We start from the raw sequence: 72,089 nt of genomic DNA, 5'->3' as shown, positions 1-72,089 counted from the left end.
ATCCACCTGTCTGTATACCTGTCTGTAATGTAAGTTTGATTTGATATGAGTGTCAAGGTTTAATTACGGACAGTAATGAGCGCGCAGCAGTGCGTAAAAGTCGTGCGTAATGACAGCTCCTCGTTGGTGAAACACAATAAACTGCACTTCTTCTTCCACGTGTGTCTTATTGACAAGTGGAGCCTATATGAATAATTATATAAATGCATAGTGAACGGTAAGAATGGAGAGTTTGACTAATAACTAGTCCAGTTCGATCTAATGAGGACCTCCCATTAGTTTGAACTCTCATTACTCCGATTGTCGGACCAATGGGAGGTTGGACTAATGGGAGGTCGAACCAGTGGGAGGTCGGACTAATGGGAGGTCGGACCAGTGCCATGGACCCAAGAAAACTTTGACATTTCAGACCTGTACAAAAGATGTTTCACACTAACATGACTGTGTTGTCTCTTGCATCTACAGTGACAGCTGACGGATCAGATCTGATCAGAGGAGGTGTGTACTGCTCCTGCTCCTCCCTGTGTAAACATGCTCATTGGTTCAAGGAACTTCAGAGAACATCAGAGGCCCTTTGTGCATGACGACCCTCTGCCTGTTCCCGAGAGAGCTGCTGCAGCTTACAGGTGAGTGTTTGTTCATGACTCTGATTTGGGAGACTCAACACTTTGTAGCTTTTTGATTCACTTTATACTCATCTCATTTCCCTCTCTTTGTTTGCAGGATGGAGAGCAGGAAGGAAAGAAAGAAAGCCGCTGATGAAAGGAGATGAGAAGAAGGTGGAAGGGAAGAAGAAGACGACGCCTGGTAGAAAGAAAACTTTTACATTAACACAGAAAATGTGAAAACATTTCACACAGTGACTCTTCTTGCTTCGCCACTGACACGACTGTTATTTCTGTCGTTTGCAGTAGAGTCAGACCTCCACTACCTGCTCCTCCTCCCCCCAGCGTCCGGCTCGGCCCCTCACCCCCCCAGAGACAGCCGTCCTGTTGCACGGTGCACCAGAGGGCAGGACGCCAGGGCCCAGTACTTCAAAAGGTAAATATATATGTTTGTATCATATTTGTCACCCACAAGCCACACATAATCTACAATTTAAAGCATCATAGGGCAGGATTAATGAGAACTGCCAGTGACGCGAAGGCCGCTGCGCGTAACTACAGCAACCAGGGAAGCCACCGGCACGGGAGCGCGCACAGACTTTTCACTGTTTACTTTACTCTTTACAGTCTTTCCTATCTGGGGAGGGAGGGGGGGTATTTTACTGTAGGTTCTCGCTCTCACAGACAGACAGACAGACAGACAGACAGACACACACACACACACACACACACACACACACACACACACACACACACCTTCACTGTGCTGCAGCAGGAGGCTGCTTGTCTGTTCCTCTGAGCTCCTCTGCATGGATCTGTATGGGCTCCTACTCCTACAGGCCGGTACCAAGAATTAACGCGCCGGGTCCGGGTGTCGGGCCGCATCTGTCAGGGTCCGCGGTCCCATGAAAACCAATAAACACCGGACATATTCATGATTTCATAAAAAAAAAAACGGACGCGTCGCGGACACGCCGGCCAGGACGGCGGCTTTTAACCACTAGCTGCGGCTAACGGCTAATAATAAGACAGTAGTGAAGAGGGAGAGGGTGTGTAAGTTAGTGACCTGCTGCTGCTGTGTGCGTGTGTGAAGGGAGGGGGAGAGAGAGTGGCGGTGGCGGCGGCGGCGGCGGCGGCGGCGGGGGGCGGGGGAGTTAACAGGGCTTTCAGTTGTGCTGGGTCGTTTGCTGGCAGTAACAGTAGGCCTAATTTGGATCCACCGTGGTTCAGAGCGATAACAGGGAGTGTCGCCACTCTGTTACTGTATCAGTCGCTCTGCCGCGGTTGCCCGGTTGCCCTCTTCATGTCTCCGTTCCATTGATCCATTCGAAGGCAGTCGTGGACGCGCTGACGTCAGGTCCGCCGGCCAGCGCGCGAAATTCACCCCCTGAATTGCACCGCATTTTGCAGCACAGACCCCGTTCAGGGCAATGGAGAGAGAGATACGCGGGTGGGCTCGTTCTTTTTGGTTTTGAACGCTTCCTCACCCATTATTATTTAAAAAACGTAAAACGCATGGGTATTTTCCGGTATTCTCTCACAAATCCTGCCCTATGATCCTTTAAAGAATAAATAAATAAATAAATAAAAGATGATAATGCATTTGTCTTTGTTTTTTGCAGCACAAATCATTATGTCATCTTTTTGGGGGATTGTCCCTTCAGTCAAACCTTCTGGGGTGACCTCAACCTTTTTTTTTTTAAAACGGAAAATTAGATACCCGTTTTAAAGGGACAACGAGGAGTTTCTATTCGGTTATTAAAAAGTCTCACGTTAATGTGGATGAATCTCCGCTACCCACACTTGTTAATGGGCCCATTTTCGATAAATATATCGTTCTGTCTCTATCGTTATTTTGTTATTATTAGTGGTGGCGGAAATGCTGGTCGAGCCGACCAGCGTTTCCTTCGTGGCGAGTTATGAGAATAACGTAGCCGAATCACAGTTTATGGTCGGAACTACGGTGGTATGTGAACCTCTTTGAACCTCTGACTTTAATTATTGATGAATGAAAACATGAGTCCGTCTTGCGCCCGGTCAAAGAAATGTACGGTGCGCGCGGAGGCTCATAAATGTAGTGTGAAAACGCTTCGCTTTTCCAAAACTCCTCGTTGTCCCTTTAAAATCAAAATTGAATGTATTTTATTTGGTCTTTTTTGTAAGAAAATGCCTTCAAAGAAATTGTTTATTATTAACCTTTTTACTCTATTAGCAAAATTCCATATGTAAACACCAGCAAATTTACTAAACAGTAACCCAACTCTTTCGTCTTCATCTAAGGCTATTGTAAATCATATCTGGACACACTTAAAAATTACAAAGCTTTAAAAGCGTTAGTTTTATATTATATATCGTATTATATTTGATTCATGCATTACTATCATTATGTTGTTTTTTTTGTTATTTTCCCAAACTGCATAACCTCCAGCATTCAAGGCAAACATATTGACAATTGCCTTGTACACTACAGCTTTGTGTAGATAAAGTTGAGGGGATGGGGACGTTGCGGTGACGGAGGGGGTACATACACCGTGCAGTGACATGTTGTTGCTTGCGTGTTATTGTGGAACAGCACATTTACTGAAATTGGAACGATACAGAGAAGATTGCGGCGGTTCCAATGTGTTTTCCAAAATAACATCTTGTGAAAATGTTTCACACAATGACCCTTTATGCTCCACCACTGACATGACTGTTATTTCTGTCTTTTGCAGTAGAGTCAGACCTCCACCTCCTCCACAGCGTCCGCCTCAGGCCCCTCATCCGGATATCAGGATATTTTCCCATGTGTTTCAAATTCGAAATTCAAAATACAAATTTCAATTTTCATTAATCCAGTAGTTAGGGAAAGTCCCCCCCCCCAAAAAAAAAAAAAATCAAAAGTTAACTTTACACTAAAATTTAAAAATCGGTTGTGAAATATCAGTGTACTATATTACATTATAAATGTATGTTTTGTTCCTGAAATCCCCCCTGAATCCACCAACTGCTGGGATCAGAGTAATCCTGATGCCAGCTCCGTCCCCAGGACCACGGCCTGGAGGACAAAAGTGTTTTGAGGCACAGGAGGAGGAGGAGGAGGAACAAGGAGAAAAGGAAAAAGAGAAAAACTCACAAAACGTTAATCCGTCAATGTTGTGGACAGCCTACCACTAAAGACTATGGCCATAGCCAATACAACATGTTACAAAAACAACAACAATTTCACTGTACTCTCCATGAGGGCATCCTCTGGCCCAGAGGAGGAAGGAGGACGGCCAACATCACTGACTCTGTATATGGCTATACATTTTGTGTTTTAGGGTTTTGTTGTTTTCCTAATAAACAATAGTGAAAATGACTGCAGCCTTTTTTTTCTATGATACTGTATCATCAATCTATCACAAACCATATTTCTAGAGTGCTTTTCATGCATGAGAAAAAGTACACAGTTCAACGTGCCATGTAACACAGCAGAGTTGCTGTTTGTTCAGACAGATGAGAGATAAATAGTGTTTTTTTTTTTTTTCAATGATAAGGTCTCAAACACTTGCATACGACTTCATTCTTGCATGAGTTAGGTTATTCTCTATTCATCACAAGCCAGTAAGATCAAACCTGGCCCAGGGCAAAGAACTGTACATGATAATGCGTAACTGAGTCCACACTATGAACTGTTTTCATTTTCTGTAATATATAATGTATGTCTACACCCCCATGAGGTCTTTTAATCATTTAATCGAGTGTTCATCTCAAGGGGGCAGTTGTCGGTCTGAGAAGTGAAGCTCACTTCCGCGTTCAAAAAACTGCAATCCCCTCGGCTTCCTCTGGGGGCTGGTGTCAGAAGGGAGCATTCTCCATAGACCCCCATGTTAAAATCGCCGACTTTACATCCTCAGTAAACATGTTAAAAGCCTGGTGTCAGAACGTTTTTTCGTCTCAATCGATAGTTTCTACCCCCGCACACACTCTGAGGGGGGTGAATTTTTTTTTTAACTCTACAGTTTTACTGTTATAAGGTTAAAACTCTGACCAATTAGGGCGCGGAAACGTTGAGTGACAGGTCCGAGCAGCTCCGGAGACAGGCTGCTTCGAGGCCAGTGGGCGGGTTCATCTCTGTGTCGTTCCAATTCCAGTCAATTAGACTCATTCTGATTGGTCGATTCGACCTCGGAGGCCACGCCCCCTTCTCTTTCCCAAGTCAAAGGACCAGACTCCCCTCCCCCATGTTTCCCTACACACAGCTGAGCGACAGAAGAGAGGAGCAACTAACTAACTAACTAACTACGTGAGTAACTTGGTTCTTTATGAATATTTTGACCCAAGTTACTACTGTATGTCCGGGCTGTAGCTACAGTCCTCTGTCCCTGTCGGTAGTGGAAACATATTTCAGCTGAATTTCTGGGCAACAAATTGAATCGAAGGCAACTGGACTTGTATTTGTCTACGTTTCGCCTCTTGTCCAAGCGGCTTCACCAGGTCGTAACGCATCGGTCTGACTAGTCCTCACTAGTCTGACAAACAGTAGTGGAGTAAGACCCAGGTATTTAACCTCTGTGAGGGTGTTTAGCTAACACAAGTACTTGGTAGAGTTTCACTTGACCATTGTTGGAGTCTCTGGTGAACCTCAGTCGTTAGAGTCAAGTGAGGTTGAGTTGTTCACTCTCCTGGGTGGAGATGAAAGAGCAGCGTTTTAAATGGGAGATACTGTAGGTGGTGGATGAATGAGAATATCCACAGACATTAACGTGAATGATAGTGAGCATGTGCTGCTGTAACTACTAAAGCACACTGAACATGTTGGATTTGATCTTGTTTTTTTAATGTTGCTTCTGATTTTATGTATTTATTTAGTTATTAAGTTGGTTAGGCGTGTAAATGATGGAGAAAGAGTCACTCGGGTATCTTCAGCAAGCTTGTAATGGTCTCTACTCGAAGCGTAACAACAACACGTTTTTCCTCACTTCCTGCTTCCCGTAAGTATTGACCTAAACGCGCAGGCGCATCTGGCTGCTACCGTATATGACAAGTTATAGGCGCGTTTCCACTGCAGCAGCCAGGACCATCTCCAGGAGCTTTTACTGCCTTGGTGTGTAGGTCATGGATCTATTATAACACATCCATGGTGTAGGTCGGTCCTGAAAAGCTCCCGGTGGGGCTCGAGATTTACTCTGTGCTGACTGGGCATGTGGTCAAAAAGCAGGATGTGACGCAGAGGGAAAGCCGTGAAATAAGCAGCATTTTAAAAACCTCTTTATATAAACTTTATTAATGGGTTTTAGTTGATGTTATTTAGTACCTAACATTATGTTTTAGTGTAAATGCGTCTTGTCGTGCAAGCTAACGACACATTTCTGTCTGAACAAAACTAAAGAGGGATTGTTTGTTGATGCGTGCGCAACCTGACTGCAGAAAGAACCGGTTGTCATGGTTATTATCTCCATGGATCTAGTGTAGTCAAAGCGGTGTTAGCTAGCGATGTTGTCAGCGTACTACAACAGTTTATCACCTACTGATGTAGTGTGTGTTTTATACATAAACTGTAGGTTTTATAACGGCAGGGAAAAAAACAAACAAAAACGTCAGGATGGAGGATCGAGTTTGTAAGTTACCGCGGCAACGGCAACTCAGCCACGGACTCTTGACACAGCTTGGCGTCGGTCATCGGTAAAAACAACACTGTGCATCCCTAACGTCGTTACCTACAGCTATTTCACAGACAATCATGTTCAGGAAAACACTCGCGATTACAAAACTCAGTGGCTGTGAGGACTGATGCTGCCTGGTCAGAGACGAGGGAAGAGGACGGACATGTCTAAAGTCTGGAACAACTGCATCCTGACCCGAACTGTAACGCTACCTGCATGACTGAGTACCGGTATTTTAAAACAATATAGTTTAACGTTAAAGCAGAAGTAAGCGGAATATTTGTGTTAATATAAGTCTTAAATAGTTATATCTTCCGACAGCAATCACTTATATAGAGTGTTTGGTCTGAAACACGGGTCTGTCAGTCACTCTGCTCTGCTGTAAGCCGAGGAGAAAACTTTCCTTGTATCCTACAACCTTTATCCAATGAGGAGAGAGAACGGCATGAAGGGGCGGTCCTCTCTGTGTGTGCAGCCAAGGGATGCGCGTGAATGTGGTGACGTAGGGACGAGGGCGGAGACTGCTAACTCCATCGGTTGACAAGAAGTTAGCCAAAACGACTGGATCGCTTACTTTTGCTTTAATTAATCTCAGCTTGCTTTCCATTAGTATGTGACCTCGTCTTCAGTCACTGTCGTTATTGTAGTAAACATTTCACAACTCATTCGCTGCAGTTATACAGCTGTGCCTGCGGGCATATTTGCTTTATCAACATTCAAAACAACGTGTCTAGCAAGTTATATTGCTCGAAATTAATCTCCAATGTACTATTTTCTCTCTCGTTTGCCTTGAAAGGGGTGCGAGTTGGCGGTATTGTGTTAAATTTGCGCGTATTGTTATTTTTATCAAAACGATTAGTGCAACTAACAGCACAAAAAGACATGATCACGGCTCTTGCTGCTGTCTTTCTGCAGGCGACATGCGCAGTAGGACGTCAGTGACGTAGGCGTATAATCCCTCTAAAGGTAGATGATAAAGTATGTTTCTATTCTATTCTAGTTGATCGGGTGCATTTCTTATATGAATAAATTAGACTAGACATAGATGTCACATGTACATGACAGGGTATCACAAAGGAGAAAACTATTAAAGCCCCACTATGTAACTTAAATAAAGGTTAAATAAAAATAGCCGTAAGTCACCTGTACAAATGACAGACAGACATTCATCTTAATTTTTTACACACAGATGTCGGAACCGTGGACCCAGAGCTGACGGACTCCGAACTCGCCGCCGCTGCCATGGAGGTCGACTCTCAGCGTGAGTGAGCACACACACATTTGAATGTACACGTCACATCTCTGCTTTAACAGAGAGACAACTGACTGTGAGTCTGTGTTTACCAGTGAGCAGCGGCAGCAGCGACAGTGGCAGCGGCAGCGGCAGCAGCAGCGACAGCAGCAGCGACGACAGCAGCGACAGCAGCGACAGCGACGCCCCTCCAAGCCCCTCCTCCTCCACAGACACAGCCTCCTCTGCCCCCACCACCGCCTGGCAGAGGAAGAAGAGGGTAGAGCAGCGGTCCACATCGGCCTGTATTCCCACACGCTGCACCATCAATCGACGGAAGCGGCGGGCGGAGAAGGACAGGGAGGTACTGGCCCAGGGCAGTGGCCAGCAGTCACAACCTGGGGCTCCCTGCGATGTCTGTGGGAAGCCCAGACACAGATACTCTGGCCACGCGTTTTACAAGGGCCAGTACTTCTGCAGCGTGGAAGACGGGCCGGACATGAGGTCGCCCCAGGAGTGGCTGATGGAGCAGCAGACCGCCGACGGCCCCGCTCGTGTGCCACGCACAACAGCGTGGAGGAAAAGGAAGAAGGAGAAGGAGGGGGAGGGAAACCCCCAAAAAAGAACAAAACTCAGAACATGCCAGAGCTGTGGCCAACCAGCCAGTAAAGAATATGGCCACAGCCAGTACAACGCTAAAGACAAAAAACATTATTACTGTGCTCTCTATGGGGGGACTTCTGTTGACCTGTGGCTGGCACAGAGGAGGCAGGAGGACAACCAGCAACAGGAGGAGCAGGAGGAGCAGGACGAGGAGGACGAGGAGGACGAGGAGGACGAGGAGGAGGACGACAGCCAGCAACAGGAAGACCAGGTGTTTATTGAGATCCCCATTAGCATCTGCATAGCATCCGCTATTCTTCCTGGGGTCCAAAACATATACATGGAGACAATAAAAGAATACACATTCACACTAAACAATATAGACATAGACATAAAAAAAACACAAACAATAAATACAAACAATATAGACAACATAGACAAATACAAAACAATATGCAGTATACCTTAACAACATGACATACATTCGCTACATGACCGACACAACAACAAAATAACAAGACAAGACAGCTCCAATCAGGTTTCCATAATATAATAATACCCCTCCACAAATAATTAATTAGGGCCACGGGCCATCGCACCGGGCACTGATTTTTTTCCTACTTCTGGACGACTTTCGATTCACTAGTTGCAAGACTAGTATCGGTATGCTATTACTTTTCTCAACAGTTTGCAAAAACTGTACAAAATTTTGCATTGAAGTCAATGGGAAGGGCGAAAAAAAAGAGCTAATAAGAACAATCATTGGAGTTTAACAAACGTCTACTGCTCAGGCATACTTTCACCTAGAGACTCCATTTGAACTTTAAATAGTAGACACAAGTCTTGTGTATTGGCGTATTATTCCACGTTTTGATAGGTCATATAGTTTTTGATCAATGACCATGATCATTTTTGGAGAAAAATTATGAGATTATAATGGGTGTGTATTGGACGGAATGTTCGTGTCAGAGTGCGTGACATCATCGGTTAGAGTGAGAAAGAGCCCAGAAAAATGAATGAATTTTTCTCTTTCCACACTCGGCCCGGCCACAATTTACACTCTACACACGATTTTTTCCAAATTTTTAAGACAAACTTGTTCCGTTTCTCACCATGTGCTCAAAATATCAGAGAGACTTACAGAATTTGAATTATCAGCCTCTAAGTGCGGCCACGTCTGTCTCTGCTCCTCATTGACTCCAATACAAAGATTTTCTGAGAGAAGCAGAATGGACCGATGTTTTAAAATTGCCAGCGTCTCCAAAATATTTACTGTAGAAACACCAAATCGTACCAAATTTTTCAGGAAGTCCTTACAGCACCGTTGATCTGTGTTTTTTTCTGATAGGAGTTACCGTTTTGTCACAGTAAGCCTTTTGCGAGACAAGTGCAGAGGCAGAAAATCGCTCTTTTCCTCCACGTGTCTGTCTGCCTCAGCCTGGGGGGCCCCTATCGTCATTGGCAACCACCTCAAGTTGCCGTGGTAACGTCTGATTCTCAGGCCAGAGCTCTTTAACTTCATAAACAATCCACCTGGCGCTTGTTTAAATGTTTACAAACACACACACATTATTGGACCAACTGATTAATCCAGGTGTGTCTGACCTCACAACAATGGTCAGGCACACCTGGATTAATCAGTTGGTCCAATCATGTAAAACAGGAAATTAAGGAGCTGTCTTATTTCATAGTCTGGGGCCGTTGACTCGCTGTTTTGGTAGGAAACGGATCCAGGTCGAGAGAGACAGACCTTTCCTTCAACATAAAAGCACCAAGCTAATAAAATGCGGTAAAACTCTTTAATTTCAGGAATATAATTTACAAGAAAGTCCCCGAGCCATTAAGTTAACATTTTGCTTTTATTGTTACAAGTTAATAAGTTTTATGTTGGTGAACACTTTTATTTTGGTGAATCTAGTGATTTCGGTATCCACTACAGACAGGAACCAGAATGCAGACTAATTCGGAGGTAACAGACACCAGGCTCTTCGCTTGTCTGAAGAGCCTGGTGATGCGAGGCTACTTATTTCAGGAAGTAGTGGAGCTGTGCAAAAAGCCCATTGTTTAATATAACTTGGTAGTGAGTTCCATTCTTTCATTGCTCTGTAGATGACCTTGTTCCTGGTTGAGGTGAAGCAGGAGGAGGACAGCCAGCAACAGGAGGTGAAGCAGGAGGAGGAGGTGGAGGTGGAGGTGAAGGTGGAGGACGTGGAGGTGGAGGTGGAGGTGAAGCAGGAGGAGGTGGAGGTGGAGGTGGAGGTGAAGCAGGAGGAGGAGGAGGTAGAGATGAAGCAGGAGGAAGAGGAGGAGGACAGCCAGCAACAGGAGATGAAGCAGGAGGAAGAGGAGGATGAAGGCGTGAGTACATTTCAGTCTGTTGTCGTGTATAATTGTGTCTGCGAGCAGCAGCAGCGGCGGTGGCTCAGTGTGAGTGCGTGCTAACAAACACGTTGACTCTGTCACAGGATGTAAGAGGACCAGACGGCCACGGAGGGGACAACCACTGGACGCTCCTGCAGTGGTGAGAGCCGTGTGTTTGTGTTTGTGTCTCAGCGATTGTGAGAGTGTTGGTGTCAAACATAAGAGGAGTATGTCGACGGTCAAAATGATTTTCATTTGTTTCCATCAGGCACAAGGCAGCGATGACCAGCACGGTGCCTGCAGCTCTGCCGCAGGTCAAGGCCGCGGAGACGGGCTACCACCTGCCTGACGACGCCTCAGGTTTGGCCGTGGTGCCAGAGATGCACAAGCTCCTCTCCGACCCCCAGCAGCTTCCTCCTCCTCGACTCTACCTGGTGCAGCCTCCTCCTCCTCCTCGGCTCTACCGCGTGCAGCCTCCTCCTCAGACGCCTCCTCTGCCGCCACCACTCCTGCCCCCACTCCTGCCCCCATCACCGCCTGGCAGAGGAAGAAGACACATTTCTGTGTCAGTGACTATTTCTGCTCCAACACAGTCATTTCAGTGTCCTACAGTTAAGGCACCTCAGAGCCTCTCCTCCTCTCTGGGGACACCGTCCACATCGGCCTGTATTCCCACACGCTGCTCATCGGCCTGTATTCCCACACGCTGCACCGTCTATCGGCGGAAGCTGCGGGCGGAGAAGGACAGGGAGCTGCTGGCCCAGGGCCGTGGCCAGCAGTCACAACCTGGGGCTCCCTGCGATGTCTGTGGGGAGCCCAGACACATAGACTCTGGCCACGCGTTTTACAAGGGCCAGTACTTCTGCAGCGTGGAAGACGGGCCGGACATGAGGTCGCCCCAGGAGTGGCTGATGGAGAAGCAGACCGCCAACGGCCCCCGCACAACAGCGTGGAGGAAAAGGAAGAAGGAGGAGGAGGAGGGAGAAGAAAACCCCCAAAAAAGAAAGAAATCAAAACTCAGAACATGCCAGCGCTGTGGCCAACCAGCCAGTCAAGAATATGGCCACAGCCAGTACAACGCTAAAGACAAAAGACATTATTACTGTGCTCTCTATGAGAGAACTGCTTTTGGCCTGTGGCTGTCACAGAGGATGCAGGAGGACAGGCAGCAACAGGAGGAGCAGGAGGAGGAGGAGGAGGAAGAGGAGGACAGCCAGCAACAGGAGGAGCAGGTGGAGGTGAAGCAGGAGGAAGAGGAGGAGGACAGCCAGCAACAGGAAGAGCAGGTGGAGGTGAAGGAGGAGGAAGAGGAGGAGGACAGCCAGCAACAGGAGGTGAAGGAAGAGGAGGAGGAGGATGAAGGCGTGAGTACATTTCAGTCTGTTGTCGTGTATAATTGTGTCTGCAAGCAGCAGCAGCAGCAGCAGCAGCGGTGGCTCAGTGTGAGTGCGTGCTAACAAACACGTTTGACTCTGTCACAGGATGTAAGAGGACCAGACGGCCACGGAGGGGTCAACCACCGGACGCTCCTGCAGTGGTGAGAGCCGTGTGTTTGTGTTTGTCTCAACTGTGAGAGTGTTGGTGTAACACACGCGGACTGCATTGGTGCATGAAACATGATATTACGTTAGCTCGTTTATTAAACTATGCCTATCCTGAAACCTCCCGCTTGCTCCTTTGGTTATCTCTCTCTCAAGTGTATGCATAGACGTGAGTTTGTGTACCTGTCCGTATGTGTGTGTATCTACCTGAGCATGGGAGTTGCTTCACTTACCCGCTCCGTAGTTACCGCTTCTAGGCCCGGTACGACCCGGCGCGACCGGACTCTGCGAGGCCGTAGCTCAGGGCGTCCCCGTCGCTACACGGCCACGGCAGCTCCACAGCCGGCCAGCTCGCTCGACTCGGCACTTGGTTCTTAGTTCATTTGGTGTGTGACTCTGGTGCGGTGTGTGGGTGTGTCTGTCGCCAGCGTGGTCTCTCCTCGTGGAGACCTGCTGCTCTTCGTGTCGAAACCCCGGAAGTCGTCTCTCACTTCCGCCTCCAGCCCAGGTGATATGGGTCAACCAAACTCCGCCCACTCATTGGGTTAAGTGAGCTACCTCCCATCTCGTGATATGTTTGTGTTGTGCATTTGTGGATCAGTCTACCTTGACTTCACCTGGCCCTTACACTTCACCTGCTTCACATCTCCCAGGGGAGTTCATAACAGTTGGTATCAAACATAAGAGGAGTATGTCGATGGTCAAAATGATTTTCATTTGTTTCCATCAGGCACAAAGCAACGATGACCAGCACGGTGCCTGCAGCTCTGCCGCAGGTCAAGGCCGCGGAGACGGGCTACCACCCTCCTCCCCAGCCTGGACCAGCCGCCGCCGTAGACGATGCACCGCCACCTCTGACCTCGTCCTCCCAGTTGGTCCCTGATCCAGATCCAACACCGATAAAGAAGGAGGAGGATAAAAGCGTGAGTTCACTTGAGTCTGTTGTCGTGTATAATCGTGTCTGTGAGCAGCGGCAGCGGCTCAGTGTGAGTGCGTGCTAACAAACACGTTTGACTCTGTCACAGGATGTAAGAGGACCAGACGGCGACGGAGGGGACCAGCCCACCGTCCCTCTGGCCTTCGCCCTCGTGGAGCTGCGTCACCAGACCTTCGTGACGCAGCAACAGGTGAAGGAGATCGCTGCGCTGTGGAAGAAGCTGTCCGACCGGGACAAGGCAGCAGCCTTTTGCCTCCGGTGAGTGTAGTTAACTGTTTGAGTTTGAGGTCAACCAGCAGACACTCCTGCGGTGGTGAGAGCCGTGTGTTTGTGTCTCAGCGACTGTGAGAGTGTTGGCGTCAAACATAAGAGGAGTATGTCGACGGTCAAAATGATTTTCATTTGTTTCCATCAGGCACAAAGCAACGATGACCAGCACGGTGCCTGCAGCTCTGCCGCAGGTCCAGGCCGCGGAGACGGGCTACCACCCTCCTCCCCAGCCTGGACCAGCCGCCGCCGTAGACGAGGCACCGCCACCTCTGACCTCTGGCGCTCTGGCCTCGTCCTCCCAGTTGGTCCCAGATCCAGATCCAACACCGATAGAGGAGGAGGAAGATGAAGGCGTGAGTACATTTCAGTCTGTTGTCGTGTATGATCGTGTATGCGAGCGGCGGCGGCTCAGTGTGAGTGCGTGCTAACAAACACGTTTGACTCTGTCACAGGATGTAAGAGGACCAGACGGCAACGGATGGGACCAGCCCACCGTCCCTCTGGCCTTCGCCCTCGTGGAGCTGCGTCACGAGACCTTCGTGACGCAGCAACAGGTGAAGGAGATCACTGCACTGTGGAAGAAGCTGTCCGACCGGGACAAGGCAGCGGCCTCCTTCCCCCGGTGAGTGTAGTTAACGAAATTCTTTGCTGTCGGTGTGATTGCAGCGTGGGACGCAGAGCCTCACTCTCTCCTCTCCGTCTTCTCTCTCTACAGTTTGTCCCTGAGTGCAGCCCAGTCTCCAGGCGCCTCCTGGCTGGTGGAGGTCATCTTTCTGGAGCTGTGCCACTTTCACAGCAAGGACTGCCGGGCCATCATGAGGGACTACCGTCTCATCAGACACAACGTGTTCAACTGTAAGGAGTTACTGGCAGCCGTCCCCATCCAGCTGTTTGAGGTCAGCCAGCGGACGCTCCAGCAGTGGTGAGAGCCGTGTGTTTGTGTCTCAGCGACTGTGAGAGTGTTGGTGTCAAATAGTGGTGGTGAAACCGAAGCTTTCTGAAGCACTGAATCACTTTGACACAGTTGCCCCGAATGGGTTTATGGGTTAATAGGAGGAAATGTTTATGCACCCAGGCAGTGCTCAGTGTGAGACAAGGCTTTGTGTAACATTTAAAGATTTTTATTTGTGAAACGTATCATTTGTACTGGTCTAGGGCGATACAAACTCCCTTTCAAAGCATTGAGATATTGACAAGCCCAGCCCGCTCAAAATCACCACGAAGCCGCTTAACACTAGTGTCAAACATAAAGCCAGGAACACACCGCCATGACACGTCTGTCGCCTCTCGTCGGGAGAAAGGAAAAAGTGAAACGCACCGCCCCGACTGCCGACCAGAGCGATTGAGTGGCGAGGACTCCACCATAGAAATACAGACCAATTCTAAGTCATAAAGTGGTAGTAATAATCTTTGCCATGTACAGTAACCATGTTGACTCAACAAAATAAAATGTATTAGACTGATCGGTTCATTGTAAAACATTTATTTATTTACGTAAATGTGGTGATTTCAGTCCGTAGCCCAGAGGCAGCCCTGCTCACTTTTCATTCAAACAAACTAATGCCACTGCCACAGTTAATTTCATCAATGAGACCAACATTAATCTCCCAAAAACAATTTAACCAGCCACGTGTTAACAGCGCTAAAGCCAAAATTAAAACAGTTTTTAGCAGCTTACTGCTGTGGCTCGGTTGCCGTGAATTGGCGATAGCCGATGCTAATTTCTGTTAGCCCATCTATGGTGTTTTACATTACACATTAGCATTAAGCTAGCAGGCTTTATATGCTTAGTTGTGAGCTGTGTGTGTTTTGAACGTTGTTTCAAACTATGTGGGTTTGATTGAACATCTTTGATGTTTAAATATATATATATTGCCGCTTAATATATTGCTTTACTCCTCTTTTTATTTTGTATACCATTTTTACTGTAGGACAGGCTAGGACACCGTTTGTTTACTGTGGTCACTTCCGTCCCTCCCACACACTGCGCTGATTCGCTTAGGTACACGGTCGGGCCGGTGTGTCCCTGGCTTAAGAGGAGTATGTCGACAAGTGATTTTCATTTGTTTCCATCAGGCACAAAGCAACGATGACCAGCACGGTGCCTGCAGCTCTGCCGCAGGTCAAGGCCGCGGAGACGGGCTACCACCCTCCTCCCCAGCCTGGACCAGCCGCCGCCGTAGACGAGGCACCGCCACCTCTGACCTCTGGTGCTCAGGCCTTCTCCTCCCAGTTCCCCGATCAAGATCCAACGCCGATAAAGAAGGAAGAGGATAAAAGCAAGAATTCACTTCAGTCTGTTGTTGTGTATAATCGTGTCTGTGAGCAGCAGCAGCGGCGGTGGCTCAGTGTGAGTGCATGCTAACAAATCACGGATGGAAACTAGCTTTCTAGCTAAATCTGGCATATTTACATCAAATAATTGTTTTTGTATGTTCATGAATATGTGGAGTCCCATCTCAAATAAACTAATAAATGAAAAATGAAATGAAACACGTTTGACTCTGTCACAGGATGTAAGAGGACCAGACAGCGACGGAGGGGACCAGCCCACCGTCCGTCTGGCCTGCGCCCTCGTGGAGCTGCGTCATCAGATTTTCGTGACGCAGCATCAGGTGAGGGTGATCACTAGGCTGTGGAAGAAGCTGTCCAACCGGGACAAGGCAGCGGCCTCCTTCCCCCGGTGAGTGTAGTTAACAAAGTTCTTTGCTGTCGGTGTGATTGCAGCGTGGGACGCAGAGCCTCACTCTCTCCTCTCCGTCTTCTCTCTCTACACTTTCAGTGCGGCCCAGTCCCCAGGCGCCTCCCGGCTGGTGGAGGTCATCTTTCTGGAGCTGTGCCACTTTCACAGCAAGGACTGCCGGGCCATCATGAGGGACTACTGTGTCATCAGACACAACCTGTTCAACTGTAAGGAGTTACTGGCAGCCGTCCCCATCCAGCTGTTTGAGGTCAGCCAGCGGACGCTCCAGCAGTGGTGAGAGCCGTGTGTTTGTGTCTCAGCGACTGTGAGAGTGTTGGTGTCAAATAGTGGTGGTGAAACCAAAGCTTTCTGAAGCACTGAATCACTTTGACACAGTTGCCCCGAATGGGTTAATAGGAGGAAGTGTTTATGCACCCAGGCAGTGCTCAGTGTGAGACAAGGCTTTGTGTAACATTTAAAGATTTTTATTTGTGAAACGTATCATTTGTACTGGTCTAGGGCGATACAAACTCCCTTTCAAAGCATTGAGATATTGACAAGCCCAGCCCGCTCAAAATCACCACGAAGCCGCTTAACACTAGTGTCAAACATAAAGCCAGGAACACACCGCCATGACACGTCTGTCGCCTCTCGTCAGGAGAAAGGAAAAAGTGAAACGCACCGCCCCGACTGCCGACCAATTCTAAGTCATAAAGTGGTAGTAATAATCTTTGCCATGTACAGTAACCATGTTGACTCAACAAAATAAAATGTATTAGACTGATCGGTTCATTGTAAAACATTTATTTATTTACGTAAATGTGGTGATTTCAGTCCGTAGCCCAGAGGCAGCCCTGCTCACTTTTCATTCAAACAAACTAATGCCACTGCCACAGTTAATTTCATCAATGAGACCAACATTAATCTCCCAAAAACAATTTAACCAGCCACGTGTTAACAGCACTAAAGCCAAAATTAAAACAGTTTTTAGCAGCTTACTGCTGTGGCTCACGCTAATTTCTGTTAGCCCGTCTATGGTGTTTTACATTACACATTAGCATTAAGCTAGCGGGCTTTATATGCTTAGTTGTGAGCTGTGTGTGTTTTGAACGTTGTTTCAAACTATGTGGGTTTGATTGAACATCTTTGATGTTTAAATATATATATATTGCCGCTTAATATATTGCTTTACTCCTCTTTTTATTTTGTATACCATTTTTACTGTAGGACAGGCTAGGACACCGTTTGTTTACTGTGGTCACTTCCGTCCCTCCCACACACTGCGCTGATTCGCTTAGGTACACGGTCGGGCCGGTGTGTCCCTGGCTTAAGAGGAGTATGTCGACAAGTAGGGATGTCCCGATCCGATCACGTGATCGGAAATCGGGGTCGATCACATGGTTTCAGACTCGATCGGAATCGGACGTTACATCCCGATCAGGAATCGGATATATTACATATCTACATGTCAGGGTTTTCCTATCTGTCTAAAGCGAAGACGGGCCGCATGGGGGGCGTTCAGATGTATCATCTTTTGCACTCTCAAACACATTACTTTTACTGTAGACGTTCATCATGTGCGCTCATTACCCAAAGCGACGCGCATTCGGTGCAGCGTGCTTGTGTTTTGTGCATGGTCTGTGGCGCACAGCTCCACGGTGTGTGTGTGTGGCTGCGTCGTCGTGGACAAGTAACGATATGAAATGACGGCGCTTGCGAGAGTGTGAGAGACGATCGTGTCACCGTGTCAGCTCACTGTTTGTTTGTGTGTGTGTGGCTGCGTTGTTTCACTGCTGACTTCCAAGCAGCTTGTTGTTGATGTTTGAGCGCTACACACACCTGCAGCGACAACAGTCACTGCAGCTTCTACTGAGAGCGAGTCCGACGTAACGCACGTGAGACCGACACACGGACCGACCACGCAGATGTGTTAAACTTCTCATACTGTTGAATAAAAAACTACCGTTGTGTTGCATGATGGCAGATACAGAACCAGGTATTTATTTAAAGTTAGAGAGGGAGAAGGAACAAGGTGAGCTGGGTGAGGGAGGGAGGGAGGGAGGGAGAAGGAGCGAGGTGAGGGGGGGGGGGGGGGGGGCAGACAGGCAGGAGAGGGTGGGATCAGGGGAGAGAGGCTGGTGATTGAGAGAGACATGATAAGCTATTTTATTTTTGACCAAATGTTCTTGTTGTTGACTTATGGATAACGGCATTAATATTATACTGTGGAGCTACTGTGCTAATATACACTGAGAGTTTACAATACTGCAATAAATGTCATGGGCTTGTTATTGAGGTAGAGTATTATTGTGAGATTGTGATATTGTTACATCCCTAGTAGAGCACAAAGAACAGAAAAATAGTGGGATGATACAGTTGATCTACATTAAAAACTTTACTGCATTGCCAAAGTATCGGATCGGGACTCGGTATCGGCAGATACTCAAAATCAAATGACTCGGACTCGGACTCGGGGGCAAAAAAATGATCGGGACATCTCTATCGACAGGTGATTTTCATTTGTTTCCATCAGGCACAAAGCAACGATGACCAGCACGGTGCCTGCAGCTCTGCTGCAGGTCAAGGCCGCGGAGACGGGCAACCACCCTCCTCCCCAGCCTGGACCAGCCGCCGCCGTAGACGAGGCACCGCCACCTCTGACCTCTGGCGCTCTGGCCTCGTCCTCCCAGTTGGTCCCAGATCCAGATCCAACACCGATAGAGGAGGAGGAAGAGGATAAAAGCGTGAGTTCACTTCAGTCTGTTGTCGTGTATAATCGTGTCTGTGAGCAGCGGCGGTGGCTCAGTGTGAGCGCGTGCTAACACGTTTGACTCTGTCACAGGATGTAAGAGGACCAGACGGCGACGGAGGGGACCAGCCCACCGTCCGTCTGGCCTGCGCCCTCGTGGAGCTGCGTCACCAGACCTTCGTGACGCAGCAACAGGTGAGGGAGATCACTGCGCTGTGGAAGAAGCTGTCCAACCGGGACAAGGCGGCGGCCTCCTCCCCCCGGTGAGTGTAGTTAACTGAAATTCTTTGCTGTCGGTGTGATTGCAGCGTGGGACGCAGAGCCACGCCGTAGCGCCGCGAATAGCAAACAAAGAGAGAGAGAGAGGCAGAGACAAGTTGTTGTCAAGTGAAGGACGACGTGAAATTAATCTTGGAAGTAGAGGGAGTTGTTTGACCCACAGCACACGGCATTATAATTATATGAGGTTATTTACTTATCCATGATGTAAAAAAAACAGCCCTGTAAACTAGGGCTGCCACGATTAGTCGACTAGTCACGACTACGTCGACTATTAAAATCGTCGACAACTAATTTAATAGTCGATGCGTCGTTGTTTGTTTTTTTTTTTATTTTGTTTTTCTCTCAAAACTGCTGCCGCACCTTCCACACACGCACCCGCCGCCGCAGCCGCCCACCACACACACACGTGCACTCACTCACTCAGTACACATAGGTGGTCTCTCTCTTTTCTCTCTCTACCTGTCTTGTCCCTCATCAAGCGGCACCGGTGTAACCCCCCTCCGCCGCCGCCGCCGCCACCACCGCTCCTCTCCCTCTCCCTCTCTCTCTCTCTCTCTGTCGTTTTAAATGAGAAGCGCTACTAGGAGCGGTACCGCCGCTCCACCGTTTTAAATCACGGACTGAAAAACAGCCGTTCCTCATTTAAAAATAAAATCGCAGACTTTGAGGTCGGTGTTGGAGAATATTGGAACGTTACCGCGTCTGGTCACAGCGTCCTGGTCACGTAATGAGCGCTCATCTTAACGAGCAAGTCTTCTCTCCCGGCGTAAAACTACATCAATATTTTCCGGTAGCTTCTCATCACAGTCCACACCTTGCAGAGTTTGAGCTGCACCTCAGTTTCACTTGTTTTCATTTGACAGAGTTTCACACAGAACTTTCTGGTGGAGTCTTTCCATGTTTCTCCCTCTGTGACAGTAAAAAGGGAACATTTAATTTTTTTCAGACAAGACGATTGTCTTATAAACTATTCGATTTTTTTTTAACAGAACGACTATTATTTAGCCTACACTGAGCAAGTTATATTTGAATGATAGGCCTACCAAAACTTTATTATTGTGAATAATTCCTTAGTTTCAGGTGTCTACCTCATTTTATTTAAATGTAGCTATGTTTAATGCCAGAGACAAATGAAGGAAAGAAAAACCTAAAAAACCTTTAAGTATTTATTTTGGTGTTGTTTAGGCCAGTGCCTTATCCTTATTTTACTCAGCTGTTTGCACTTTATGCTACAGTTAAAGCTGCATATTTCATTAAATGTTTAATGAACTATCATCTTAATTGTCTTTATTTTTAGTTAGCATATACCTTAAACACTTCAAGGTGAAAGCTAATGATGGTATATAAGAGCAGCTGCATGCTGGTGCGATAAGCTGTATGTTTTGCATTCAATTTACGTATGATCCGATTAGTCGACTAATCGAAAAAAATAGTCGGTGACTAGTCGACTATCAAAATAATCGTTTGTGGCAGCCCTACTGTAAACAACAACTGAGGAGCAGAGGCGCTTGTGACCGCCGTGGAGAAATCAGCGTCTGGTGTGAACTGGAGGGACACGGCTCGCGCGCGATTTCCGCGGCCGCGGCGCTTCGGCGTCCGGTGTTGACCCGGCGTCACTCTCTCCTCTCCGTCTTCTCTCTCTCTGCAGTTTGTTCCTGTTTAAAGGCGCAAGTGCGGCCCAGTCTCCAGGCGCCTCCCGGCTGGTGGAGGCCGTCTTTCTGGAGCTGTGTCGCTTTCACAACAAGGACCGCAGAATTGCAGGACTCCGCTTCAGCCGCTGGTGGGCCATCAGGAAGGACTACCGTCTCATCAGACACAACGTGTTCAACTGTAAGGAGTTACTTGCAGCCGTCCCCATCCAGCTGTTTGAGGTCAGCCAGCGGACGCTCCAGCAGTGGTGAGAGCCGTGTGTTTGTGTCTCAGCGACTGTGAGAGTGTTGGTGTCAAATAGTGGTGGTGAAACCAAAGCTTTCTGAAGCACTGAATCACTTTGACACAGTTGCCCCGAATGGGTTTATGGGTTAATAGAAGGAAATGTTTATGCACCCAGGCAGTGCTCAGTGTGAGACAAGGCTTTGTGTAACATTTAAATATTTTTATTTATGAAACGTATCATTTGTACTGGTCTAGGGCGATACAAACTCCCTTTCAAAGCATTGAGATATTGACAAGCCCAGCCCGCTCAAAATCACCGCGAAGCTGCTCAACACGGTCTGACAGAACAAGGCCTCGTTTTTCGCGCTGAAGCAGCGATCGAAACGCCGCCCGCCAACACTTCAGCTTCATTTTGCTCGAATCGGTGTCGAGCGTAACATCACTAGTGTCAAACATAAGAGGAGTATGTCGATAAGTGATTTTCGTTTGTTTCCATCAGGCACAAAGCAGCGATGACCAGAACGGTGCCTGCAGCTCTGCCGCAGGTCAAGGCTGCGGAGACGGGCTACCACCCTCCTCCCCAGCCTGGACCAGCCGCCGCCGTAGACGATGCACCGCCACCTCTGACTCCGTCCTCCCAGTTGGTCCCTGATCCAGATCCAACAACGATAAAGGAGGAGGAGGATAAAAGCGTGAGTTCACTTGAGTCTGTTGTCGTGTGTAATCGTGTCTGTGAGCAGCAGCAGCGGCGGTGGCTCAGTGTGAGCGCGTGCTAACGAACACGTTTGACTCTGTCACAGGATGTAAGAGGACCAGACAGCGACGGAGGGGACCAGCCCACCGTCCGTCTGGCCTGCGCCCTCGTGGATCCAACGCCAATAAAAAAGAAAGAGGAGGAGGAGGAGGATGAAGCCATGGAGGTCGACTCTCAGCGTGAGTGAGCACACACTTGAATGTACACGTCACATCTCTGCTTTAACAGAGAGACAACTGACTGTGAGTCTGTGTTTACCAGTGAGCAGCAGCAGCAGCAGCGACGCCCCTCCAGCACCGGCCCTCCCGCCTCCCCAGCCGGGACCAACCGCCGCCGCCGTAGACAAGGCACCACCACCTCTGACCTCTGGTGCTCAGGCCTTCTCCTCCCAGTTCCCCGATCAAGATCCAACGCCGATAAAGGAGGAGGAAGAGGATAAAAGCGTGAGTACATTTCAGTCTGTTGTCGTGTATAATCGTGTCTGTGAGCAGCAGCGGTGGCTCAGTGTGAGTGTGTGCTAACGAACACATTTGACTCTGTCACAGGATGTAAGAGGACCAGACAGCGACGGAGGGAACCAGCCCACCGTCCGTCTGGCCTGCGCCCTCGTGGATCCAACGCCGATAAAAAAGAAAGAGGAGGATGAAGCCATGGAGGTCGACTCTCAGCGTGAGTGAGCACACACACATTTGAATGTACACGTCACATCTCTGCTTTAACAGAGAGACAACTGACTGTGAGTCTGTGTTTACCAGTGAGCAGCAGCAGCAGCAGCAGCAGCAGCAGCAGCGACGCCCCTCCAGCACCGGCCCTCCCTCCTCCCCAGCCGGGACCAACCGCCGCCGTAGACGATGCACCGCCACCTCTGACCTCTGGTGCTCAGGCCTTCTCCTCCCAGTTCCCCGATCAAGATCCAACGCCGATAAAGAAGGAAGAGGATAAAAGCGTGAGTACATTTCAGTCTGTTGTCGTGAATAATCTTGTCTGTGAGCAGCGGCAGCGGCGGTGGCTCAGTGTGAGTGCATGCTAACAAATCACGGATGGAAACTAGCTTTCTAGCTAAATCTGGCATATTTACATCAAATAATTGTTTTTGTATGTTCATGAATATGTGGAGTCCCATCTCAAATAAACTAATAAATGAAAAATGAAATGAAACACGTTTGACTCTGTCACAGGATGTAAGAGGACCAGACAGCGACGGAGGGGACCAGCCCACCGTCCGTCTGGCCTGCGCCCTCGTGGAGCTGCGTCACCAGACCTTCGTGACGCAGCAACAGGTGGGGGAGATCACTGCGCTGTGGCAGAAGCTGTCCGACCGGGACAAGGCAGCGGCCTCCTTCCCCCGGTGAGTGTAGTTAACGAAATGCTTTGCTGTCGGTGTGATTGCAGCGTGGGACGCAGAGCCTCACTCTCTCCTCTCCGTCTTCTCTCTCTACAGTTTCAGTGCGGCCCAGTCCCCAGGCGCCTCCCGGCTGGTGGAGGTCATCTTTCTGGAGCTGTGCCGCATTCACAAAAATGACTGCACCATCGCAGGAGTCGGCCTCAGGCACTGGTGGGTCATCATGAGGGACTACTGTCTCATCAGACACAACCTGTTCAACTGTAAGGAGTTACTGGCAGCCGTCCCCATCCAGCTGTTTGAGGTCAACCAGCAGACACTCCTGCAGTGGTGAGAGCCGTGTGTTTGTGTCTCAGCGACTGTGAGAGTGTTGGTGTCAAATAGTGGTGGTGAAACTGAAGCTTTCTGAAGCACTGAATCACTTTGACACAGTTGCCCCGAATGGGTTAATGGGGGGAAATGTTTATGCAACCAGGGCAGTGCTCAGTGTGAGACAAGGCTTTGTGTAACATTTAAAGATTTTTATTTGTGAAACGTACTGGTCTGGGGCGATACAAACTCCCTTTCAAAGCATTGAGATATTGACAAGCCCAGCCCGCTCAAAATCACCGCGAAGCCGCTCAACACGGTCTGACAGAACAAGGCCTCGTTTGGAGCGGTCACATGATTTTTTTCGTGCTGAAGCAGCGATCGAAACGCCGCCCGCCAGCACTTCAGCTTCATTATGCTCGAATCGGTGTTAGCGTAACATCACTAGTGTCAAACATAAGAGGAGTATGTCGACAAGTGATTTTCATTTGTTTCCATCAGGCACAAAGCAGCGAGGACCAGAACGGTGCCTGCAGCTCTGCCGCAGGTCAAGGCCGCGGAGACGGGCTACCTCTACCTGGTGCAGCCTCCTCCTCTTCCTACTCCTACTCCTACTCCTACTCCTACTCCTCCTGCTCCTACTCCTACTCCTACTCCTCCTGCTCCTGCTCCTACTCCTACTCCTACTCCTCCTGCTCCTACTCCTACTCCTACTCCTACTCCTCCTGCTCCTACTCCTCCTGCTCCTGCTCCTACTCCTACCCCTACTCCTACTCCTCCTACTCCTCCTGCTCCTGCTCCTACTCCTACTCCTACTCCTCCTGCTCCTACTCCTACTCCTCCTGCTCCTGCTCCTACTCCTACTCCTCCTGCTCCTGCTCCTACTCCTACTTCTACTCCTACTCCTCCTGCTCCTGCTCCTGCTCCTACTCCTGCTCCTACTCCTACCCCTACTCCTACTCCTACTCCTACTCCTACTCCTCCTACTCCTACTCCTACTCCTCCTGCTCCTACTCCTACTCCTACTCCTCCTGCTCCTGCTCCTACTCCTACTCCTACCCCTACTCCTACTCCTCCTCCTACTCCTCCTACTCCTACTCCTACCCCTACTCGGCTCTACCTGGTGCAGCCTCCTCCTACTCCTCCTACTCCTACTCCTACTCCTACTCCTCCTACTCCTACCCCTACTCGGCTCTACCTAGTGCAGCCTCCTCCTCCTCTTCCTACTCCTCCTACTCCTACTCCTACTCCTCCTACTCCTATTCCTCCTACTCCTACCCCTACTCGGCTCTACCTAGTGCAGCGTCCTCCTCCTCCTCTTCCTACTCCTACTCCTCCTCCTCTTCCTACTCCTACTCCTACTCCTACTCCTCCTACTCCTACTCCTACTCGGCTCTACCTAGTGCAGCGTCCTCCTCCTCTTCTTCCTCCTCCTCCTCCTACTCCTCCTCCTCCTACTCCTACCCCTACTCCTACTCCTACTCCTCCTCCTCCTACTCCTACTCGGCTCTACCTAGTGCAGCGTCCTCCTCCTCCTCTTCCTACTCCTACTCCTACTCCTCCTACTCCTACTCCTACTCGGCTCTACCTGGTGCAGCCTCCTCCTCCTCTTCCTACTCCTACTCCTACTCCTACTCCTCCTACTCCTACTCCTACTCCTACTCCTCCTACTCCTACTCCTCCTCCTCTTCCTACTCCTACTCTTCCTACTCCTACTCCTTCTACTCCTACTCCTACCCCTACTCGGCTCTACCTAGTGCAGCGTCCTCCTCCTCCTCTTCCTACTCCTACTCCTCCTACTCCTACTCCTACTCCTCCTACCCCTACCCCTACTCCTACTCCTACTCCTACTCCTACTCGGCTCTACCTAGTGCAGCCTCCTCCACAGACGCCTTCTCTGCCGCGGCGACTCCTGCTCCCACCACCGGCTGGCAGAGGAAGAAGAAGGAAGAGAAGTGGAACAAGGTGTTCTGCTCTTCCTACTCCTACTCCTCCTACTCCTACTCCTACTCCTACTCCTCCTCCTACTCCTACTCCTACTCGGCTCTACCTGGTGCAGCCTCCTCCTCCTCTTCCTACTCCTACTCCTCCTCTTCCTACTCCTACTCGTACTCCTCCTACTCCTACCCCTACTCGGCTCTACCTAGTGCACCGTCCTCCTCCTCCTTCTCTTCCTCCTCCTCCTCCTCCTCCTCCTACTCCTACTCCTCCTCCTCGGCTCTACCTGGTGGAGCCTCCTCCTCCTCCTCCTCTTCCTACTCCTCCTCCTCCTACTCCTACTCCTACTCCTACTCCTACTCGGCTCTACCTCGTGCAGCGTCCTACTCCTGCTCCTCGGCTCTACCTGGTGCAGCCTCCTCCACAGACGCCTCCTCTGCCGCGGCGACTCCTGCTCCCACCACCTGGCAGAGGAAGAAGAAGGAAGAGAAGTGGAACAAGGTGTTCTGCTCCGACCGCCACGGAAAGTGTTGGCCAAGTTCGACTGCCGACGCTGTTGCCCAAGATCAGGGAGTGAAAAAAGACACGTTTCTGTCTCAGTGACTATTTCTGCTCCAACACAGTCATCTCCGTGTCCTACAGCTGAGGCACCTCAGAGCCTCTCCTCCTCTCCGGGGACACCGTCCACATCCGCCTGTACTCCTACACGCTGCACCATCTATCGACGGAAGCTGTGGGCGTAGAAGGACAGGGAGCTGCTAGCCAGCAGTCACAACATGGGGCTCCCTGCTGTGGGGAGCCCAGACACGTAGAGTAGAGAGTAGAGAATACTTTATTCATCCCTAGGAGGGAAATTCAAATTAGTCCAGTAGCTCACACGACAATGACACAAAAAAGAAAGAAAGAAAGATGGAGCAGGACCGTCGGATGAAGCAGGGCCGCCGGATGGAGCAGGGCCGCCGGATGGAGCAGGACCACTGGGTGGAGCAGGGCCGCCGGATGGAGCAGGACCAATGGTGAAGTGGATGATCCAGGCCGTCCAGAATGGCCTCCTCCATCCTCAGTGCTCATCTCTCCACCACACCCCCCAGTGAGTCCATCAGGGAAACATGACTGAAGTCTGTCGTCATTAAAGGTGTCTCAGGATGTTTAGTCTGTATCCTAGCAACAACTTCATGGAGAACTTCAGATGGAACTTAAGCAGTTGCCATTGGGTGGGATGTACACAAGTGTTGTTATGATTTTTTTTTTTAAATAAAAGAAATGTCTACTTTCTGAGTCTTCACCAATATCTCCAGCTCTTCATCACTCTTGTTGGGCAGAGAGTTGATATTTCCAATGATGACTGACCTCAGAAAGGTCAACTTTGCACCAGCAGCAGCACGACAACCACCACAAAAGCACCTCTTCATCTTATCTGGAACAGGATGGTGTCCTCCAGATCTGTTCATTTTCAATGAAAGAAGCTCATCTCTGAATAATCTCTTCTCTCCACAGAAGCATCCATCAGTAGATGACAAAAAACACAACAAAAATAAAGCAAATGTTGAGTAAAAACTCAAAAATTCAGAGCTACCAGACTTTGCTGCTCCCCGTTGAAGCGCATGTTCGGGACTCCATGTTCATAGACTCTGGCCATGCGTTTTACAAGGAGCAGGAGGAGGACAGCAAGCAACAGGAGGAGGTGAAGCGGGAGCAGGAGGTGGTGGTGAAGCAGGAGGAGGTGAAGCAGGAGCAGGAGGACAGCCAGCAACAGGAGGAGCAGAAGGAGGTGAAGCAGCAGGAGGAGGAGGTGGTGAAGCAGCAGCAGCAGGAGGAGGACAGCCAGCAGTAGCTGCTGCTACTGAAAAACAGACTGACATTTTTAATTATTTGTGTTTTTTGGGGGTTTTTTTTCAATTTTAATTTATTTTTTTAAATAAATCTCTAGTGAGAATACATGCCTTCTATGATTCTGTATCATTCATCACTTAATCAATCCAATTGTGTCATCATTCATGTTTATAGAGCATTTACAGACACAAATAGCACAGGAAGTGTGAGATTGTAGATAATAGCCTCCTTTTCACGGGCAGCCAGATAGTATAAACAAATACAGGTGTTACCAAGGATACGAATTAAGGCTCCATTCCATTCAGGCCAAACAGAGTCAGCTGATGCTGGCTCATTAGAAAAGCTCTGCTACACTAAATGGAATGGAGCCTTAATTCGTATCGTATCCTTGGTAACACCTGTATTATACTATCTGGCTGCCTGTGAAAACGTCTATAAACATATCTGACAGATCTCATTGCTATTACAGATAGATATAGTATAAACATATATGTTGGATGACAGATCTCATTGATATAGTAGATTATATATAAACTTACATGTTCTAGATGACAGGTCACATAGATAAAATGATCAAAGTACGACATTACCAAGAGATCACGGGGAGCGTTTGTGTCTGAAGCCGATTGGTCAAGGTAAAAACTACGCGTCAGGTAGATAATTATCCCGCATATCCAAATTCTATTATATTGGAAAATGTTATATGTGCATAACTTTTCACCCCACACTACTATACTTTGGAATAATAGATATGTTTTATACCAAAATAAATCATTATTTTATCAGGAATGGTATGAGAGGAATATATGGTCTGTGGTCGACTTAATGGATACCAATGGTAATCTCTTAGATTATCAACAGTTTTGCACTAAACATGAATTCAACCCATCCAAAACAGACTTTATTAAATTACAAAAAGCACTTCCTCATGGATTTATATTTCTAACAAAAAATATATTGGCCCACCAACCTATAATACCACAGCGGGGCCCATTGTCAGTACAAGGGATTTTAATCCTGGACAAAAAATGTAACAATCATTTTATAAGGAACTGCCTCACTGAAACATTGTTCCCCGGCAAACAAAACAAAAATAATATCCTACATAAATTTGATAATAAATCAATTGATAAACTAAGAACAACCCCCCAAAACGAAAGAAACACACTTTAAAATTATGAACAACATTTATCCTTCTAAAGAATTACTTAGACTACGCTTTAATATTGGTGACAATTTATGCACATTCTGTGAAAATGACATTGAAACCACGGACCATATCTTCTTCTCATGTGATATAATACAAACATTCTGGGTTGACATCCACAATTGGATCAAACAAAAAATAGTATTATTTCCAGCTGCTATCTCTCGTGATGATGTCACTTTCGGTATGATCTTACAAAACAAATATGATGAACTCTGTTGCAATTTAATTCTTTGTCTAGCAAAATTTTTCATCGACAAGAATAGAGTTATGAAGTCATCCCCCATATTTTTGTCTTCATGTATGAATTTAAATTGTACATGAAATCACTGAAATTTGCAACAGAAATAAAGGCACAGAAACTATATGATAATTAAAAGAATTTTCCCACTGAGATGAATAACTAAAATTGATTTGAATCCCCCTTATGAAATCAATGTTTATTCTATTTTATATTTAAATTATTTTTGACTATTTATTTTGAGATGTTTATTTTAATTTTAATTCTATTTCAACAGCTCTAAATGTATTTATTCTATTGAAGCACTAATGTGTATGTTCCTATTGTGAGTTAACTTGCACTAATGTTGAATGATGTTCATCTGCCATTCCCTTGACACTTATGGCACTATGCACTATGAAAAACGCCAGTATTGTTTATTTTTGTACTTTTTCAATAAAAAATTTGGAAAAAAAAAAAAAATCCCGCATATCTGCTCCTCTGATCAGAGCAGTGTCCTAGCAACGGCCGAGAAGACTGCGCATGCGCCTGACGCTCCTCCATTCACGTTCTACTTTAGACTCATTCTGATTGGTCGATTCTACGTCGGAGGCCACGCCCCCTTCTCTTTCCCAAGTCAAAGGACCAAAGTGACTCCCCTCCCCCACGTTTCCCTACACACAGCGAAGCTCCAGAAGAGAGGAGCAACTAACTAACTAGTAACTACGTGAGTAACTTTGTTCTTTATCAATATTTTTGACCCAAGTTCCTGTTAGTGTTACTGTATGTCCGGACGGTAGCTACAGACCTCTGTCCCTGTCGGTAGTGGAAACTTATTTCACCTGTTTGTTGATCATTAACGTGAATTTCTGGGCAACAAATTGAATCGAAGGCAACTGGACTTGTATTTGTCTACGTTTCGCCTCTTGTCCAAGCGGCTTCACCAGGTCGTAACGCATCGGTCTGACTAGTCCTCACTAGTCTGACAAACAGTAGTGGAGTAAGACCCAGGTATTTAACCTCTGTGAGGGTGTTTAGCTAACACAAGTACTTGGTAGAGTTTCACTTGACCATTGTTGGAGTCTCTGGTGAACCTCAGTCGTTAGAGTCAAGTGAGGTTGAGTTGTTCACTCTCCTGGGTGGAGATGAAAGAGCAGCGTTTTAAATGGGAGATACTGTAGGTGGTGGATGAATGAGAATATCCACAGACATTAACGTGAATGATAGTGAGCATGTGTGCTGCTGTAACTACTAAAGCACACTGAAAATATATTTATGTTGGATTTGATCTTGTTTCAATGTTGCTTCTGATTTGATGTATTTATTTAGTTATTAAGTTGGTTTAAGTGTGTAAATGATGGAGAAAGAGTCACTCGGGTATCTTCAGCAAGTTTTTAATGTTTTCTACTCGAACCGTAACAACAACAACAACAACAACACGTTTTCCCTCACTTCCTGCTTCCCGTAAGTATTGACCTAAACGCGCAGGCGCATCTGGCTGCTACCGTATATGACCAGTTATAGGCGCGTTTCCACTGCAGCAGCCAGGACCATCTCCAGGAGCTTTTACTGCCTTGGTGTAGGTCATGGATCTATTATAACACATCCATGGTGTAGGTCGGTCCTGAAAAGCTCCCGGTGGGGCTCGAGATTTACTCTGTGCTGACTGGGCATGTGGTCAAAAAGCAGGATGTGATGCAGAGGGAAAGCCATGAAATAAGCAGCATTTTAAAAACCTCTTGTGAACTTTTTATATAAACCTTATTGATGGGTTTTAGTTGATGTTATTTTAGTTAGTACCTAACATCATGTTTTGGTGTAAATGCGTCTTTTCGTGCAAGCTAACGACACATTTCTGTCTTCTGGATGTAAAAGGTAGATGATAAAGTATGTTTCTATTCATTCTAGTTGATAGGGTGCATTTCTCATATGAATAAATTAGACTACTATCCCAATAGACATAGATGTCACATGTACATGACAGGGTATCACAAAGGAGAAAACTATTAAAGACAGTGTGATCCAGGGTCGTATATAATATAAACCCACTGACACTTATTAAAGGAACACGGCTCCTCTGTTAATTTATTTTTCTTTATTTTCCAGGATGGATTTCCGTCCGACTCTGAGAGTGCAGCCTTCGTCCTCTGACCTCACCCTCCAGCCGTCGCCCGACGCCTACGGGCTGGCCAGGGCGTACAGAGAGCGGGGGTCGGCGGTGAAGGAGCCCGAGGTGGTGAGGGAGGAGGCGAAGGTTCGCATCCGGGAGGCCGGCGGAGACCCCCGGTGCTGGCGGCTGGTGCTCAGTGAGAGTGAGCTCCAGTTCGGCCAGTACTGGGGTCAGACCTTCAGGTGGCTGCTGAGCCACGACGTGGGATACGCGGCGGCCGTCGTGGCGTCCCACCAGAAGGAGAGAGGGGGCGGAGACGCCTCCCGGTCGCCCCTCGCCGTCCACAAAGACGCCCTGGCCTCCTACGTCCAGCTGCTCCCTGAGGTGGTGGCGGCGGTGCAGTGGACCAGGAGGCGCGAGGGCTCCCTGTCGGTGAGGGACGTGGACCAGGAGCTGGTGGCGTTCGGCGCTCACGCCACCGAGACGTACCGGTCCCTGTACGAGTCGGCCAGCAGCGAGAGTCGAAGGTCAGTGTTGCAGGCACCGTTAGGGATGTCACGATTATAGATTTTCTTTGTACGATTATTGTCAGAGAAATAATCACGGTATTACGATTATCACGATTATTATGAATTAATTAATTTCACAACATATGAATGTAAGCGATCCGGTCGTTTTGGCTAATGCTGCGTTCCAGGCAGGCTTTTGAAACCGTAAGTTAAAGCTTCAAGTCACGACTTACGACTTTGTAGCGTTCCAGGTAGGGCTGGGACGATATGCTTTTCTCCCGATTCGATTCTTCTACGATTTTTTGGATGCCGATTCGATTTAAATTGCGATTCTACGATATTGCCGATTCTCTCGATTTTTAGTCGCATTTTTAACATTTATCTGCACACAAACACTGTAGGAGCCTATAAATTAACATACTCCATTATAAAATGAACTTAAACCCTTTTCAAAGCCTGTACTCTCTGTATGTAAAAGAGGCTAACAAATACACATTGCACAATATTTAAAAAAATTCAAAAAAAAAAATTTCAAAAATTCAAAAAAAAAATTTTTTTCAAAAAAAAAAAAAATCGATTTTTGAAAAAGAAAATCGATTTAAAAATCGTCAAAAAAGATATCGCGATATCTATGTGAATCGATTTTTTCTCCCACCCCTAGTTCCAGGCAACCCACTCGTGTTTTTCCGACCTGTTTTACCTGTGAAAGTCACTATAACGGCCACTCGTAACTTCCGACCTGTGAACTCGTACCAGATCGAACTGGTACGACTTCACAGGTCGAAAAAACACGAGTTATGAGTTGCCTTGAACGCACCATAACTTCTTGTCAGCCGATGGAGTTAGCAGCCCCCGTCCTCTTCCCTACGTCACCACATTCACGCGCATCCCTTGGCTGCACACACAGCCCTTCATGCCGTTCTCTCTCCTCATTGGATAAAACTTGTAGGATACAAGAAAAGTTTTCTCCTCGGCTCAGAGCAGAGCAGAGTGACTGACAGACCCGTGTTTCGGTCCAAACACTCTATGTAAGTGATTGCTGTCGGAAGATATAACTATTTAAGACTTATATTAACACAAAAATATCGCTTACTTCTGCTTTAAGTATCTACTATATAACCAATTATTAATCCTCCAGGGGAAGTGTTTTAAATATTCAAATCATTAATTGTCATCTATACCAAATGTTTAAGTTTATTTTTAAATTGTTTGTCTGTTTGATTTTTATCACAAATGAGATGCTAACATTTCAATTCCTATACCAATTGTATGTTACGTTAGGTAAATGGACCAGTATTTATTATAGTATACATTTACCTTAACTTTTGTGCACATCTGCCTCTGTGTTTCCGACATAATCTTTTTTGGAAAGTGACGGTATTTAAGAATCTTTATGATTAATTAATTGTGGCGTTTAATACTGCAATTAATAATGAAAACAAGTAATCGTGACATCCCTAGTGCTGATGGGTCAGCTGACTCTGTCTTGTCCCCGTGTCTCTCTGTAGTTATGTGCAGTGGGTGAGGACGACGTCCGTCCAGCCCGGGTCCAAGCGCCACAACCTGCAGGTCTACGTGCTGGGTCGAGACCGAGAGGCCGATGCTGATGCTGATGCTGATGCTGATGCCGATGCCGATGCCGCTCCTCCCTCGGCTCAACCTGCACGTAAGTTCACACAATGTAGCCATAAAGTCGCCTGTACCAATGACAGAGAGGCTGTATTCAAAACCGCATACTATACTGCTAGTACGCACTGATTTTACAAAAATGCAGTATGCAAACAAAAGCAAAATCTACAGTATGCCACAAATTCCAGAATGTCGTACTGATTCGGAAAATATCTCCAGTATGCATCTGACCAGTCTACAATGCAATGCGCCCCTGACGTCTAACCATAACCAAAGGCAGTTTAGAGTAAAATACTTTTGCCGTGTACTGTAACCATGTTATATAGCTTAATAAAATAGAACTTAATACAGACTGATCGGTTCATTGTAAAACATTTATTTATTTTTTTAAATGTGGTGATTTCTGTACGTAGGCTACAGAGCCCCGAGGCAGCGCTGCTCTTCTGTCCAATACACACAGGAAGCTTCACTTTTCATTCAAACAAACTAATGCTTCTGCCACAATTGTTAGATTTCATCAATGAGACCAACATTTATCTCCTAAAAATAATTTAACCAGCCCGTGGTAAACCTCTAAAAACCTGCGGGTAAGTTAATTAGCGATTGTTTTCTCCCCCGGGATGGCGACGAAGGTTGGCCGGCCGACCGGCTCTCCAGACTGGCTACTGCCTCTGTGATGTTGCGGTCGTTGCGGAGCTTCACTTCTCCGAAAAACATCGTAGCAAACTTCTAAACAGCCGTCATTTGGATAAACTGGCCGTATATTTGGGATCTAAACAGTTACTTTCTCGCATGAAAAAATATTAAAACTTAATAGAGTTACATAATTACAGCGCTACAGCGGGAAATTAAACAGCTTTTCGTCTGTTTGCCGCAAAATGCATTCTGGGAAACTCGTATACTGCATACTGCGGTGTGAACGGTGTCGGTCTGCTGAAGTAGCAAACTGAATCCCACATTCAGTATGCAGTACACAGTACATACTAACGCAGTATGTGTAGTAGGCAGTACAGTATTATGTGGTTTAGAAAACAGCCACAGACATTTATCTTTATTTATTACACACAGGTGTTGGAGCCGTGGACCCAGAGCTGACGGACTCCCAGCTCGCCACCGCCGCCGCCATGGAGGTCGACTCTCAGCGTGAGTGAGCACACACACATTTGAATGTACACGTCACATCTCTGCTTTAACAGAGAGACAACTGACTGTGAGTCTGTGTTTACCAGTGAGCAGCAGCAGCAGCAGCAGCAGCAGCAGCAGCAGCAGCAGCAGCAGCAGCAGCAGCAGCAGCAGCAGCAGCAGCGACGCCCCTCCAGCACCGGCCCTCCCTCCTCCCCAGCCGGGACCAACCACCGTAGACGAGGCACCGTCACCTCTGACCTCTGGTGCTCTGGTCTCGTCCTCCCAGTCGGCCCTCAAGCCAGATCCAACGCCGATAAAGGAGGAAGAGGAAGAGGATGATGAAGGCGTGAGTACATTTCAGTCTGCGTCACTTACAAAGTGAACGTCTGTCCTTACTAAATAAAGTTAGTGAAGTGGCTGCGTGGAGCGGAGCTGCTGTGAGATGAGCAGCTGACAGTGATGGTGACAGTTGTGCCACCGTTTGATCCAAAACGGGACAAAGCCTCTTGGACACAAATGTGTATTGATTTTCCTCTCTTGATTTCTTATTGGCTCGGTTCAGTTTTCGCCGGTAGGAAAAAGTGAAATCTGGTGTTTATTGCGCGCTCCCTTTTCACACTCCTGCCCTCGATCTGCACAGAAATTAATATTAGGCCTACTGTGTATGAAAACAAGAACTAGTGAGGGGGAAAAAACAGGCGCGCGGACACCACGAAAATGAAACACTGTAACTCCTGTGACAGTGACTACAGCTGGCCACGGTAGTCCAGGTCAGCCCCACGTGTCAATCACGGGCTACAGAGGAGCTACACGTGAATTAATATTATCATTGATGACGTATGACACGCATTGCCAGGAAAGATCCGATCTGTCTGTTTAGACTGCAGACGCATTGGCAGATATCCGATTTGTATCTGATTTATTTCCACATACAACGGGGCCTGGATCTGATCTGACGATACCCGATTCCAGGAAACAATCGGGATTGGGCCACTGCAGTGTAAAGACAGCCATGTTGAGTTCGCTACCTGAACTCGCATGTTCATTTGATGAAGTACGCAGGACAAAGATTTCCAATTTTAGTCTATTTATTAACTCATTGAGTGCCAGCCCTTTTATGAAATGGTCAGTAACTTGTGCCAGCATTTCGGGGGGATTTTCAGTAATATTTCAAGACCCACGGTTGCCTCCGTATCAGCTTTGGTCATTCTGCAAACGTCACAGAGAAAAGAGAGACAACATCCTGTTCTGCCTCCCTCACCACTTCTTCTGCAGCTCCCTGAGATGAGTTTTCCTCAGAAGAAGTTGTTTATTTCAAACCTGCTCTTCTTTCTCTCTCTATCTCTGCACACTGTGTACTTTCAAAGAGTTACAGCACTCGGCACTAAAACGTCACATCACACATGATTACTACTTCTTTTTTTTCAGTTTTCTTTATTATTGTTATCCTCACATAATACATTACAATTTACAATTATTGTCAAGAAGAAAGGAAAACATCAGCATATCAAAACATAGCTGTTGCCATATTGTAGTTGTGTAATGTTAAAAGAAACAAAACCTGCATATATTTATAATGATTACTACTTCTATTCGTTCTTTTAATCACCCAAGCATTCATTATCTAATTATCTATTAATACATTGTTCCTACACACAGGATGTAAGAGGACCAGACGGCCACGGAGGGGACCAGCTCACCGTCCGTCTGGCTTGCGCCCTCGTGGATCCAACGCCGATAAAGAAGGAGGAGGAGGATGAAGGCGTGAGTACATTTCAGTCTTTTCAGTACATGTTGAGTTCGCTACCTGAACTCGCATGTTCGTGTGATGAAGTATAGACAAAGACAAAAAATTTCCAATTTTTTAGTCTATTTATTCAGGTTGAAACTTGTGCACACCGGCACGGACGGACAGGTGCGTAGGAGAAGACCTGCGTGGTCGAGTAACATAAGAGAAAGCTCCCGCACACTGTCATCACTTGCAAAGATTTTATTAAGCTGAACAACGTTTCGTTCCTGAGACCTTCGTCAGGTTCTGAAGGTGTGTGTGTGAGGGAGGGGACGGTTTAAATAACCTCGGAACCAATCAGCGTCCTCACGTGACAACACCACAGAGGAAAAATTACACATTGTATCGAAAAATATACACATTGTATCAAAATACACATTGTATCAAAAAATAAAATAAAATAAACAATTAATAATTAATCACTGGACAGTCAGATAAATAAAGTTCAGCACTAGGCTAAGCTGCCACAGGTGGTACACAGTATACAGGGAAACCACACCAAACCGAACAATAGACTAAATCGAAGCAAATCACATACGTTAAAAGTTTTAAGACCCTGAGGACTCGGGGAAACACAGAATATATGGCTACATAGACAAACATATTTCTGACAAAATACAAAATCATCCAATGATTGAAATACATATCTGAAATACATATCAAAGATACTGAATAAAACATCATTTCATATCAAAAATACAAACATTAATCATTTATTGCAAGCATTAAACATTATTTAGAATTTCTTAACATTTGAAAAGCAAAAAAAAGGGGGTTAGAGAGAGAGAGACCTGTCAAAGTTATCATAAACACACATGAAGAGGCAAATCGTCGTTCAGACCTCTAGGTGACAGAGTCTGCAAGCTGTAAATCCAGAGTGCTTCTGTATTCTGGATTTACAGCTTGCAGACTCTGTCACCTAGAGCAGAGACGTTATAATATGCCTAGAGGTCTGAACGGCGATTTGCTTCGATTTGCACTGTGTTCTTTCAAAGAGTTACAGCACTCGGCACTAAAACGTCACATCACACATGATTACTACTTCTATTTATTCCTTTAATCACCCAAGCATTCATTATCTAATTATCTATTAATACATTGTTCCTACACACAGGATGTAAGAGGACCAGACGGCCACGGAGGAGACCAGCCCACCGTCCGTCTGGCCTGCGCCCTCGTGGATCCAACGGCGATAAAGAAGGAAGAGGATGAGGAGGATGAAGCCATGGAGGTCGACTCTCTAACTGTGAGTCTGTGTTTACCAGTGAGCAGCAGCAGCAGCGACGCCCCTCCAGCACCGGCCCTCCCTCCTCCCCAGCCGGGACCAGCCACCGCCGTAGACGAGGCACCGCCACCTCTGACCTCTGGTGCTCAGGTCTCGTCCTCCCAGTTGGTCCCAGATCCAGATCCAACACCGATAAAGAAGGAAGAGGAGGATGAAGGCGTGAGTTCATTTCAGTCTGTTGTTGTGTATAATCGTGTCTGTGAGCGGCGGCGGCGGCTCAGTGTGAGTGCGTGCTAACAAACACATTTGACTCTGTCCCAGGATGTAAGAGGACCAGACGGCGACGGAGGGGACCAGCCCACCGTCCGTCTGGCCTGCGCCCTCGTGGAGCTGCGTCACCAGACCTTCGTGACGCGGCGACAGGTGAGGGAGATCACTGCGCTGTGGCAGAAGCTGTCCGACCAGGACAAGGCGGCGGCCTCCTCCCCCCGGCTCAACCAGGGCCGCTCTAAAACCAAGCGAGCCCACACATCAAAACAAGACACAGAGAGCGCGTCACAGTGAGTGTAGTTGACTGAAATGTACGGGGTGTGCCAAAAAATCGATTCACATAAGAATCGCAATTCTCATTTGATACAATTCAGAATCTATATAAAATGTCCCAAAATCGATTTCAAAAAATAAAAAATGAAACAAATCTGCTGGCTGTCGGCCTCCATTTCCTTAGAATTTAAAAGGCAGCATGTTTAACTGCACTAAGAGGCACTTTTAATTTTGTTACTTAAGTAATATGTGTTATTGCTTTTCAACAATTCCATCTAAACATGGATACTTGTTTAAAACTCAATAAATGTGAAAAAGACGATTTAGTCATTCTGTCTTGCCAAGCAGACAGAGTAGATCATGAGGATCCTTTGCACACTGATAGACTGAAGCAGAAATCCTTGTGAATCAAATCGTTTTGAATCGAAAATCGATTCGTAGCCCCAAAAATCAGAATCAAATCGAATCGTGAGATAGAAAAAGATTCCCACCCCTAAAATGCTTTGTTGACGGTGTGATTGCGGCGCGGGACGCAGAGCCTCACTCTCTCCTCTCCGTCTTCTCTCTCTCTGCAGTTTGTTCCCGGGTAAAGGCGCGAGTGCGGCCCAGTCTCCAGGCGCCTCCCGGCTGGTGGAGGTCGTCTTTCTGGAGCTGTGTCGCATTCACAACAAGCACCGCGCCATCTTAGGAGTCCGCTTCAGCCGCTGGACGGCCGTCAGGAGGGACTACATGATCATCAGACACAACGTGTTCAACTGTAAGGAGTTACTGGCGGCCATCCCCATCCGGCTGTTTGAGGTCAACCAGCGGATGCTCCTGCAGTGGTGAGAGCGACTGTGAAAGTGTTGGTGTCAGTATGTCGACAGTCAAAATGATTTTCTTTCTTTCTTTCTTTTTATTTATTCCAACCAAGGCAATTACACAATTTGACAATATCATGGAACATCATGATCACAACATTTCTTTCATTGGTTGGAAGGGAGCCAGGGAGAAGATACATCTTATATTGCCTGCCCCTCACTCAATATCTAATTATTCTAGTAATCTGTCACTGAGCAACATTCTTGCTATAAAACATACAAAACAAAACAAAACAACAACCAATCACCATAAAACAAACAAAACAAAATAACAACAACCAATCAAACAGAAACAGAGCTTCAAGCTGACGTATCTGTCAGTCACTAAGTGATACTGTAGTCTAACAAAACAAGCATAATAAAAACAAAAAACAGCATTTCAAGCTGACTTTTCTACAAGAATCACTGGCTACTTTTGTCTAATTTTCTGATTGCTATTTCCTTTAGCGTTTTCTTTGCTTGGAAAACATCATTACTTTGAGAGTTCCATAGTTTGACTCCAACCACAGAGATAAACATCTGCTTCAAAGTTGTCCGTGCAAAGGGGTGTTTAAAATGAAACTCCCTCCTTTGTTCTTCATCCTCTGATCTGATAACAAACAATTGTTGTATACTTTCTGGCAATATTCTGTTGTTTGCTTTATACATTACAGCCAGTGTTTGTGTTTCTACTAAGTCTTTGAATTTCAGTATTCCTGATTAAATAAACAATCTGTTGGTATGTTCTCTGTATCATGCATTATGAATAATTCTTACTGCCTTTTTTTGTAACATAATCATCATCAGTGGTCTTGTGCTTGTGAAGTATGTATGGCCCCAAACTTCCACACCGTAGCAAAAATAAGGCAAAATAAGAGAACAATACAGTAGTTTCATTACATTACAATTCAATACAAGTTTTACCTTGTTCAAAACTTTATTTTTTACATGAGCTATATGAGCTTTCCATGTCAATCTTTCTTCTATACTATTAGTCACACCTAAGAATTTTCATTTGTTTCCATCAGGCACAAGGCAGCGATGGCCAGAACGGTGCCTGCAGCTCTGCCGCAGGTCAAGGCCGCGGCGACAGGCTACCACAAGCTCCTCTCCGACCCCGGTGCCCCTGCAGCTTCCTCCTCCTCCTCCTCCTCCTCAGCTCTACCTGGTGCAGCCTCCTCCTCTGCCGCCGCCGCCGCCACTCCTGCCCTCACTCCCGCCCCCACCACCGCCTGGCAGAGGAAGAAGAGGGAAGAGCAGCGGCGCAGGGCGGAGGAACAAGGCGCTCTGCTCCGACCGCCACGGAAGGTGTTCTCCAAGTTCGACTGCCGACGCTGCAGCCGGCCGAAGACCAGGGAGCACGGCCACAGCCGCTACGCAGGGGAGCACTACTGCGCCCAAGTTGGAGGCAGATCGGTGGAGGAATGGCTGGAGGAGAAGAGAGCAGCAGATCCCCGACGGGTTTGTCTTCTTTTTACCACAGTGTCTTTCACCACGAAGTTACATTCATATTTTAGCTTTCTTTCTGACACCCTTTTCCCACCACTTTTTCCCCCAGAACCGGCCTCCCCCCTCGCGATATCTTCCTTCTACCGCCAACGGATACCGGATGATACTTCCCAAAATCCCCCCCAAAGTGGCTCTTCCTGTCTCCCCCCTTAAAAAGTGACAGCTGACGAGAGCCGAACATCACAGGCTTTTTCATCTCAGGTCGGGTCACAATAGAAAAGGATGGTACGAAGAAAACATTTACATTTAATAATAATAATAATCAAAGCGTTTTTATTGAATTTTCTGTTCAAACAACAAGCATCCCATTCATACAGAGACACCAGATCTCAAGTCATACAACACAAGTACAGGACTAAACTACAAATAAAACAGTAACAAGACATACCATACTAATATCAGACATACCCAGACATTCTTGGGTGAAAATAATTACATAAACAGGTTAGAAGATAGGAGGGGGAAAAAAGGGGGGGTGGGGTTAAAAAGCTGCCAGTTATGTTGGAGCAAATGGAAACTCATTTTCAAAATGGGGAAATAAAAGGCTGCCAGACCTTGGAGAATTTCTTGGTGTTGCCCTGTACAGTAAATCTAAGATGTTCTAATTTGAGGTGTGCCATCACCTCTTCTACCCATCGTTTTTGAGATGGCGGTGTTGCCTTTATCCAGTTAAATAGGCTCAATCTCCTAGCCAGCAATGAAGTGAATGCTATTGTTTTCCTTTGAGTGATTGTTAGTGAAAACATTTACATTAAAGACACAAACAATGACACCTTTGTGCTGGATTACTGATCGTAAAGATTCCTAAATACCGTTACTTTCACAAAAATTTGATGTTGGAACCTTATTGGCAGATGTGTGCAAAAATAAAGGTAAATGCACAGATACTGGTCCATTTATTAACGTAACATTGAATTGGTAGGAATTAAAATGTTAGAGTGTCATTTATAATAAAAACATAAAGCAAAACAAAACAAAAAACGATTAAAATAAACGCAAACATTTGGTATAGATAACAATTTATGACCTGAATATTTCAAATGTTTCCCCTGGGGATTAAGAATTGGTCATACATTAATAGATACTTGAAATACTTTGTGTAAACAGTGAGTAATGTAATTATATTTTGACTATATTTGATTTTACACATTCATACTGTTGTGAAATTAATTAGTGCATAATAATCGTGATAATCGTAATACCGTGATTATTTCTCTGACAATAATTGTACCAAGAAAATTTATAATCGTGACATCCCTAGATATGACTGTTATTTTTATCTCTTGCAGGTGAGCCGGAGCTCCTCCACCACCACGGCGTCGGCCTCAGGCTCGGACGCCTCATCCGCCCAGAGAGCAGCAGGAAGGTTCGGGTAGAGAGGGACCAGCAGGTCCGGTCCCAGTGGACAGGTGGGGAGGCCAAGGGACTCGACCAGGGACATGCCTTCTTCCAGTGTGAGGACCTGAGCAGAGGAGCAGAGAGGATTCATGGAGCACCTTCCCCAGGATCACAGACTGGAGGAAATAACTGTTTTGCAGGTGAAAGACCAAGGGGGGGGGGGGGGGGGATTATTGAACTCTAGCTAGCCCGTTTTCAGTGGATCCGTGTGGACGCAGATATTTATTCCGTGTTTATGGAAGTGTTTTTCAAAACGTTTTTGGTGAAGCTGCGTTTTCATGTGGATAGGGCCTGAGATGCTGTTAAAGGGATAGTAGCATTTTTTTAAAGTGGGGTTGTATGATCTACAAATAGCCCCTAAATACTTTAATTGCAGTAGAAGACTCTCTGCACTCCTCCCGTTAGCAACGCCAGCCCATAATAGCCCTGCCCAGAGGTTTACAACATACATTGTTGTGAATGGACCCAAAGAAACGGCCTATTTTCACGGCCTAAAAGAGGTTTTACCTGAAAAAAAATACACAGTTCCATTGTTCGCTATAATATAATTTTTTCCAGCCCTTCAAAGTGCAGGAAAAACACAGTTTTTATTTGGACCTAACCAACTCACGTATCCCTCTGCCCAGGGTTAGCGCCCGCCGATCAGCAGTTGGTTAGCTGGAAGGGCTGGAAAAAATTATATTATAGCGAACAATGGAACTGTGTTTTTTTTTTTCAGGTAAAACCTCTTTTAGGCCACGAAAATAGGCCGTTTCTTTGGGTCCATTCACAACAATGTATGTTGCAAATCTGTGGGCAGGGCTATTATGGGCTGGCGTTGCTAACGGGAGGAGTGCAGAGAGTCTTCTACTGCAGAGGTCTTCAACAGGGGGTCCGCGACCCCTAGGGGGTCCGCGGAGGTACTGCAGGGGGGTCGCGAAAGTTTTGGTTGAGGGAAAAAAAAATATGAAAAAAGATATGGAAGTTATGAAAAAAAGATCCATTGTGAATATAGGGGCGTTCCCTGCTGCTGAACATCAGATTTTTACATGAAAGTCCTTTGTTTCCCTGTCAGGCGAGACTTGTATCTACAAACACGGCGCACCGTCTCTCCCTCACTCGCTCTCGCTCGCTCACTCCCCCGCACCCCCCTCTAAAATCAGCCCGATGCGCGCGCACACACACACACACACATACACCACTGGTGCTGTGACACTCGGTCCCTGAACCGTCGGCTACACAACACAACGATGGGACTTTAGTTTTCATTCTCCATACACACTCGTTAATTAACAACACACACTCATACGACGGTGACATTTACGCGCGCCGCCACGTCTGCTCATAGCGCAGCGACAATGAAGCAGTGTCAGGCCGTGACACCGTAATGTTCTCAGAATCAGCTCCGGTGACCACGGCGCTGACGATTGGGGGTGAGTCGCGAGCGTCATATGTCTTGGTAGAGCACAGCCGCTGCAGCGACCCTCCGATAACTCCAGTCCCATCGCTGCGTGTCAATCCCCCCTCTCACTTTCTCTCCGCGTCCCCGTCTCTCTCCAGCTGCCCTTTCAAAATAAATGCATAAAAAGCCAGAGAAAAAAACAAAGTAGGGGAAACACTGCTTTGTTTTCTCTGTCTTATTATGGTTTAGTAATTCTTTCATTGGTGCAGTAGCAGCGTTCAGTTACCACAAGCGTAGTTGTGACCTGTTGTGATAGTCTACTTGCCAGCCCATAGGGCCCCATTGTGAACCCGGAAATGTTGAGTACCCCAAAGTTTTATGTTAGAAATATATAGTATGGGTCCCCAGTATTCAGAAACTGCCGGATGCTAATTTATATATATTGGGCAATTAGCATAACACACATAATTAGCATAAATTAGCATAATTGCCTATATGGGCAATATTTCAACAAAATTGACTTGGCTGATCTGGGCAATATTGGAGTGGTTTTAGGGGTTATTGGTGATGCTGAATCCATTTCTGACATTTTCAAAATTCAAAATGGCTGTCTAAACCGGAAGTGACCAGATTTTAACCTCCAGTGGGCTGATTTTGATGGATTTCAAAATCTGGTCACTTCCGGTTTAGACAGCCATTTTGAATTTTGAAAATGTCAGAAATGGATTCAGCATCATCAATAACCCCTAAAACCACTCCAATATTGCCCAGATCAGCCAAGTCAATTTTGTTGAAATATTGCCCACATAGGCAATTATGCTAATTTATGCTAATTATGTAAATTATGCTAATTGCCCAATATATATAAGTTAGCATCCGGCAGTTTCTGAATACTGGGGACCCATACTATCTATTTCTAACATAAAACTTTGGGGTACTCAACATTTCCGGGTACTCATTGTTGGCAAGTAGACTATGATCATAGATGGCATGGCATATATTTTTTATGCAAGTCCCTTCGAAATATAAAGTCCCAAGAGTCCCATGACCAGCCAAACTCCTAAAAAAAGCGTGATTTATAGTTCATAATATGGTACTTTTGGCATATGGCACCAGGGCCGTTGCTAGGAATCCTGGGCCCCCTGAAAGTATACTAAAGTGGGCCCCTGCCCCCTGACTTTTCCACTTTTACGTATCTATTATCATTTCTTATTTAGCCTACTTTGTTTTGATGCTAATGCAGCATTACTATGAGTACCAGTCAGGATCTTATGCAGAATAATTCAGTCATACAAAGATTAGACTACTGGGGTTTTTGTGGGCCCTACTGGGCGCTGGGCCCCTAGAATTATCATCACCTTTCTCCCCTATACAACGGCCCTGTATGGCACTACAGGACCAGTTAAATATAAAACACAATTTTATACAATATATATAAGTAGGGGGTCCCCGCTCCATCTCTCCATCAGTTTGGGGGTCCTTGGCCTGGAAAACGTTGAAGACCCCTGTTCTACTGCAATTAAAGTACTTAGGGGCTATTTGTAGATCATACAACCCCACTTTTAAAAAAATGCTACTATCCCTTTAAAGTAAGAATAAGCACATGACAGTGTAATTTAGCATAAAGTATTTTTAATATAAAAAATTCCAAACAAATATTTACATATAAATCACACATATAAACCACCGTCCTCTGATTCAGCTCAAAGATGAGGGACCATAGGATTTTAGTGATCTCCCCGAGCTGCGTGGCTGCGGGGTGGAGACGGCACAGCTGGCTGCAAATGGCCTCCGCCAGGCGACTGGTGCTCGGCCAACTTGCAGGGCCCGAGTGCGGTCCGAGAGGACAGCTGAGCGGAGAGCCAGAGTGTTAGTGCGTTAATGTACAGCAGATGTTCACCAGAGGAAACCATGATGTTGTTGATGACACTCACCGTTGGAGACTTCCCAGGGCAAGAGGTGTCCTTCCCCTTCGCTGCCTTGGAGCTGCTCGAGCTGCTCGAGCTGCTCGTCTCAGTTACCTCAGGGTCTGAGGAGGCAGCCTGACCTTCAGGGGCCTCGGGAGGGGCTGGTTGGTCGGGGACGGCCGGACCGAATGGCTCAGACCCGGGTGCGTCAGCTGAATGACCTGACTGGGCTGCTGGAGTATCGGGCACGAAGACGGTGGGGTCGTCTTCGTCCACCTAGGCCTGGGACGATAATACATTTTGATGGACGATATATTGTCCCACAAATTATTGACGATAAACGATATTATTGACACTTTTTTTTTTTAACAAATTAACCACTAATATAATAATAATATTTCATAATAATGCATGTAGACCCTTTTAGATGCGATAAACTTTTATTTCTCATGAGTATTTTTTTAACCATTGTAATTGGAATGACAAGAACTTATATAGCTACTATCCTAAAAAAATAAAATACACAAAAAATAATAAACAGTGCAGTGCAGCTCTTCTGTCCAATAACGTTATACACCTGAAGCTCCACTTTTCATTCAAACAAACTAATATGACTTCCACAGATGTAAGATTTCATCAATGAGACCAGCATTTATCTTTATTTTATTTTTTAGCCTTATGTACTATGTATTTTACTGCATCTGTAAAGCGTCTTTGGGTCACTGACTGTAAGAGCGCTATACAAAATTAATGAATTATTATTATTATTATTATTATTATTATTATTATTATTATTATTATCTCCTATAAAGTTTTAAACCAGCCGGCGGTAAACCTCTAAAAACCTGCTGCCCGTGAGCTGCTGCAGACGGCTGCAGACTGGGGAAGCCCCGCTCCTCCTGCTCGCTGCTACCACATTAGCTCCAAAAACGTCGGAGGAAATCTCCTAACAGGCGATATGTGGATAAACTGACCACAGACTGGGGATCTAAACTGTGACTTTCTCGCATGAAAAAATATTAAAACTTTAAAAAGTGACGTGTTAACAGCGCTGCAGCAAGAATTACAGTAAAATAGCTTTAGCTGCTTAGCTTTACAGCTAGCACTGCCGGTTGCTGCCAAATGCATTCTGGGAAACAAAGATCCTGGATGACTGAGAAGAGGGTTCACTCCTTTCATTCTGCTATGAGACAAACGGCCCAGGTGCTGAGACCGATGCACAGAGTGAAACCTCTTGTCATCCAGCCTGGTTGGAGGGAGAGACCAGGAAAACACATGGCGATATATCGAGGCCGGAAAAACTAATCGAGTTCATTTTCATTTATCTGCGATTAATTGATTTATTGATTATCGTCCCGGGCCTAATGGAGCACCTTCCCCAGGATCACAGACTGGAGGAAATAACTGTTTTGCAGGTGAAAGACCAGGGGGGGGGGGGTTAGTGCTGTGGTCTGCCTCCACCAGCAAAGACTTTGGCCACAGCCAGTTGAACTTGAGGGCACAAGCATTGAACTCTAGCTAGCCCGTTTTCAGTGGATCCGTGTGGACGCAGATATTTATTCCGTGTTTATGGAAGTGTTTTTCAAAACGTTTTTGGTGAAGCTGCGTTTTCATGTGGATAGGGCCTGAGATGCTGTTAAAGTAAGAATAAGCACATGACAGTGTAATTAAGCATAAAGTATTTTTAATATAAAAAATTCCAAACAAATATTTACATATAAATCACACATATAAACCACCGTCCTCTGATTCAGCTCAAAGATGAGGGACCATAGGATTTTAGTGATCTCCCCGAGCTGCGTGGCTGCGGGGTGGAGACGGCACAGCTGGCTGCAAATGGCCTCCGCCAGGCGACTGGTGCTCGGCCAACTTGCAGGGCCCGAGTGCGGTCCGAGAAGGCAGCTGAGCGGAGAGCCAGAGTGTTAGTGCGTTAATGTACAGCAGATGTTCACCAGAGGAAACCATGATGTTGTTGATGACACTCACCGTTGGAGACTTCCCAGGGCAAGAGGTGTCCTTCCCCTTCGCTGCCTTGGAGCTGCTCGAGCTGCTCGTCTCAGTTACCTCAGGGTCTGAGGAGGCAGCCTGACCTTCAGGGGCCTCGGGAGGGGCTGGTTGGTCGGGGGCGGTCGGACCGAATGGCTCAGACCCGGGTGTGTCAGCTGGATGACCTGACTGGGCTGCTGGAGTATCGGGCACGAAGACGGTGGGGTCGTCCTCGTCCACCTCTTTGACTTTGATCGACGGCAGCAGCCTCATCCGGAGCGTCAGGGTCCAGGCTGACGTCCTCAAGCACCCTGTTGGTCTGCTGGTACAGGTACTCAACCCCGATGAGCTCCCCTGTCACAGCAACAACCACAAAACTAAGGGTTGGACAAATGCTAGATGTTTTTTAGTTTTGCTGTACATTCATGATGTGAGACTGAACTCAGAGTGGTCAGATCTCCTACCTGTGTAGCAGCAGGCTTGGTGAAGTCCTGAACCATCTGAAGGCCAAGCACCCGTTGGCTCTTCTGGTTCAGGACGTTCTTGAGCTGGCCACTGTAGGAGTGCAGAGGCGCCAGAAAAGGGATGTGATTTTTCCGGATTTTTAGACATGAAAATGCGACCCTCGTAAATCATGCAAATCCGCTTCTTTTTTTTCCGGAGCGCCGGACGGCCATTATCCACCATTTAACCCACACAGCCATAGGTTGATGTTGCCCCGACCATTGAGCAGTAACGTAACAAGAAGACGTAGCGGCGGTAGTCGGTAGTTTTTTTCTCTCTCTTTTTTTCTTTTTGCCGCGGTAGTGTTTGTTGGAGCAGCGTGGTGCTGCACGTGACGCGCTGACGAGTGTGTTTACATTTACGACGAGCATTAATTCTCTGTCCGAACCCGTTTAAAAAAAAAAGAAAAGCCCGGCCTCACCGAGTCATATTCTCGGCGCGAACCCGGCGCGAACCAGCGCGTCCGGACGGGTCGGGCCGTCCATGCAACTTATTACTGTGCGTTCACACCAAAAGCTTCCAAAGCATCAAAAACGCTCGAGGGTGGGCGTCAGACAAGACAGCTCCTGTCAATTCATTTTCAATGAGAGCCCGGCGACACTGAGCGTCCAAAGCGTCAACAGGCGTCGCCGCGCTTCCAGAGCGTCCAAAGCGTCACCAGACGAGAAGTTGAGCCGTGGTTAACTTTACTGTGCGTTCACACCAAAAGCTTCCAAAGCGTCAAAAACGCTCGAGGGTGGGCGTCAGACAAGACAGCTCCCAAAACGGCAAATATTTTCAGCCGCTTTGGCCGCTCGTCACGTGGCTGATGTCAAAGTTCGATCACGCTGGTCATTGGGGAGCCGAAATACAAAAAAAAGAAAAAAAAGGCAGCCAACGGACGTCTCTATTCTGGCAGGCTGCCGCCGGTTGCCGCTGAACCGCGTCATAGCTCATTACCCTTACTGTGCGTTCACACCAAAAGCTTCCAAAGCGTCAAAAACGCCGGAAGTCAATTCATTTTCAATGAGAGCCCAGCGACACCGAGCGTCCAAAGCGTCAACAGGCGTCGCCGTGCTTCCAAAGCGTCACCAGATGAGAAGTTGAGCCAGGTTTAACTTTAGGGTAATGAGCTATGACGTGGTTAAGCGGCAACCGGCGGCAGCCTGCCAGAATAGAGACGTCCGTCGGCTGCCTTTTTTTCCTTTTTTTTGTATTTCGGCTCCCCAATGACCAGCGTGATCGAACTTTGACATCAGTCACGTGACGAGCGGCCAAAGCGGCTGGAAATATTTGCCGTTTTGGGAGCTGTCTTGTCTGACGCCCACCCTCGAGCGTTTTTGACGCTTTGGAAGCTTTTGGTGTGAACGCACAGTAAAGTTAACCACGGCTCAACTTCTCGTCTGGTGACGCTTTGGACGCTCTGGAAGCGCGGCGACGCCTGGTGACGCTTTGGACGCTCTCATTGAAAATGAATTGACTTCCAGCGTTTTTGACGCTTTGGAAGCTTTTGGTGTGAACGCACAGTTAGAGCCCAAAACAACAGTCCAGAGAGCCGAGAGGAACAGAGAGAGACAGCGCAGCAACAGGTGTGTGTGTGCGTGTGCGCGTGTGCTACCTGCTGTAACGGGCCGGGGGTCTTCAGCCACAGCAAAGACGGTTATCTTTGGCCACAGCTCCCCACTAGACCAGTTCTGAGTTCAGTTTAAGTTTCATACACTCCAGCCATTCTTGCAATTACAATGATAGGAACCTCAGTCAGTACTAAATCTGTTTTTTTTTTTTTTTTTTAAATTATTTACTTAAGCAGCTACAAAAAATATTAGACATGTACCACACATCTGGCTGGAAGGTCTCAATGGTTCAAGGACTTTTTTTTTCCATCATTAAATATTAAAATGGAGTACTGCATGTTTGTTTTCCTTTTAAATAAGTTCAATATCAAGTGCTAATTCCACCTGCCACAACTGGCTCTCTCTCTCTCTTGTCTCTCTGGCTCTCAGACACATTGAATGATCAAAATGATGAAGATTATGTAATGTCAGTGTGTGTGATATTCACAACACACACACACTGTAATAATATCTGCACCTATTGATTGACATGCTGTTTTTGAGGTTTTTTTCTCCTTAAATTAATTGTTTTCTGTTTGTGTATATACTTTTAATATAAAGTGTCAAAATTATGTCATTGTGTGTAATGGCTGCACTGTTGCCATGTCGCGCTATGGGTCCGTATAATTTCCTGCTTTTTTGTCCTTGGCCAATCACATCCCGAGGTTAGTTTACTAAACTAACCTCGTAATGTTTTGGCACTTGTGTGGGATAACGAGCCTCTCTGCCGAACATTAGAAAGTAGGGAGAGTACTTTGTGGTCAAACACGACACCATCAAGATAATCATCCCAGAACTCTGGATGCTGGCTGACCAATTTGCTCAGGGCTCTGAAAAAAGGACATTTTCAAAATATTTATACTTGTGATCCAGATAATTTTTCAAATTGTTTTATATTATATTAGTCCCTATGACATTTTGGTGGAAAGCTTCACTGTAAAGGCAATATAAACACAATTTTATGATGCATAAGTATCAAAGTGTGTGTTAAAACAAAGGATTCTTTCGACCAGTCCGTTAGTTTGCGGGTGGTAGGACTAGGACTGAAGTATTTACAGCATTAACACATTTTTGTCCCTGGTCCATGAAAATTCTTTTGGGGGCTTCAAACTGATGTACGGATTTGATGATGCATGATGTGACTTCTTGCGTTGTTGCCCTGTGGCCATTTGGTGAAATAGTCAATGATGACACAGATGTACTGATGCCCACTTTTTGTTTCGGCCAGTTTCCCAATGAGGTCCATGCCAACCAATTCTAAAGGCTGACAAACCTTATGTAAAAAAATAAAATAAAAAAAAAGATATTCACATTAAAATTGGTTTATTCCAGAATATCGGAATAAACCAATTAATTATACTGCCTAATTTGTATATTCACTAACCTGGATGGGAGTGAATTCTGTTGGCTGTTTGAAACTCCACTGGCCAGACACGTTGAGCATTGGGAAACCTGATAATTGCGTTTTATGTAAAAGTGTAAAGTTGATTAATAAACTTTTCATAAATCATTTTGAAGGATATAAATCCTGAGAAATAGTTTTGTCTATTAAATTATAAACTTTATCATAGCATTATAGAACCATAGAACAGACAATTATTTACAGTTTTTGTGCATTGATGACTTACCCATTTGTTGTCTACAGACATCCCTGGCCAGTAAAATCTCTTTGAGATACTCTCTCAAGTTTTGGTCTGTCCACAGCGTGCCCCAGTAGGGCTGGCAGGAAAATCACAGAATATTTTATCTGCTCTGTTATACCTATCGGTCTGTCGGGAACCAAATCTGGCTCAGCCAATCAGGTTGCTGGTCTGGATTTGGCAACCAATAGGAGAGCCGGATTTGTCCCAATTCTCCGCCATGTTTTCTGCACCGCCGCCGCTGTCATTGTGCCTTCAGACTTGACAGGAGAATGTTTGGTAAGTGTAAAAATATCTATCTAAATATCTACAGTGCTTCATTTATTAGCTGAATATTATGCCATGTAAAATAAAAACATACGATTTAATTTTGCTTCCCTTTTTTTTTTTTTTTTTGCTTCTCATTATTCCACCTTTACTCTTCAATAGCTTTATTGCTGGCGGAGGTTTTGCCGCTAATGGCTGGGGTGCTAAGTGTACATTAATGACAAAAAAATAACTTAACCCTCTATGGTACCATGTTGCCCTCAGGCAACATAACACTTTTTGGCCTGTCACATTTCCACAATTCATCCCATTTAATGCTGTACTTTAAAAAAGAGAGGAGACCTTAGAGAACCAATAACAATGCTTTAATTTATCACATGACTTTCAGGAAGCCATACTGAAACCCTTTTTTGCAGACTTTTTCAAAGGAAACAGGTTTGCCATTTTGCTCCACTAAAACGGTCTGAAAACATAACTTCCTGGTCCTTTTTCATCTGGAAAAAAAAATTTTACACTAATAGATTAGTAAAGTTTAATTTTTAATAGTTCCATGCAATTTATTTACTTATTAAATAATGGAAACTTGTTAAAATGCACCTGTTGCCCGAAAGCAACAACGTACCATTATAGAAAATTGCAATGTTGCCTTGGACCATTATGGAATCAAAATTGCATTATGAGACTATGGTAGTGTGTGTTTAGGTGTAAATATAATGTTCAAAAACATATAATTCATCATAATTTTGTTTTTTATCCTTAATAAATTTGATTTTGGATGCAGTAAAGTAAACTTCAGGCTATTATGATGATGAGGAAGATGAGAATGAGGATGAGGCCAGTGAAGGTGAAAGTCTACAGAGACTGGTGTTTCATAATAATACAGTATATGATGAACCGTAATGGTACAATGTTGCCTACAGTCAACAAATCCCAAAAACTTCCAAAAATAAATAATTTTTAAAAATCTCTTTAGATTATGTTTATTTAGTCTATTTTGAGACATAAAAACACTCCAAACATTTTTCCCCCACTGGCATCATAATGCGTACCATAGAGGGTTAAATGATTTTAGCAAATAGCTGTAATTAAACAAAGAGTGACAAATTTAAGGGGGTCTGAATACTTTCCGTACCCACTGTATGTAGCTCCTGTGGTGATTAGATTCATCTAACAAGCTCTCTGATTTGCACAGGTTTGTCAACTACCTCCGGAGAGAGCTGCAGCCTCTGTCTTGGCCGCCAAGAGCAAATCAACGTACGTGTTTTAAAGCTGTGATGTTAGTTAAAAATGAATAGATGCACTCTCTGCAGAAAAGTATTTGTCATGTTGTGACATTATACATGCTGTTGTTGTGTGTCATTTATTCTCATTGTAGGCCTCTTGGCCCCCGTCATCAAGGCCTTTCTCTCCGGGCAGCGTTCTCTGTCCGGGGTGGAAATGCAGGCCAAGGTGCAGAAGCTGTGTGCACCGAAACCTGCATTTCCAGGCAAGTCCAGTTCCAGTGCAGTCTGACTCTAAATCACATAACAGAGTTCAACTGGACTGTTTTTCTCATGTTCACTGTTTTTGCTCTTGGTTGATCCCCTCTGACTGTGTGACTGCAGCCTCCTCCAGACCAGCTCTTCCCTCTACATCATCTGAGGAGATGGTCAAGGCGGTAGTTGACATAGAAGAGTGTAAGTAGTAAAAATAAAGTGTTAGATGTGGAATATTGTTTATGAAAGAGAGGCTGGGATTCATTTTGACTGCTCTTAATATTTTGCTCTATACACTGCAAATATTTGAGATTATTAAACTTGTTTTAAAAGTAATTTACTGGTTTCTACTTTTGAATCCATTGTATATTGTTGAACAGTAAAAGCATGCTGCTGTCTGCAAGTCTCTAATCTTTTGGCAGTGCTGAGGTAAAGCTGTCTGTCAAACGGTACATGTCACCTGTCCGGTCTCAGAGGTCACTGCTGTCCTCACCCATCAGGTCATTTCCTAAAGTATTAAAGTGCTTTGTGTTTGTGTTGCTCTCCCTCCAGCTGCTGCCTGTGTCCTGGCGGTGGTTCCCTCCCCAAGCCTGGCCGATCTACAATCAGCCTCCCCCCGCATCCCCCGACCCCTTCTTCTGGCTGCTGACGGTGTTCGGCTACGACGTCCTGACGCGGCTGGATGAATTCAAGGCCAGGATCACGTCCACCTTCGGATCCATCTTGAAGATGGATTCAACCAAGATGGCAAGTTGTGTCTCACAATTTCATATTTTACACCACAGCTCTGTCTTGTCTGTGTGTGTGTGTGCAGAGGTCACCTAGTCTAGTGAACCGTGACTGCTGCAAACGAGACGGCTTATCGGAGACAGCTGCCTTGTTTCAGGTGTGAAAGAGAGACTGTAAATCCTAATGCTCCCAATGACAGTTAAAATGTAATATAAATGATTTAACATATTATTATATTTCTGGATCTCAGGAGTGGGGACAGCTCGTGGTTCGGCTCGACATCTGGCACCTGATGAGACTCGTTATCCCACACAAGTGTCAAAACATTACGAGGTTAGTTTACACACATGAAATATGTCAAGGTTTTTTTTTCCTTTTCATGTAATTCTAATGATTATGATTTAGGTACAATGGTAACCCCAAATCCAGTATCTCAAGAAAATTGAATATTACAGGTCCTCATGAGTGTCCTCGCGTGCTCCGAGGGCTCTGAGGGCCGGTCCAGGATGGCGGCCGGCTTGATGAGGCGGTACCGACTCGCCGGGGTTCCCCGTCCACATGGACCGTGACTGCTGCAAACGAGGCGGCTTATCGGAGACAGCTGCCTTGTTTCAGGTGTGAATCAGAGACTGTAAATCCTAATGCTCACAATCACAGTTAAAATGTAATATAAATGATTTAACATATTATTATATTTCTGGATCTCAGGAGTGGGGACAGCTCGTGGTTCGGCTCGACATCTGGCACCTGATGAGACGTTTTTCATCAGGTGCCACCACACAGAGCCACGAGCTGCACCCTGCCTTCATGTGCATTGATTTTAGACTCAAGCCCCAAAACACCAACCAAAAAACCATCATCAAAGGCCAGACAGTAGACATCGTTGAAACTTACAAATATCTTGGAACTATTCTGGATAATAAGTTAAACCTTTACTTGCCACTCAGATAACCTGCAAAAGAAAGGCCAGCAACGACTGTCTTGTTTGAGGAAACTTTCCAAGTTTCAGATTGATAAGTCCCTGATGATTTTATTCTACAAATCATATGTTGAATCTGTGCTGACCTTTTCTCTCCTCTGCTGGTTTGGAAACCTTAACATCAAGTCAAAAAATGCACTAAGCAGAGTGATAAAAACAAGCAGCAAGATTTTGGGAGTCCAACAGTGTACACTTACAGATCTGTTCAATAGGCAGATAATTAGGAAGGCTAATGCCATTCTTTCTGATAGCTCCCATCCCTTACACTCTGAATTCCAGCTTTTGCCTTCCGCCAAGGCCGAGGAGTCGACGCTCCTCATCCAGGACCTGCAGGACACGACAGCCTGGGCATCCCGTTGCTCGACGCTTTCTGCATCCAGGACCCACCAGGCGTGCAGCTGTGCACCCGGACCGGCAGGATGACGCCGCCCTTGTTCAGGCTGCCGGTCCGGGTTTATCGCCGCACGAGGGGCTCCACGTCTTTGGAGTCCTTCCACCAGCCTCGCTTGGCTGGTGTGGAAAGGACAGGACAAAAAGGGGGCATCATAATTGTGTTTTGTTTTGTTTTGTTTTGTTTTTTGATAAAACATAATAAAACATAAATAATAAATACATGTTTCTTATTCTTTTTGCTTTTCTTATTGCTATTGATGCTTCATTATGTGCACCAGCAAGTCTGCAGCTAACTGTGGGTATTATACAGTGGTTTTTATTTTTTTTTTAAATAATAATAATAAGGTCACAAATAAGATAGATAGATGGATACTTTATTGTCACTGCACTGATAAAACAATACAACAAAACTTAGTTCAGCAGCAGCTTTCCAAAAAATTGCAGCAGAAACTACATTACATTAATCCACCCAATATATCAGCATGTATTAAGAGCTTCTAACACATTCAATTACTCCTTTTTTTTGGCAATCAGAAAGCAAAATCCCATATAGGTAAACACCAGCAAATTTACTACACACACAATTACTCCACCAGGGGGCGCTCCACTGACTACAGGCTCTGCCGATTCAAGAGCTGTATGGGAAAGTTTTCTCTCCTTTACTCAGCAGCTGTCTTGTGGAATGGCCTTCCTTTAAACCTTAAAACTGTTAGCTCCTCCTACTTTCTTTTTAAGTCTTCAATAAAAAAAATGATTAGCCAACCGATAAATTAAATCAAAAGAGCCGTGAGGCACCAGATTATTGTATTGTATTGTTTGTGTGTCTGCTTTATGTTTTGCTGTCTCTGTTTGAGACCTATAATCTCTTGTTTTATCATTTTTGTTGTTGTTCTTTGTCTGTCTTGTACACTGGATGAAAAAACTTGGGAGGGGATTCTTTCCAACACTGAAGAATACATAAGAGAAGCCAGGGGCAAATTTATTCAGTATAAAATAATCCATAGATATTATTTCACACCATCAAGACTTAACAGAATGGGCCTAATTAATAATGATCTACCGGTATGTTGGAAATGTGGGACAGAAAGTGGCACACTTATCCATGCATTATGGGAATGTTCCAAGATCCTCCCCTTATGGGAAAAAGTTATAGATTATATGAGCAAATCATTAAATTGTACACTAAAACATGTACTACATAACCTTGTAACCTTGTGATATTCAGCCCTATAACAGACAGAGGATGGTTCATCATGCTGGGTACCTTGATCATACAAATCCGTTGTTTTTAAAATCGGGGTATTTTAAGATTTGAGGACCTAGTCAAATTCAAAACAGGTCAGATTTTGTTTAAAGCCTGGAATAGGTTGCTACCAATAAAGATCCAAAAAATGTTTATGGTCAGAGAAAGCCTATATGATTTAAGAGGGAACTGTAACTTTAAACAATCTACCATCCATTCTACCCTGAAAAGTTTTAGCATCTATGTTTGTGGTGTTAAAATGTGGAATAGACTAGACGAGGATATAAAAATGTGCAATAACTTAAAACAATTTAAAAGTAAGTACAAACATACACTCTTGGACAGCTATAAAGAACTTGACAGCTAATTTTACTCTTTTTTATTTATAATCATGGTCTTATTTCATATTAAAGCAATATGTTTTTAATCTTCTGAATTGTATGGAACTACAGATGTACTGTATGACATGAATCACAATGTAAGGGGGAGCTGAACTTGATAAGCTTTGCTTCCTTCAGCCCCTTCTCAAACTTGCACAGTATCATTATTGTTTTGTTTCTTGTTACATAGATTGTTTGTCTTTTGATGTGCTTGTTTGAGACAAATAAAAATCAAATCAAATCAAAGGAGCAGACATGCTGTCACAGCTCTGGTCTCGGTGCCCCCCCCCACACACAATCTCTTGTCGTATTTTGACCATGTTATCTATGTGATCTGTCATCTAGAACCATATAAGTGTATCCACTATATCAATTAGATCTGTCATCCTACATATGGTTATACTATATCTAGCTTCTTATATCTATAATATCATAGATCTGTCAGCAGGAACATATTATATACATATCTGTAATATAGCAATGAGATTAACACTTCCTGTGCTATTTGTGTCTGTAAAAGATGCTCTATAAACATGTATTGTGACACAATAGGCTTTATGCACAGCTCCACTACTTCCTGAACTTTAGCCAGCTCCAAACTGATTAATCCAGGTGTGTCTGACCTCACAACAATGGTCAGACACACCTGGATTAATCAATCTGTCCAATTATGTAAGACAGGAAATAAAGGAGCTGGCTTAAATTCAGGAAGTAGTGGAGCTGTGCATAAAGCCCATTGGATTGATTGAGTGATGAATGATACAGAATCATAGAAGACATAGAAGAAGTAATTTTCACTAGAGATTTATTTAAAAAATAAATTAAAATTGGAAAAAACACACAAAGAATTGAAAATGTCCGTCTGTTTTTCAGCAGCAGCAGCTACTGCTGGCTGTCCTCCTCCTCCTCCTGCTCCACCACCTCCTCCTCCTCCTCCTCCTCCTCCTCCTCCTCCTCTTCCTCCTGCTTCACCACCACCTCCTCCTCCTGTTGCTGGCTGTCCTCCTCCTTCTCCTCCTCCTCCTCCTCCTGCTCCACCACCACCACCTCCTCCTCCTCCTCCTCCTCTTCCTCCTGCTTCACCACCACCTCCTCCTCCTGTTGCTGGCTGTCCTCCTCCTTCTCCTCCTCCTCCTCCTCCTCCTCCTCCTGCTTCACCTCCTCCTCCTTCTCCTCCTCCTCCTCCTGCTCCTCCTGTTGCTGGCTGTCCTCCTGCCTCCTCTGTGACAGCCACAGGCCAAAAGCAGTTCCCTCATAGAGAGCACAGTAAAAATGTCTTTTGTCTTTAGCGTTGAACTGGCTGTGGCCATATTCTTTACTGGCTGGTTGGCCACAGCGCTGGCATGTTCTGAGTTTTGATTTCTTTCTTTTTTTGGGGTTTCCTTCTCCCTCCTCCCCCTCCTCCTCCTCCTCCTCCTTCTTCCTTTTCCTCCACGCTGTTGTGCGTGGCACAGGAGCGGGGCCGTCGGCGGTCCGCTGCTCCATCAGCCACTCCTGGGGCGACCTCATGTCCGGCCCGTCTTTCACGCTGCAGAAGTACTGGCCCTTGTAAAACGCGTGGCCAGAGTCTATGTGTCTGGGCTCCCCACAGACATCGCAGGGAGCCCCAGGTTGTGACTGGGCCAGCAGCTCCCTGTCCTTCTCCGCCCGCAGCTTCCGTCGATAGATGGTGCAGCGTGCAGCAGATGTGGACGGTGTCCCCAGAGAGGAGGAGAGGCTCTGAGGTGCCTCAGCTGTAGGAGACAGAAATGACTGTGTTGGAGCAGAAATAGTCACTGAGACAGAAATGTGTCTTTTACTTGTCAAGGTGTTGTAGGTATTTCTTCTTACCATGCTTTTTCTTGTCTTTCCTCTTTCCAGAGGTGGACGGCGTGGAGGAGGAGGAGGTCGGCGGTGTTGAAACCGTGGAGGTTACGGTGGAGGAGAGGCTCTGAGGTGCCTCTGCTGCAGGAGACAGAAATGACAGTGTTGGAGCACAAATAGTCACTGAGAAAGAAACATTTTTTTGTTGTGCTGTAAATTTGTGAAATAAATAAAGTAAAAATCCTACCAGGCTTCTCCTTCTCTGCCAACTTCTCATTTTTCTGTGTGCTCTTTGAGCTCTCCATCCTGCAGTCAATCAGAGGAAAATTATGTGAGTAAAAAAGAAGAAAAAGCCACAAAGTGTTGAGTCCTCCAAAGCAGAGAAGAGTCATGAGAGAATAGTTACCTGTCGGCTGCTGCAGAATCTGGTTGTGAGAAACTTCTGGGCTACACAGGTACTTTAGAGGTGACACCACCCCCAAGAGCCTTTGGCCAATCGGCTCTCTCGAGAACAGGAGTAGGGTCGTTTGCTCCAAAGGGGCTCTGATGTCCTGTGAAGCCCCTCTGTGTCTCTGAAGTTGCAAGGTGTCTCTGAAGTCCTTGTACCCAGTTTACACAGGAAGGGGGGTGGGGGGTGGAGCAGGAGCAGGTCGCCCCTCCCATGACCTGGCCTGATCAGATCTGTCAGCTGTCACTTGGATGAGGAGGGAAATGATCCGATCTCATCTATGGAGACAGCAAAAACTTGGTGGTGGAGGCAGATGATATAATAAGATTTGTAAAATTTAAAGTTTGGGGAGGCAAAACATGTCCCTTTCCTTCTACCTAGCCCTAACCCTCTTCAACAACTAAAACATTAAAATAAACAACCAGCAGTAGTCATCAGTGACCATCAAACAGATGTCAGTGTCAAGCTGATTTCTTGTAAAGGGGTCTGAAGTGTCAACATTTTCTTCAACACCATCCTCATTCTTTTTCTCCGTCTTTGCTTTTTGCCAACATCCTGCAAAGAAAGAGAGGAAAGAAGGCATGAGTAGAAGTGAAAAGGAGGAAGAAGAAAAGCAATCAAAGAGTTGAGTGTCCCATCAGATGTTTGTACAAACAGTCACCTTCAGCAGCAGCAGCAGCAGCATCAGATCCTGGGAGGACTTGGGAAGGTGCCGCGGACCAGAACCACCACAATTACAAGCGTATTTCAGAACCTGGGAGGATAGAAAACAGACACACACACATTCACATCTTTCCTAATAGTTGCACTGTTCTCTTCATCCTGAATGGTGTGTGTTTCTTGTCAGGGCCGGCCCTAGGATTTTGGTGGCCCCCTAAACAAGATTTTTGTTTGTGGCCCTGCACTCTAAGCGCAAACACCAAATCACTGGTTAAAACTGAATACAGACGTGTTTATGCCCTCTGAGGTTTGAGGCCATTTTCTTGACTTTTACATATTTTCTTAAATTGATCTTTTTAAGATACTTGCAGATGTAACAATACTCAAGTGTTTTATGTCTAAATATTAGAACCTCCGCTGTAAGCACACTGAGGCCAGTTTGTCCTAGAACACTGTATAAAGAAATAATTTAGGCCAAATGCTGGAAACTTGAGGTCTGCTTTTTGAAAAATTTCAAATCCCTTGTGAAAACACACCTTCAGTCATGAGAATGAACTGTTTTTTGGTGCTTGAAATAGGATATGAATACAGTAATAGATAAAAAACAAGTCTAAAATGAAATTTTGTAAGATTGCTTTTTGAGCACAAATGTTGTCATTCTGCCGTTCTATTTTCACCAAATGTCTCAAATGTGAGATAAAAGAAGCTGAATATTGACTTCAAATTACATATAAAGCTCATAGCGTGCACGTGCAGACCTCAGGATGTTTAAATGACTTGAATGAACCCCGGTACTTTTCTGATCATGTGGCCCCCCACCTAACGGCTGTGGCCCTAAACAACCGCATAGAGTGTTTATGCCAGGGGCCGGTCCTGTTTCTTGTGACTTCTTACCCCCAAACTGATGACCCACATGTCTCTGTGTTTTTCCAGATTGGTTTTACACTGAGGAGGAGCAGGAGGAAGTCATCTCCTCGCCGTCCTCTGAGTTGGATGGTGGTGGTGGTGGTGCTGCTGCTGCTGCTGCTGCTGCTGGACAGGAGGAGGTGGAGGAAGAAGAGGAGGTTTTGCCTGGGATGTTTGGGCAACCTGGGCAGTTCCTGTGTCTACTGTGGGCTGGAGAGGATGCTGAGGCCTGGCTGGCTGGATGAGCAGAGGAGAGTAAGCAACAGGCAACCTAGGGAATCAAGAAGAGCACACAGTTGCAGAAAGTGTGGCCTACCGAAGGAACAAGAGTATGGACACAGAGTGTGGCAACGGGAGGCGTTCTGCGCCCTCTGTGCAGGAAAAGTCCCCACAGCCCGACACCTCCAATGTCATGTGACCCAGCCACAGATCAGATAGCTATGAAGGAGTGGAACGCCCTTCCGAATGATGTTATACAACAAAGAAATATGGTTAGTTTTAAAATGAAACTAAGAGATTATTATTTTGATCGCAATGTTGACCATTAGTAGCCTATATTTGTAAACTGGGTCTTGGCATCCTTGTTGTGTAGTGATTCAATGTAGGAGCGGGTAATATATGTTAAGTGTTTGTCTTGGATGTTTTGTTTTGTACGCGTATGTATTAAGTTTGTGTTTTCTGTATGTATTTTTTTTTTATGTATTAATGTGTTGTGTTAATGGTTTGTATTTGTCATTTATTAAGATGTAATGACCCCAGGGAGAATAGCTGCTGCGTGGCAAAAGCTAATGGGGATCTAAATAAACAAAACAAATCACATGTCAGTGCCAGGTGAGTGCTGAAAGAACTTCATTTGGGAGGGGGGGGGGGGGGCACTGTTGACAGCAACACACTCATTACTGTTGATCACCCCTTTAGAATATGAATAGACAACCCTGACAACCCTTAACCCCACCCACCCAGGATTCAATACAGGTACTAAGTGTGTGCGTGAGAGAGAGAGAAAGAGATGCTGTTAAAGTAATAATAAGCACATGACAGTGTAATTCAGTTAAACAATACTTTAATATGAAAATAATGAAAATACACACCTATTAAAGGGATAGTTCAACATTTTGGCAAATTGGCCCATTGCCATAATCGCTATAGTCATAGCAGTAGGTTCATTACCTTTAATTGTCGGTGTAAGCTATTTTCAGTACGGCGGAGCGCAGCAGCTGGCTGCTCAGAGCTACGCTATGGAGGCTAACGGAATTTCTTGGTTTCCCTCATTAAACTCATCAAATTCAACATCCCAAAACTCCACAGCGCTTTTGTAGACAAGTTGTGAGCTGCACAACCACCACGCTATGAGATAATGACGGAACGATACGAAACGGAGCCGTTTTCGAGGTAAATACATACAAAACCGCTGATGCGCGTTGCGTTCAGGGACAGTTTTTCAGCAAGCAGTCTCCGTATTTACCCTGTATTTACCTCGAAAACGGCTCCGTTTCGTATCGTTCCGTCATTAAACTCATAGGTGGGTGGTTGTGCAGGTCACAACTTGTCTACAAAAGCGCTGTGGAGTTTTGGGATGTTGAATTTGATGAGTTTAATGAGGGAAACCAAGAAATTCCTAGCCCCATAGCGTAGCTCTGAGCAGCCAGCTGCTGCGCTCGCCGTACTGAAATAGCTTACACCTACAATTAAAGGTAACGAACCTACTGCTATGACTATAGCGATTATGGCAATGGGCCAATTTGCCAAAATGTTGAACTATCCCTTTAAAACACACACACACACATCTATTGAAACACACAATAAAACTGCAATGTCCAAAATGTCAGAAATCACTGACTGCTGCTCTTTTCTTGCAGCCACAACAAGGGAGCTGTCACTCATCTCCTGGTCAGGGTGTGGTGGTTCAACACACACACACACACACACACACACACACACACACACACACACACACACACACACACACACACACACACACACACAGACTGTGATGATCAGCAGTCAGTCCGTCCAGTCACGTGTGATGGAGGGATCAGCTCTGATGATGTGAGAAGGGGAAGGCCCAGGCTAGAGGAGGAGATCCTGGGCTGGTGGCTTTACCCTTCGTCTTGTGTCAGCTTTCTGCTGCCATCTATGGTATTAGGGTCAGTTTGGACCCGAGTCTTAAATCATCTGTAGAATACACTAAAAATAATCCAGATTTTTTTGGGATCAAAGGTATCCCAATCCTACTAAAAAGTTTTGAACAACACAAACTGAGGGTTTGATCCAGATTAAAACCAAGATTGGATTACGTGATCTAATTGGATCTCAGAATCCGATTTTAGTTTTGAACAACCCATTTTCAAGATTTGATCTAATCCATTATCTAAAATCCGATCAGATTACCTTTGAACAACTGGGCCCAGGCGCTTGTTATTAAGGCGAAACTGGTTTCCAATTGTATTATCTGGGTGTTTTAGTCAGATTTGTAGAAGTCTGGTATTAGTCGGACTAACATGTTTACATGCATTTCAGTTGTCTAGTTAATTATAGTCAGATTAAGGCAATAATTGTTTTTTTTTCACCTGTCATGTAAACATACTGAGTGTTTTATCACCTGAGAGTGATGTCAATGAGCTAAACACTCATCATAACTTTGACCTTTTCCTCTTCAGACAGAGCCAAACAGCTCGACCACAGTCAACCCGGTTGAAACAGCTGTTGGATGCTAACGTTACGTCTTTTGTTGTTATCAGCTCTTTAACTGCACCTCATTTGAATATTTTCTTCTCCAAGTCTGTGAGAAATGTCCTCATTTATGGTAGAAGTGAATAAATTCGTGTTTCTGATTTATTAAACGCTAGTTGTGTTCACAAATGTGTAACTTATTAACTTACCAGCATCATGTTTGTCCACGCAGACTGTCACTACAGAGCAGTCTAAACTAAGTCTAAATGAAATATCAAATGTCATGTGTGTCTCTATTTGGCAGATGTGGGTCCACCGTGAGCTGATGCATGAACTCATCCTATGACAGCACCAGGATCAGCTTGAAACAGCCAGAGCTGATAAATTGAGAGTAACCAGTGAGTAGAGTCCATCATTTAGACACATTTAGGGCATTTTGATCGTCACATTTCCACAGACACGACTCCCTGTCATCATTTCATCTATTTATAATGTTTAAAGTTTGAATTCAGTGGGGAAGCTTTTTGTCTTCTTCTTCTTGATGTGGTGCATTTGTGTGGCAGCGTTATAGCGCCACGCCAGCTCCACACAGGCCTGGCACAATACTACAGTATTTTTTTTTTTTTTTAATACTTTATTGCAAGGTTTCTCACCTTCACAAACATAGTCATAATCATTTCATTTTCTTAATTGTACCTTGCATTTTTTTTTCAAGTATATATTCCAAAGTAAATAACAAACAATAAAATAAACAAACATATATGCAAACTGATGCTTCCCAAATGAGGATCTCAAAGATAGGAAACAAACAAACAAAAAAAATAAATAAAAAAGTTCTAAGTTAATAATAATAATATAGTAGAATAAACTAACATCAACTAATGAGAAAATAAGCGGTGGTGCATGTGTGCGTGTTCATGTATCTGTGTGTGTGTATGCATGTGAGCATCAGTGTTGGGGTGGGGACCATTTAGTTCATCTCCTTAATTTGATTGAATACTTCCACTGTTTTTTATCAGCCTTTCTTTACAGTATAACTTATTCCAAATATGTATTTTTTGTTCCCTATTTATAAAAGTTAATCTTTCCATCTCTAGACATTGTTCCGTTGTTGCTACCCATGCTCTTAATTTTGGTGTATTTGATTGTTTCCATGCTTTGGTCACCTGCTTCATGGCAGTTACTCTTAATATATTGAAAAAATAAATGTCCTTTGCTCTTATCTTTCCTTTTAAATGATGTACCTGCAAAGGCTCTTTAAGCTCAAAAATGTACTTTAGGCTTTCCTTAACTCCTTCCCAGTATGTTGTTAATACTGGGCATGTAAAAAACATATGCATATAATTCGCCTCCTGTTCTCCACATCTTCGCCAACATCCATTATCTAATCCGGGGAAACATTTCTTGAGAGTCGCAGGTGTGATAAAGAATCTCATACTCACTTTCCATGAAAACTCCCTCCAGTATTTTGATTGTGAGATTCTATTACAGTATTTTGAGTCGTGTATACAAAGACCTCATTATTCCTTACTGTCCAACCAGAGTACTCCGCTCCCAGAATGCAGGTCTGTTAGTGACTCCCAGTATCTCTAAAACAGACTGGGAGGTAGAGCCTTCAGTTACCGGGCTCCTTTACTGTGGAACCAGCTCTCTCCATGGGTCAAACAGGCAGACAGACACTCTAGCTACATTTAAGTTGAGGCTGAAGACCTTCCTCTATGACAGAGCTTTTAGTTAGGGCTGGTTCAGGTAGCTCTGAACCATTTTATAGCTACACAGCTACAGTATCTATAGGCTTAGCCTGCTGGGGGACACATCACGTCACATGAAGCCCTCTCCTCTCCTCTCCTCTCTTTTTGTGTTGTCATTATCTGTTGTACATGGCCTTGGTCTTACACCCTCTCTGTGTTTTCCACATATTTCTCTAGAGCTCCACCTGCAGCGCCTCCTTTCCTCTGCCCCTACACCAACCAGCCTGCCCATCAGTGCTCCTGCTCTCCCGTGGATGGAGTGTCACTCATCTCAGATGCTTTTGAAGGAGCTTCAACATGTCTGCTTTCTGAAATTGTACCTACTAAGAATGGCTTTCACAGCGAAACGCAGCCTGCTTTCTAGTGCAAAGGATAGTACTAAGACACAGACATGCTGGGTGCTAGGATTTTACAAATGTTGAACAATTAATAAATTAATTTGGAATTTATATTACCTCCAGAACTTCCATTGGCTCACAATTCCTTATCACATTCAGTTCAGAGTCCTTCTCCTCACCTTCAATGCCCTCCATCCTACCTCACTGACCTTGTTGTCTTTTGTTATTATCAGCTCTTTAACTGCACCTCATTTGAATATCTTTAGTCACCGAGTCTGACTAAAGATATTAATTAACTACAACACTGACTACAGAGTAAAGGCAACATCAACATTCAAGAACAAGTGGTTTAATGATTAACCAGCAAAATAAACATTTCACAAAAGCAGTTGTCACCAAGTGTGGACTAGACAGTGATTCTTTGATTAGAAGGACAATGACAATTACATTTTAGAGGTCATGCAATGTTGTGAGGCTTCAGACAGTCTTTAAAAAAAGAAACTCACTTAAAAAAAAAACCCAAAAAACACAAACATTTGGTGTTACATGTAATTGTCTAATATCAACATCCATCTGAAGGAACCTACTGAATTGGACACTTGGTGTTCTGGTCAGTTTAATGGTTTGGTTTGGTGGTGGAAAGAAAATGAAAGAGTAATTTTGAATCTGTAACTCTGTATGTGCTATGATGAACTTCTTTATTAGTTTGTGCCGTGGCTGATGACATGCCCGCTTCTCACCTGTGTGGGTTTTTTATAAACCTACTTAATACTGATTGTTCTCTACAAATTTTCCCTACAGGTGTCGATCATGTGTTTTTTTATGGGCCACGGATTGGTACGGATAACAGAATTTTTCCCCACATATATCACAAGAATAAGGCCTCTCACCTGAGTGGATTCTTGTATGCCTAATCAAATGTGACCGGACAGTAAACCTTTTCCCACAAGCATTGCAGGGGTACGGCCTCTCACCTGTGTGGCTTCTTCTGTGAATCGTCAGGTTTCCCTTGCGTGTGAACCTTTTCCCACATATTTCACAAGAACAAGGCCTCTCAACTGCGTGGGTTCTTGTATGCGTAATCCAATCTGACAGGTCAGTAAACTTTTTCCCACAGGTGTTGCAGGTGTGCGGCCTCTCATCTGCATGCGTTCTCCTATGGATGTCTACGTTTATTTGATGCATAAAACCTTTCCCAGATTTTACACTTCCCTCATGGGTAGGAGCCAACATGAAGGTGTCAGTCTCGTGCTTCAGTAGCAGCTGCTCTCCCTCCTGACTGCTGCAGACCTCCTCCTCTTCCTCTTTAATCTGTGGAGGCTCTGGCTCCTCCTGCTCCAGACCGGAGAGAACAAACTTCTCCTTACAGACACGTTGCTGTGGGAGCTCTGGAACAACAAGAAGACATGAGACAGAGGTGAGTCTTGTGATGACAGTGGAAAAAAAAAAAAAAAAGATTTGGACAGCTCAGATTATGAGCTGTTTTTAGTTTAGGGTCAATAATGTGATTCAACCCAATGTTAATGCCAATGTGCATGTTTTTTTGTTTTTTTTCATAAATATCTGACCATACAGGAAAGTAAGTCTGGACTCAAATGCGGAATAAATGTAATTTGCTTTTTGCAATACAACACATGTTTCTTAAAGGTGTACAGAAAAGAAAACTGAATTTGAGCCCACTCTGGATCATAAAATTAATGTGATAACTCATCTTTCAGACGATGTAGGCCAAACTTTGTGCAAAATTCTATTTTTGAGTAAATCCGGGATGAAAGTGTGTATTTTTTTCCCCGCATTGGATAATGCAGGCGCGGATTTGGTGTTCTGTACACGATTCACCAGCCACTGATATTGGATCCGTCATCCGTCATTCAAACGTCTGAGACACACGCACACACACACGGAGCTCGGTCTCGCCCCAAGCTTTGAATATCCCGCCCGCTCGATAACGACCAATCAAATTCGTTTTCCTCACTCGGGTAAACTCGTGTTGCAGCTCGTGACAACTCGGCGCGACAAACAGGACAAACGGCCATTTCTGTACACCATTAAAACTATTTTTACATAAATTTGTGTCATTATTTAGAAGAAAGGTTGTGTGGATATGTCCTGCTCATTGTTGCTAAAATGCATTAAAAGTCAAAGTTAGAAACACAGCAAAAATCAATTTCCACTTAAAATTTTCAGAAAAGAGGATATTTTTTATAAGTGCGCTTAAATCCATGGAGGGGACTGGTGTCTTGTAAGGAGGACGACAAAGAAAGAAGGTCAGTAGATACTTACACTTCAAATCTTAGACCAGTCCAACAATGTAAAGACTTTTTCTTTTTTTCTTTTTTTACCTGTCTGAGTTTCAATGTTAAAGCTGAGATGGAGGAGCTGCTGGTCACTGGTTGGTTCTGTTTCTCCGTGGTCACTTCCCTCATGAGTAGGAGCCAACGTAAAGGTGTCAGTCTCGTGCTTCAGTAGCAGCTGCTCTCCCTCCTGACTGCTGCAGATCCCCTCCTCTTCCTCTTTAATCTGTGGAAGCTCTGTGTCCTCCTGCTCCAGACCGGAGAGAACAAACTTCTCCTCCTCTTCCTCATCCTCCTCCTCTTCCTCCTCAACCGACTGCTGTTGTGGGAGCTCTGGAAGGACAAAGAGACATCATCATGTTATCTAGGTTTGTTTTTTATCTTGTCCTGAAGCATAAACCTCATAACAAACTTTTCCAAACATTAAATAAAAAAGGTTAGTGAACAAAAACATTGACTGTGGCCTTTAAAGGGATAGTTCAACATTTTGGCAAATTGGCCCATTGCCATAATCGCTATAGTCATAGCAGTAGGTCCGTTACCTTTAATTGTCGGTGCAAGCTGTTTTTAGAACGGCGGAGCAGAGCTGCAAGCTGCTCAGAGCTACGCTACGGAGGCGAATGGGATTTCTTGGTTTCCCTCATCAAACTCACCAAATACACAATCCAACAACTCCACAACACTCTGGTGGACAAGTTGTGAGCTGCACATTCACCACGCTATGAGATAATGGAGACAGAGTTGTTTTTAAGGTAAATTCATACAAAATCGCCAATGCGCGTTCCTGTTGGGGGCAGTTTTCCGGCAAGCAGTCTCTGCATTTACCTCTGAAACAACTCTGTCTCATAACATTGTGTTATTATCTCATAGCGTGGTGAATGTGCAGGTCACAACTTGTCCACCAGAGCGTTTTGGAGTTTTTGGATTGTGTATTTGATGAGTTTGATGAAGGAAACCAAGAAATCCCATTCGCCTCCGTAGCGTAGCTCTAAACAGCTCACGGCTCTGCTCCGCCGTTCTAAAAATAGCTTGCACCGACAATTAAAGATAACAAACCTACTGCTATGACTATAACTATAGGGATTATGGCAATGGGCCAATTTGCCAAAATGTCGAACTATCTATGTGAACCGAGTCCTGATCAGGATCCTACATGAGTCGCCAGGGCCGGCCGCTGGCATAAACACACTGCGGTTGTTTAGGGCCACAGCCGTTAGGTGGGGGGCCACATGATCAGAAAGGTACCGGGGTTCATCAAGTCATTTAAACATCCTGAGGTCTGCATGTGCACGCTATGAGCTTTATATGTAATGTGAAGTCAATATTCAGCTTCTTTTATCTCACATTTGAGACATTTTGGTGAAAATAGAACGGCAGAATGACAACATTTGTGCTCAAAAAGCAATCTTACAAAATTTCATTTTAGACTTGTTTTTTATCTATTACTGTATTCATATCCTATTTCAAGCACCAAAAAACAGTTCATTCTCATGACTGAAGGTGTGTTTTCACAAGGGATTTGACATTTTTCAAAAAGCAGACCTCAAATTTTCAGCATTTGGCCTAAATTATTTCTTTATACAGTGTTCTAGGACAAACTGGCCTCAGTGTGCTTACAGCGGAGGTTCTAATATTTAGTATTGTTACATCTGCAAGTATCTTAAAAAGATAAATTTAAGAAAATATGTTAAATTCGAGAAAATGGCCTCAAACCTCAGAGGGCATAAACACGTCTGTATTCAGTTTTAACCAGTGATTTGGTGTTTGTGCTTAGAGTGCAGGGCCACAAACAAAAATCTTGTTTAGGGGGCCACCAAAATCCTAGGGCCGGCCCTGTGAGTCACATCACTGTTTACACCGACCGAGTCCCTCCTGGTTTTACTGACCTGTCCTGTGGAGCTTTATCTCTGGTTTCAGGACGATATCCAGCAGTCTGCGCTGACGAGCGATCTCCTCCTCGTACTCGACGACAGTTTGTTTAAAGACTGTGAATATTTCTTCAGCAGCAGCGGTTAGTCGCTCGGTGACGAACTCTCTCAGAGACTCGACCGAAGACATCGTTGCTTCATCCACACTGAAACGTTTCTCTGAGATAACGACCACACCGACCGACCGACCGCCTTCCAGCTGACTCCACACAGACAATAGAGAATAACGCTGCTAGCGCGTGGTCTTTGTTTACTTCCGCTGGGTGTCACACTCTGAAGTTCCGACGGGGAACGTGAATCATTTTTCACAAGGGGCCGTGGTGGGTCGGACTACTACCAAAGACGGTTTATAAACATTTGTTTATATATATATATATATATATATATATATATATATATATATATATATATATATATATCTTTATCTATATATATATATATATATATATATATATATATATATATATATATATATATAAATTCTATATGGACTCATACATATCTATATATTAAATATATAGATATTTATTGAATATCTTTGCTACTACACCATAGCAGAGCCAGTCTATTGAATATAATACTCAATATTAGAAATTCTCTGACCATAGTTCAAAACGTGGAGCTTTTACTATGAAGGCTGGTTCCGGCTCTCGACTTCCTTTTTCAATTTTCATTGTACAAGTTGGAGAAAGGAACAATTTTTTTTTTTCCAATTTATTGAAAACAGCTGTACATACAAACGGATGTACAAAGAACAGGGTTGTACATACAATTATACAGGTGCTCCAATATCAACTGTTTGATATGTTGTAAGCTTGTACTGTTTTAAATGCAAGCAAATGTTTTTTCCTCAAATGAGTTCAAATTGGAATGTATGACATTGTGAATTTGAAATAAAGCTTTGAAATGAAAAAAAAAAGGTGCTCCAATATCTATCAGTAGGGGAGAGTGGGGCAATGTGAGACACCGGGTAATGTGAGACACCCCCTATATCTAGAAAACGGAACACATTTTTGGTCATCTGACCATTATGTTTTCAAGCCCCTTCCATTTCCCCATGGTCATGAAGAAGAGGACCTAATGATGCTGTGGAAAGCATGTTTTTTCACAAAAATGTTATTTTTGCATGTAAAAGTAAATTTTCTTGGTGTCAATTTAATCAACTGTTGTGTCAAAGCAAATTGATTCAGGTAGAAAAACTTCTATGATACATGATGATGAACTACCAACACATAAAACCATGTGATGATGCTGGCTGAAAATTAGCCTGAATTTCTAAGAGAGGTTGTTTTTTCTAAAATGGGGGTGTTGGGGTAAAGTGAGACAAATGCTGCGGGGTAAAGTGAGACCATGGATGCATTATAATAAATCCATGAGTGAAACACTGTGAGCACACCACACACAAAGATTTACACTAGAATCTCGCCGCCCAAGCCAGAAATCTTGCGTGATCAATGATCTGTAGCTACACTGCTTTGTTATCCTATGTGCTCTCAGTCAGCTCGCTTATTTATTGGTTAATTGACTCAATTTTAGTCACATTGCACTTTGTCGGCTCCCCCCACACACAAGAGGACTTTTGATTGAAATGGTCACAATTGTCGGGTCCTACAATCTGACCCCCAGACTATCTAACAGGTTCTATCTGTCATTTGAATGTTAATTAAAACATTTTGTGTTGTATTTGATTTTGGTCTTGAGTCACTTTGTGTTGAGAAAACAAAAGTGCTTAATTGACCAATCCCCATGATTCTGTTACTAGTCCGACATTAGTTTTGGGATGTGTGGTTTGTCAAGCTAGCTGTCAGGACTCTAACTGTTATAACATGTGTTGTTATGGTAGTTTCAGAGTGGAAAAAGTAAGTGGATCAGTTTACCCCATTGATTTCTCTGGTTTGTCTCAGTTTACCCCTGAGCTGGGGTAAAGTGAGACACAAGACCACTTTTTTTTAAAACAATCATATTTTCACTGCCCTTCGTCCTAAATACATTCTGATAATTTCCATTGCTAGGCAACATCCTGAATTAATGGGAAATGTGTAAATTTTACTGATAAATCATTTTAGCTCGCTTAGAGGGGAGCAAATGTAAAAAGTGTCTCACTTTACCCCACTCTCCCCTAATCATAAATCATAAATAAATCACAATAGAATAATGTAATTATTTGCAATGTTAGTAAACATAGAATTGAAGGAAGGATAATAAATAAATGAGCAAATAATATAACAGACGAAAAATAAATAAATAAATAAAATAGAAAAGGGAAAGAAAAGGAGACAGAATGTAAAAGCTTTATTCTTCTTTGAAAAATCTCTCGTAAATATCTATGGATGTGATGCTTTGTTTAGTGTCAATTAGTGTAAGGGATTTCATGTATTCTAAACCTCTAAAGTTGGGTGAAGTTTTGGAGTATTTGCACTTATGTATGTGAAATTTGCCATACAAAATGAATAGGTTTGTAATAAAGGTGATGTCATTTTCTTCATGGGCAAAAAAACATAATCACACTTTTACAGTCAATTATAATGTTTATCTTGATTTTACACACTATATATTGTTCAAGTTGAGTCCAGAAATTGATGGAGGAGAGAGGAACAAGCGGGCACTTTGGTGCGCTGAATTGCGTTGTACGTCTCACGTCAATCAAATAGGAAATAACCCTAAAAATGACATTTTTCACGCAATTGAATTATACTTCATGCACGGAGCCTTTTTCAATAAAGTTAAACAAAAATTGTCCCTAGCTCAGGTGGCGGTCCCGTGACCAAATCGGGCTCAGCCAATCAGGTTGCCGGATCTGTCCTGATTCTCCGCCATGTTCATTCTGTCTTCAGCTTCAGACTTGACATGAGAATATTGGTAAGTGTAAAAATCACTAATTACTTATCTACAGTGCTTCATTTATTAGCCGAATATTATATATAACATAAAAACATAAGATTTAATTTTACTTCCCCCCCTTTTTTTTGTTGCTTCTCATTATTCCACCTTTACTCTTAAATAGCTTTATTGCTAGCGGAGGTTTTGCCTAGGAGCCGCTATTGTTAAGTGCACATAATGTTTTTTTTTTTTTTTCCATCAGTTAAATTAATTGATGAATTTACTTTTACATGTGTGTTTGTAAGGGGTTTATTAATAGCGACGGCTAATAGCTGATAATTTCACTGTATAGTGACAATAAAGGCTGATTCTGACACATGGACGACATGACAGGCGCTGTAAACCATGTAAAAAATGTATGAATATTTTTTTAATTGATTTCCAATAAGAACATTCAAAACACACTGAAACATATCACACAAGTTGCACAATGAAATGCAGGCGAACCTCGCTGCATACACATACAAAAAAAGAAAGATAAACACTTACACAAACATACACACCCACGTAAAATTATAACAATAATAAATTAATAAAATAAAATTGTCACACTCAATAGCCCTACAGATAGATATAATCTATTGTTGCTTGAGAAAGTCCATTAAGGCTGCCCACACCTCTTCAAATTCTTGTACTTTACTCTGATTACATAGGTTAGCTTTTCTAATGTAACATAGATTGACATCTCTCTAATCCAAGATTGTGTGTAGAGGATACTTCAGCACTTTTCACACACCCAGTGACACTTAAGAGAGAAATTATGAGTACAGCTGAACACTAATGTAACTGTGTTGTCTTCATGTTTTATACAGATTATATTATTTTTAAGTATAAACGTAAGTACTACATGTTGTGTCTTCATCACCGTTTGCATTTCATATCTGTCCTT

General features: G+C 44.8%; 2 protein-coding genes across 2 annotated transcripts; both read left to right on the top strand.

The window, feature by feature from the left end:
- Positions 1-7,517: 7,517 nt before the first annotated feature.
- On the top strand, positions 7,518-25,684 carry LOC146970314 (uncharacterized). Its single transcript, XM_085804436.1, has 16 exons — positions 7,518-7,525; positions 7,587-8,337; positions 10,176-10,424; positions 10,532-10,587; positions 10,696-11,791; positions 11,909-11,964; positions 12,699-12,891; positions 12,994-13,163; positions 13,321-13,528; positions 18,701-18,870; positions 20,538-20,786; positions 21,264-21,456; positions 22,697-22,866; positions 22,960-23,190; positions 23,671-23,836; positions 25,487-25,684. The coding sequence occupies exons 1-16, from the start codon at positions 7,518-7,520 to the stop codon at positions 25,682-25,684; spliced, it is 4,164 nt and encodes a 1,387-aa protein (XP_085660562.1).
- Positions 25,685-29,021: 3,337 nt separating this feature from the next.
- LOC146970313 (uncharacterized) lies at positions 29,022-32,744 on the top strand. The gene is made up of 3 exons (XM_085804435.1): positions 29,022-29,094; positions 30,474-31,004; positions 32,495-32,744. The coding sequence occupies exons 2-3, from the start codon at positions 30,475-30,477 to the stop codon at positions 32,742-32,744; spliced, it is 780 nt and encodes a 259-aa protein (XP_085660561.1). The 5' UTR covers positions 29,022-29,094; position 30,474.
- The last annotated feature ends 39,345 nt before the right edge of the window (positions 32,745-72,089 follow it).

This window comes from Trachurus japonicus, chromosome 17, assembly GCF_045865225.1.
Source record: "Trachurus japonicus isolate A0001 chromosome 17, Traja_1.0".
Classification (NCBI taxonomy): Eukaryota; Metazoa; Chordata; class Actinopteri; order Carangiformes; family Carangidae; genus Trachurus; species Trachurus japonicus.
Note: the sequence above shows the minus strand (reverse complement) of the source record. Positions and strands in the feature narration are given on the sequence as shown.

Bases quoted from the DNA above. Each gene is read 5' to 3' on its own strand.
- LOC146970314 (XM_085804436.1), top strand. The intron at 11,792-11,908 runs GTGAGTACATTT...ACTCTGTCACAG, and splicing joins AGGAGGAGGAGGATGAAGGC to GATGTAAGAGGACCAGACGG. The intron at 13,164-13,320 runs GTGAGTGTAGTT...TGTTTCCATCAG, and splicing joins GCAGCAGCCTTTTGCCTCCG to GCACAAAGCAACGATGACCA.
- LOC146970313 (XM_085804435.1), top strand. From the start codon at position 30,475: ATGGATTTCCGTCCGACTCTGAGAGTGCAGCCTTCGTCCTCTGACCTC. The intron at 31,005-32,494 runs GTCAGTGTTGCA...GTCTCTCTGTAG, and splicing joins GCCAGCAGCGAGAGTCGAAG to TTATGTGCAGTGGGTGAGGA.